General features: G+C 40.9%; 2 protein-coding genes across 3 annotated transcripts; both read right to left on the reverse strand.

The window, feature by feature from the left end:
* Positions 1-21,750: 21,750 nt before the first annotated feature.
* Positions 21,751-24,019, reverse strand: LOC121542642 (zymogen granule membrane protein 16-like). Its single transcript, XM_041852100.2, has 5 exons — positions 23,954-24,019; positions 23,619-23,640; positions 23,420-23,472; positions 23,017-23,143; positions 21,751-22,578 (listed from the first exon to the last, which is right to left on the reverse strand). Exons 3-5 carry the CDS (start codon positions 23,469-23,471, stop codon positions 22,242-22,244), a joined length of 516 nt encoding a protein of 171 aa, XP_041708034.2. The 5' UTR covers position 23,472; positions 23,619-23,640; positions 23,954-24,019; the 3' UTR covers positions 21,751-22,241.
* A 13,188-nt stretch (positions 24,020-37,207) lies between these two features.
* LOC121542644 (angiopoietin-1) lies at positions 37,208-60,574 on the reverse strand. 2 transcript variants are annotated; one of them, XM_041852105.2, is made up of 9 exons: positions 59,776-60,574; positions 51,817-51,972; positions 51,457-51,578; positions 51,068-51,309; positions 49,100-49,245; positions 48,015-48,116; positions 43,368-43,534; positions 39,321-39,451; positions 37,208-37,914 (listed from the first exon to the last, which is right to left on the reverse strand). In XM_041852105.2, exons 1-9 carry the CDS (start codon positions 60,217-60,219, stop codon positions 37,754-37,756), a joined length of 1,671 nt encoding a protein of 556 aa, XP_041708039.1. In that variant the 5' UTR covers positions 60,220-60,574; the 3' UTR covers positions 37,208-37,753. The 2 variants fall into 2 exon arrangements, with proteins under 2 accessions (XP_041708039.1, XP_041708038.1); XM_041852104.2 differs by having other exon boundaries at positions 49,100-49,248.
* Between the last annotated feature and the right edge of the window lie 11,515 nt (positions 60,575-72,089).

Here is a 72,089-nt window from a genome sequence, read left to right on the forward strand (position 1 = left end):
TGAGTGATTTTGAAGGAGTCAGGTGCAGGAGGGTAAATCACAGAATAATGGGTTTATTCCGAAAACACAGCGGTACGCAGCAATGCATCAAACACTCCTGTGCGTAAATCAGGCGCACTGGGAAACAACAAGGCACACGGGTGAATATCCCGGCGATACAAAATACTAGGAGCTTCACCGAGCTAAACTAACCTCCACAATAAACAATCACACACAAAGACAAGGGGGCAGAGGGACCACATATACAGATACTGATTAGGGGATATGAACCAGGTGTGTAATAAACAAGGCAAAACAAATGGAATGATGAGATGAGGAGCGGCAGTGGCTAGAAGGCCGGTGACGATGAACGCCGAGGCCTATCTGAACAAGGAGAAGAGGCAGCTTCGGAGGTAGTCATGACAAATAGGGCCAAAATGTTTATTTCTTTAGAGTCTAAGACGATTGGTGGGGGGTGCTAAGCTGATTAATGGAATTGTTTTAAGATGGTCATACTATGAATAATTTAGCTATTTGACTAGAATTTTAGGACCCCTTTAGGTATCTCCCAAAAATATTTTTACATTATTTGATAGAATATTGATTTTGGCTGCTAAAGCCCATAGAAATGCATTGAATAACACATTCAGAAATGGCAAAAAAGGACAGTCAAAAAATAAATAATAAGAAACAAGGATTTGAAGTGTCTGTCCTAAATCTAGGAGATATAAAAAATCTTAGGAAATAAATATATACACATATTTAACCACTTTTCTGGGTAGGCACAAAACGACCTTCATACTGTACTTCCATTCTTTTTTTAAACCGGTACCGGTTACCTTCAGATGAGTCCTGTGACAGTTGTGGTGTTATAGAGCAAAACGGAGAACACCATCGTGTTCGTGAGAATCACCCCTTTCCACAGTGTGGTCCCATTAGTTTGTAGACCAAATGGTTCGGACTCTACCAAACAGAAGTTGGCACATCGATGGTACCGACTTCAGACGAGTCTCATGCCACTTGTGGGGGCCGTAGAGGAAAACGGAGAACACCATCGTGTTCATGAGTCTTATCTTTCAATAGAGTGGTCATAATACTTTTGCGAGAAGACCGATGTTTGAGATGTCTCATGGTCTGACAAACACAACTCTGCCACTTTTCACCGCAGATGTGGAAGTGCTATATCAGCGGAAGTGGTGGATTGAGACGCATCCAATGCAAATAATATCTCTAGCTTAATCTGATGGATTTTGATGTTTTTTTACAATTATTTTGTTACTTGATGGCTGTTTAACAGTCTGATGGGCTTGAGATAGAAGTGTCAATCGACTCTAGGGGAATATGTAAATACCTATGTATGAATGCTGTTCATTAACTATAGCTCAGCATTCAACACCATAGCACCCTCCAAGCTCATCATTAAGCTCGAGGCCCTGGATCTGAACCCTGCCCTGTGCAACTGGGTCCTGGACTTCCTGACGGGCCACCCCCAGGTGGTCAAGGTAGGAAACAACAGCTCCACTTCGCTGATCCTCAACACTGGGACCCCACAAGGGTGCTTGCTCAGCCCACTCCTGTACTCCCTGTTCACCCATGACTGCGTGGCCAAGCACGCCTCTAACTCAATCATCAAGTTTGCAGATGACACAACAGTAATAGGCTTGATTACCAACAATGACGAGACAGCCTACAGGAGGAGGTGAGGATCTGCGAGTGTGGTGCCAGGAAAATAACCTCTCACTCAATGTCAACAAAACAAAGGAGATGATCGTGGACTTCAGGAAACAGCAGAGGGTGCACCCCCCTATCCACATCGACGGGACTGCAGTGGAGAAGGTGGAAAGCTGGGACCGAGAGACTGAAAAACAGCTTCTATCTCGAGGCCATCAGACTGTTAAACAGCCATCACTAGCACATTAGAGGCTGCTGCCTATAGACGTAGACTAGAAACCACTGGCCACTTTAAGAAATGGAACACTAGCCACTTTAATCATGTTTACATATCTTGCATTACTCATCTCAAATGTATATACTGTATTCTATACTATTCTACGCTATCTTAGTCACTTTAATCATGTTTACATATCTTGCATTACTCATCTCATATGTATATTCTGTATTCTATACTATTCTACTGTATCTTAGTCCATGCCGCTCTGACATCGCTCGTCCATACATGTAAATTATATATTCTTAATTCATTCCTTACTTAGATTTGTGTGTATTGGGTATATGTTGTGAAATTGTTAAATATTACTTGTTAGATATTACTGCACTGTCAGAGCTAGAAGCACAAGCATTTCACTACACCAGCAATAACATCTGCTAAACACGTGTATATGACCAATAACATTTGATTTGACTTGATTATACGGCCAAATACCAAGAGATGATGAGTATCAACATATTATAATTTCTTACTATCATCATTATAAGTGATATATTCCCGTGCTTTGTGACATACAACTGCAATGTCACTATTTTGACATATTCTAATGCAGGGCTCTCCAACCCTGTTCCTGGAGAGGTACCCTCCTGTAGGTTTTCACCAGGGCTCTCCAACCCTGTTCCTTTACATTTTTAGTAATTTAGCAGACGCTCTTTTGCATACATTATTTACATTTTTCATTATTATTAAAAACAAAATCATACTGCACTGAGCTACATCCCTGCCGGCCATTCCCTCCCCTACCCTGGGCCAATTGTGCGCCGCTCCATGGGTCTCCCGGTCGTGGCCGGCTACGACAGAGCCTGGATTCGAACCAGGATCTCTAGTGGCACAGCTATGACCACTGCGCCACTCGGGAGGTTTAGAGGTATCCTCCCGTAGGTTTACACCAGGGTTTTCCAACCCTTTTCCTGCTGAGCTACCCTCCTGTAGGTTTACACCAGGGCTCTCCAATCCTGTTCCTGGAGAGCTATCCTCCTGTAGGTTTTCACCAGGGTTTTCCAACCCTGTTCCTGGAGAGCTACCCTCTTGTAGGTTTACACCAGGGCTCTCCAATCCTGTTCCTGGAGAGCTACCCTCCTGTAGGTTTTCACTCCAACCCTATTCCTGGAGAGCTACCCTCCTGTAGGTTTTCACTCCAACCCCAGTTGTAACTAACCTGATTTATCTTATAAACCAGTGAACTGTTAGAATCAGGTGTGCTAGATTAGGGTTAGAATAAAAACCTACAGGATGGTAGCTCTCCAGGAACAGGGTTGGAGAGCCCTCTTCTAATAAGACTATGTATGGTGCATTATTTTATGGAGAATATAGACATTTAGTTGTGTGTTGATAGGTTTGATGAATCAGCTCTGCTAGCAGGACAATTGAGCCCATAATGTGGCCAACTGCATGCAGAGAATCACAAGCGAGATCTTTCTGTCGCTGAATGCTTTATTCTGGAAAATAGTTAATGTGTTCAGATACAATTCTGCATTCCAATATAGGACAGATATGTTGTCGTAACAAGAAAAAAGCATCAATGCATACCATTATGCATATTATTAACTACTTATAAACTCATCGGACCATTTATTAGGTACCCCCATCTCGTCCCAGGTTGGACCCCCATTTGCCTCCACAACAGCCTGAATTCTTTGGGGCATGGATTCTACAAGTCGTAAATGTTCCACAGGGATGTTGGTCCATGATGACGCGATGGTGTCACACAGTTTCTGCAGATTGGATGGCGGTACACCACCACTACCAGCCTGTACCGTTGACAACATGCAGGATGGGTCCATGGACTCATGCTGCTTACGCCATACCCTGACTCTGCCATCAGTATGACGCAACAGGAATCTGGATTCTTCGGAGGTGCCAGTGTTTTTCCACTCCTCAATTGTCCATTGATGGTGATTGTGTGCCCACTGGAGCAGTTTCTTCTTGTTTTTAGCTGATAGGAGTGGAACCCAATGTGGTCGTCTGATGCAATAGCCCATACATGACAAGAATCAACAAGTTGCGTGTTCCGAGATCCCTTCTGCTCACCCTGTTGTACTGTGCCATTATTTGTCTGTTTGTAGCCCGCCTGTTAGCTTGCAAGATTCTTGCCATTCTCCTTCGACCTCTCTCATCAACAAGCTGTTTTCGCCCACAGGACAGCCGCTGACTGGATGTTTTTTGTTTGTTGCACCATTCTTGGTAAACCCTAGACATTGTCGTGCATGAAAAGCCCTGGATCCGGCGTGCCTGGCACCGACGATCATACCAAGCTCAAAGTCGCTTAGGTCACTTGTTTCGCCCATTCTAATGTTCAATCGAACAGTAACTGAATGCCTCGATGCCTGTCTGCCTGCTTGATATAGCAAGCCATGGCCACGTGACTCGCTGTCTGTAGGAGCGATCCATTTTCATGAACGGGGTGAGTGTATGTGTGTAATGTTAGAATATGAAAAATAAAATAGTCACTTTAAGTCTTGTGAGTCGACTCTGATGGTGAGTCTGTAGCCGCTCTTCCATTTGAGATGAGAGTGAGTTATGATTATACTCCACTTATGTATATTCTTAAAGGAATCCTATGTACTATTGTAGCCTGCCTCGTAAGCTCTCCTATCTGTAGATGTATAGTACCTACAAGATTCCCAAAACAATATTTTTAACTGTCTTACATAAACCATGTACTGGTTTGACCTCTTTTGCCAGGATTATGTTAGCCATCCTCAGTTAAACTTGTTGGCCAACTAGTGCCAAGAAAAACATTTCAGTGTCTGACAACACATTATCTAGTCATCAATCAAGAAGAAGACAGATAATGGAATTTCACCTGGTTGGTCGCTATAACAACACATGAGGCACTGCCATTACTTCCTCAATCCTTTCCTGATGAGCAAATGATGTCTCACATGTTTTTTTCTAAAGACAGGTGTACAAGAGGCAGACAGACACAGTCAAACACTGTTATAAATGACCATAGGTCCACAATTGACTGGGTCGCAATACCGGTTGAATAATTGACAGATAGCAGCAAGTTTCTGCTATTCTCTAACATTTAATGTGAATGCTTCATAACTCTAAAACACACCTGTGTGCGGCAATATAAATATCTCCTGTCTGGCAAGAGAAACAGAAACTGATGATCAGAATGGTTTCCCACAGCCTGCTTGCCTGCGGAATAGAATGGAATGTGGATATATCTGTCTGTCACTGAACTTCAACATCATAACAATAGGAAAGTCCACCCCAGAGGCAGAAAGTGTTGCCTAAGTTCATGAAGTCACTGCAGTCTCCAGCCTGTTGGACTGCTTTATGGAGCAGAAAAAATGCTTGGCATTGTTTTTAGGGGGAATATTTTGATCAGCACAAAAAAGCTACAGTACTTTTGTCATTGACACAAAGTTCAACAAAGGCCCCAATAGATGCTGCAAATTAATCCTAATCCAGGAGGGGTATAAGACATTAATTCTTTATCTCTATTAAATATTAAAGTGTGGTGAGACACACTTAGAAACCTTGCCTTAAACATAATGATTTAAAACACAGTACACTCCACACACACACAAAGGAATGAGGATATGCTAAAAACTCTGCCACACAAAACTATGAAAAGCAATCCACTATAGAGGCAAATAATATGCGTAACATTATCTACACAGGGTTTCAAAGTTGTCCAAGAAGAAAAGAACCGCAAGTGTTCTGAAGTGTCTCCAGTCTAGGCTATCAGGCTTCTCTGCCCACAGTGCAGACTAAGAGAGCAGTACACTGATTCACAACGTGTTAACAGGAATACCATACCCATACAAGAACAATGCACAGCAGAGACAAATGAAAAGAGAGAAATTAAAAGAGACTAATGAAAGAGCCAAATTAATGTATTTCAAAAGCACCAAGTCTTCCCTTCAAAGAATATTGGTTTAGGCTTGATGATGATACACTATCAGAGAAACTATCACAACTATGAAACACAGAGAGACGAAAGATACATTATGTTATATATTTATTTCTCTTTTTATTGGTAAATTTTTTGGGGAAGCCTGGCTTCCCTTGCCATCCTATGAATACACGCCACTGATAGGAATTTAAAAAAGATATACACTAAACAAATTACATGAATATACCAAAATCTGATTAATTCGAAATTCCCATTGTTAATATTTTGTATTTTACCAAATTAGTCTTATTGAGACCTGGCCAAAATAGCATCACATAAAGTTTCATAAAAAAAGACACACTGACAACATAAAAACACAAAACACAACAATATAAATACATCAATATACACATTGAGCAGACAAGATGCTTTGGAGGGGTGTAGTGCATCTACAGGTAGGGGTCATCACATTGACAGCCCCCCCACTTCATTGTTCACCATAGTTTTTACCCTAGTTTCAAAGTAATTCAAAGAGTCGAGGTCCTGTAATTTAAAGGCCTATTGAAGCTAATTCAAAGTGGAAGGGCCGTACAACTGGAACACTGTTTTACCCAGCTCTGTACAGGCATTAGGCACAGAGAGCAAGATACAGTCATGTGATTGTAAGCAATAGTTTTCATTTGTCTCTTGGACAATGTAGGTACACAGGAAAAATGTTATTAGAATTTAAATTTATATATTTTAGAATCAGTCAGTCTCCCCATCTTTAGTTGCTTCCGACGCAGAATTTTTTAGAACTATGAAACCATGTAGATGTTTTTTTTTTGTCTTTTCTTTTGTGGAAATTGAGTTTCTTGAGTTCTGGTCAAGGTAGCTATATTCGTCCATAGACTTCTATAGTCTTTCATCCTATATTCGTCTGTTCCATACACTTGAACTTTACTGAACTGACTGTAAAATGTGTGCATATATTTTTGTTTTATACAGGGGTGAGAGGATTTGTCAGGTCTCTGAGAGTGGTTTTGAACATCCAGCTTGGTCTAAAGACATTGAGTTAATTAATAATAATAATAAGCCATTTAGCAGACGCTTTTATCCAAAGCGACTTACAGTCATGTATGTATACATTTTTACGTATGGGTGGTCCCGGGGATTGAACCCACTACCCTGGCGTTACAAGCGCCATACTCTACCAATTGAGCTACAGAGGACCACAATTAATTCCCTTGGTGTTGGCTGATTTTTCAGCCCTTCCATGTTCTACCTAACGGCTTACTTGTGTTCGAGAACCGGACGCAGAGGAAGAAAGCGGAAATAAAAGCGATTCTAGACCCATCCTTTCTCTCCATCCTCTCTTCTAAATCAGCCGCTCCAGAGACCATAAAATACCTTCTGCTTGTAATACAAAATATAATTCTGCTAGTTTTATTTTATTTTTCAATTATACACCAAAAACGTTATTTTTCCTCTCCAAATACTTTTTGTTCAATTATTATAATTTCCATGGTTGAGAAAGATACTCTGTGCCAGCCCCTTCCTTCCGTTGACGCAAATCACACGTCACTAGAATTCAAGTTCATTGCCTTACATACAAGTATAGCCTTACACCAACACATGTAAAGTAATATCTAATGTAAAGCAATGCACGCATCATGTAACATATCATTGTTTAATTGTGGAGAAGGGTAGTACAAATTGTATATATAGTTATATAGTGAGTGATGGATGTACTGAATAGCTAAACAATTATATTGTGAATAATTAATAACCAATAATAATCTGAACTGAAGTTCTAGGGAAACAGAGGTATTTTCTGTACTATAGCGTTGCTATTGCTATTACTATTGTTTTAGTATAATTACATAAAACAATGTACATTACATCTTATAACTAAAACCTATTCTACAATGCACCATTATAATGCAGGTTTAGCACGTAATCCAGGCATCATCAAGATGTCTCTTGCTGGGCAAATGGAGAATGCTTAAAAAATGCTTTAAAAACCTTTAAGTTCCTCTGGACCTCTGTGATTCTACCAAGGCTTTATAGTATTCATCTGAAAAATAGAGACTTATAACAACAGCCAGACAACGGAGGTTATACCTAATAATTATTGTGTTAAATCTAGAATGGATTCTTAGGCAGGATTAAGTATTGACTAATGCAAAGCCTGTTTACTGCAGGTAATTACTATGAACCATTCTATTATAATCTCATTGACATCAATGTGTCTCTGTTGAATTCACAAAATGACTATGAGTTTATTTATCAGGCTGCATCCCTGACGCATCTCTTTACTGTACATCTATAAATCATAATACCTCTTAAAAGGTGCATTACTTAGGATATTGTAACTGCTTGTTTTAACTTAAATATATACCTCAATTTCTATTATACACAGCCCATCTGTAATTAGCCCACCCAAATACCTCATCCCCATACTGTTATGTACATTGTTATTTATTTTGCTCGTTTGCACCCAGGAATCTCTATTTGCACATCATCTTCTGCACATCCATCACTCCAGTGTTAATACGAAATTGTAATTATTTTGCACTATGGCCTATTTATTGCCTTACCTCCATAACTTACTACATTTGCACACACTGTATATAGATTTTCTATTGTGTTTTTGACTGTACGTTTTGTTTATTCCATATGTAACTCTGTGTTGTTGTTGTTTTTATCGCACTGCTTTGCTTTATCTTGGCTAGGTCGCAGTTGTAAATGAGAACTTGTTCTCAACTGGGTTACCTAGTTAAATAAAGGTGAAATAAAATAAAACAAATAAAAAATAAAATATGTAAGTAATTTAAGGGAAAGGCTGTAATATCAGTAATTTAAGGGAAAGGGGGAAATATCAGTAATTTAAGGGAAAGGGGGTAATATCAGTAATTTAAGGGAAAGGGGGTAATATCACTTGATGAAGCAATGGATTGCAGACAAATAAATAATGAATGGTCTATTATTTTTATTCACTACCACACTGAATGATAACATTACTCTTCCTGCTAATTGTCTAGAAACCACCATTAAAAATGTTAAAAGAGAAAATCAATGTTTACTCCTCAAATGAATCAGGGAATCTCATGTTGCTGTATGTCTGAGGAGAGATAGATGGACTGTGTGTTCCTTTCCCACCTGTCTGGAAAAGATAGGCCTAATAATGGCAACAGAATGGCTGCCAACAATAAAATGCTTTATTAACGTTTGCACCTTTATTTAGTTAAGTGACAATGCCCGAGAAGCCGGTGTTTGGAGGATATATTGACATGGGTGTTGTTAGGCCCGAGTCGAAGTCGAGGGCCGGCAAACTGTGTCAATATATCCTCCTAACACCGGCTTCAAGGGCATTATCACTTTTATACAATGGGTTACCAACATATTCAAATAATGATTGACATTATACTATTATACTATTTCATCCTTCCAAAAGATATAGTCCCGACACAAATCTAGGGTTGCAACCCAAGCCGGCTGGTCTTTCATTCTATCGGTTCCGTTGCCAGAGATGCGACCCAGTCGTTCAGTCTTTTTGTTCTGTATCTATTGACGTCGTTCGATCTAAATGTTCTATTGCCATACTGGCTGGATCCCTTGCGCGCTAGCTAGCCAACTATGGCTAACTTACAGTCACGTCAAACAGTGCAGCCAGAAAACAACAAAGTAGCTGCATTTGCATTTGTTTACGCTGTTTTCTAGTGACATTTATTTGGATACATTCATAACAATGAGCTAATAAGCCGCGATTTCAGCTGGCATAGGAAATGTGCTCTCTCGTCAGGACACTGTTGTTCAGAGGAGCTAGCCAACAACACAGCTAACACAATCACTTCAAACTGAAGCTGGAAAGACTTCAAACTATCTGTACTTAATTTCTTTGTATATATCCATAAAAATAATGCCAGCTGATTTAGACTGGCTGAGAAACACTGCCTTTCTCCTCCCGACACGTTCATTACTATGGGACATGTGGAGATCGTATTTGAATATAGAAACAACGTTGCAAATGTCGGAGAGACAGACCGCAAGTTTTATACAAATCTCCGCTGTTGAAAACTAAATGTTAGTCTAAAAGAAATGTCAGATAATGTCTAGATGCCTTTTATAGTGGCGATCAAGTTTATAAATTGCCTGGCTGGGCTGATGAGACAGTGGATTGCGCAGTCAGATCGAACAAAGTAAATAGGCATTTTAACGTCACAGATTTAGCCGGTGGTAACTTGTGGAATAGACACCGGCTACAATGCAGTTTTGACCAATCAGCATTCAGGATTACACTCACCCGTTGTATAATCATAAATAAACAATGCAAACAACAAAGTGGATGTGCGTTTGATGAAGGTTACTATGGAGTGTCACAGTGATATTGTGGCCTCCATACCCTGTGGGTGTATAGCGGACTTAAACCAAAAAAATTACGTCACAAAATGTAGCACAGTCAAACACAAGTCACTTATGAATTAATTGATGAAGTCCTGTTTTGCATTTATTTATTCGTGATGAGGAGGGTTCTTAGATAGGAGCCTAGTATTAACACACAATGCCTCTCCCCACTGCTCTCTATCCCTGTCCCTGGCCTTCAGTTTGTTACAGGGTGAACTTAAGTGTGAATACTTAAATTTCTTAGCAATATTAACACATGTATAATATGTACTTTTGTTTTGATGTAATTACATAGCCTATTTCGAGTATTGTTAAGTTGGTTGTTAAGACTATACAAAAGTTGTAGTTAAGTTTCAAGCTGTTTTCACATTTTCCTTTGCCTTTCCCCATGATCTTTGACTGTCTATATACTGCCATCTGCTGGTATAGTTTAGACACCACCACAGAACACATTTATTGCTGTCACACTGAGGACATGATGATGGATATCGAGTTTCCAACTGGAGAGAGTAGTAACTAATCAATGATTGAAAACGACATCAACAACTGTCTGATTTAGCAAAGGTACATTAGGCCAGAATTATGGTCCTTATTGGACATTTACCAGCAGGTCCAGACAGTGATAGGACTACGGTCCTTATTGGACATTTACCAGCAGGTCCAGACAGTGGTAGGACTACGGTCCTTATTGGACATTTACCAGCAGGTCCAGACAGTGGTAGGACTACGGTCCTTATTGGACATGCCCCAGCAGGTCCAGACAGTGGTAGGACTACGGTCCTTATTGGACATGCCCCAGCAGGTCCAGACAGTGGTAGGACTACGGTCCTTATTGGACATTTACCAGCAGGTCCAGACAGTGGTAGGACTACGGTCCTTATTGGACATGCTCCAGCAGGTCCAGACAGTGGTAGGACTACGGTCCTTATTGGACATTTACCAGCAGGTCCAGACAGTGGTAGGACTACGGTCCTTATTGGACATGCCCCAGCAGGTCCAGACAGTGGTAGGACTACGGTCCTTATTGGACATGCCCCAGCAGGTCCAGACAGTGGTAGGACTACGGTCCTTATTGGACATTTACCAGCAGGTCCAGACAGTGGTAGGACTACGGTCCTTATTGGACATTTACCAGCAGGTCCAGACAGTGGTAGGACTACGGTCCTTATTGGACATTTACCAGCAGGTCCAGACAGTGGTAGGACTACGGTCCTTATTGGACATGCCCCAGCAGGTCCAGACAGTGGTAGGACTACGGTCCTTATTGGACATTTACCAGCAGATCCAGACAGTGGTAGGACTACGGTCCTTATTGGACATTTACCAGCAGGTCCAGACAGTGGTAGGACTACGGTCCTTATTGGACATGCTCCAGCAGGTCCAGACAGTGGTTAACTGAACACACACTGTGCTGTTTGACCAAAAGGCACAATGTATTGTATCTGTTTGAGAAAAGGGTGCGACTACATTTTAGTAAATTAATAATCCACAGCTAGTCTGCATTATGCACTCCTTTTGAAGTGAGATCCCACCTGCTGTCATAGCCCTTACGAAAAAAAGATTGCAGTCAGAGTGCAGCAGTTCGAGTGCAGTATAACTGCAGTATGCAGCAATTACTGAGTCTAAAATAACACAGCCGACAGCAGTTACTGCACTTTTACTACAGTTTCAAAACTGCAATCTGCAGTCTACTGGCTAGGTCTCTCTTCAGTCTTTGGCTGTAGATTGCTCCTGCTCGGGTCATCGGAAAAATAGCACCTATGCAAAACATAACCAACCATACGAGCATTAAAAGGCAATAGTTTCTGGCACCCCGATTTGCCTATCATCATAAATAAGTTCCTCTTTATGCAACCACTCTCAACAGTGACATTTTGGGCTAACTGACCAAATTCTGTTGAACATACAGTAGGCTTTGTTATACGACGACAGAATAACATTCAGACAGGTCACAGACATTATTATCTAAAATAAACAAAAACGAGTTGTTTCACAACAAATGTACAGAGTTCCGCAGAAGTCTTGTCGCCTACTCAGGAAAGACGCGTCATGGCCCTCTTTCCAACCTTCCTTAATTCAGAGGGGCAGGATCCAAAAGCGGTAGATCGATATTGAAGATGGAAGGCGCAGCGACGCCCACTGTGATAACGTCTACCAGCAGCAGCGCGGAAAACTTTTACACCTCTACTCTGGTTTACGACAGGCACTTTTTTCGTACTGCTTCGGGACTCCTCGTTTTCGCAGAAATAGTAAGTAGTCAAGTTTCAAGTTTCAAGCTGTAGGCTACGGGATACGCATGGTATATTCTTACTTGCATGTTCCTTCTCGACAATGCAATAACATTAAGACATAATACAAATATAAGAATACGAACATAAATTAAATGGCTCAGTAGAACTGAATAAACATTTTGTAGTAGCGTAAGTATAATTCAAGAAGGCACATTTTATAGTCCAATATTTACACGTGTATTGGAGAAGGTGGGGATGGGGGTCAGTGTATAAACTGAGCAGAATAATAACAGTCTGGTAGCAGCATTTGTAATGTGTGTGTAGCATGAATGTAAATGTGTGTGTGTGTGTGTGTGTGTATCTGTGTTGGTGTGTGCATGAGAGAGTGCGTGTGTGCTAAGGTGAGGAGAATCAGAGCAGGTGGTCAGTCCAGTTCAAGTGTTCAGCAGTCTGATGGCCCAAATCTAACTGCCAGTAGTTCAGGACCTGAAGCAAGGATATGCATATTCTTGATACCATTTGAAAGGAAACATTTTGAAGTTTGTGGAAATGTGAAATTAATGTAGGAGAATATAACACATTCGATCTGGTAAAATATAATAAAAACAAGAAAACATGCGTTTTCTATTTATTTATTTTTTCATCATCTTTGAAATGCAAGAGAAAGGCCACAATATAATATTGCAGTTTAGGCGAAATTTTGATTTTGGCCACTTGATGGCAGCAGTGTGTGTGTGCAAAGTTTCAGATTGATCCAGTGAAGCATTGCAATACTGGACTATTTTGTATGAAGTCTGCCCAAATGTGCCGAATTGGTCAATTGACACATTTTCAAGTACATAACTATAGAGAACATACAAAAATGATATGGTAATACAAAATGTAAGTTTTTCACACTCCCAGGAATGTCATACATGATGGATCATTAGGTTATACACTAACTTTCATACATCTAGATGGCCGGGCGGGGTGGGTGCCGTCTTCACCACCTGCTGAAGGGCCTTGCGGTCGTAGACGGAGCAATTCCCGTACCAGGCTGTGATGCAACCAGTCAGGACGTTCTTGATGGTGCAGGGCTAGTATTTGGAGAGGACCTGGGGCGGCATGCTGTTGTGCCCTCTTGACAAGAGTGGTGGTGTTGTTGGTCCATGACACATCCTCGGTGATGTGGATGCTGAGGAACTTAAAACTAGTGACTCTCTCTACTGCAGTCCGGTTGATGTGGATCGGGGCATGTTCCCACCTCTGCTTCCTGAAGTTAAACATCAACTCCTTTGTTTTGCTGACTTTGAGGGAGAGGTTGTTGTCATGACACCACAATGCCAGTTTACTTACCTCCTCCCTATAGGCTGACTCGTTGTTGTTGGTAATCAGGCCTACAACTGTGGTGTCGTCAGCAAAGTTGATGAGGGAGTTGGTGTCGTGCAAAGCCACGCAGTTGTGGGTGAACAGGGAGTACAGCAGAGGACGGAGGACTCACCCCTGGGGGGCCCCTGAGTTAAGAGTCAGTGTGGAGGAGGTGTTGTTGCCAATCCTCACAGCCTGTGGTCTGCCCCTCAGGAAGTCCAGGATCCAGTTGCAGAGGGTGATGTCCTAACTGCGACACAAACATATTTGTGTCCAAGTTTGATATAATAATTGATTAAAATCAGTATGTCAGTGGCTTTTACCATCTTTCTCACAATAGCTGCCATCAGAATTCATGGAGTGAATCAATCTGCTTTGTTGATTAAACAAATTAAACACATTATGATGATCAGACATTTTGTATTGTTCATACCTTGTATCACATGGCTAATTGTACCCTTATCATAGGGGCACATTAGTTCTGATAAAGGGAAGAATTTGCCATTTGCTGAATCCCAGTACTTTTATACAGATTTGCAAATTGTTCAACCTGTATATTTTATGTGCATTTTATACACATTTTACATATGCTGTGTGACCTGTATGACCGTTTTTCACAGACGGTGACGTGACATCGTATTGAACACTGCACTGAACTGAAGGTTCAATTATTTCAAAATGTTCAAGGAAATATAACTGGAGAAAATGAACATAATGTCAACCTACTTCCTGTAATATAGGCTACTTCCTGTAATATAGACTACTTTCTGTAATATAGGCTACTTCCTGTAAAATGGGCTACTTCCTGTAATATAGAAAACTTCCTGTAATACAGGCTACTTTCTGTAATATAGGCTACTTCCTGTAATATAGGCTGATTCCTGTAATATAGGCTACTTCCTGTAATATAGGCTACGTCCTGTAATATAGACTACTTTCTGTAATTTAGACTACTTTCTGTAACATAGGCTACTTTCTGTGTAGACAGACAATGGGTCTCAGTACAGTGTTTTGTTTTCACTGGAAAGGGAAGTTGTTTAAAAACAAGGTCAGTTTCATTGTCCCTTTTCCTTCCAGCATCAGGGGAGAATGTGACCAAAAGTCTCCTCTTCCACGTAGGCTAGACAGTCTTTTTTCCTGTGATAAGAAGCAACCAATGAAACATTATTTTCTTTTAATAACAGGAAGGGAGGTTTGGAGTGCAACAGTGGACAAACCTTCCCATTATTTACAGTAGCACGCATTATAACAAACTGCATCTATGAGGTCTCCCGAGTGGCGCAGTGGTCTAAGGCACTGCGATAGCTGTGCCACTAGAGATCCTGGTTCGAATCCAGGCTCTATCGTAGCCGGCCGCGACCGGGAGACCCATGGGGTGGCGCACAATTCGTCCAGGGTAGGGGAGGGAATGGCCGGCAGGGATGTAGCTCAGTTAGTAGAGCATGGCGTTTGCAACGCCAGGGTTATGGGTTCGATTCCCACGGGGGGCTAGTATGAAAAGAATTATGTATGCACTCACTAACTGTAAGTCGCTCTCTCCAGATAAAATCTTGCGACTTGTGACGGCCGGCTCCCCAACAACCTGCCCGCTTGACCCTATCCCCTCCTCTCTTCTCCAGACCATCTCCGGTGACCTTCTCCCTTACCTCACCTCGCTGATCAACTCATCCTTGACCGCTGGCTATGTCTCTTCCGTCTTCAAGAGAGCGAGAGTTGCACCCCTTCTCAAAAAACCAACACTCGATCCCTCTGATGTCAACAACTCCCTTCTTTCTTTTCTCTCCAAAACTCTTGAGCGTGCCGTCTTTAGCCAACTCTCTTGCTATCGCTCTCAGAATGACCTTCTTGATCCAAACCAGTCAGGTTTCAAGACTGGTCATTCAACTGAGACTGCTCTTCTCTGTGTCACGGAGGCTCTCCGCACTGCTAAAGCTAACTCTCTCTCCTCTGCTCTTGTACTTCTAGACCTGTCTGCTGCCTTTGATACTGTGAGCCATCAGATCCTCCGCTCCACCCTCTCCGAGCTGGGCATCTCCGGCGCGGCTCACTCTTGGATTGTGTCCTACCTGACCGGTCGCTCCTACCAAGTGGCGTGGCGAGAAGCTGTCTCCGCACCACGTGCTCTCACCACTGGTGTCCCCCAGGGCTCAGTTCTAGGCCCTCTCCTATTCTCGCTATACACCAAGTCACTTGGCTCTGTCATATCCTCACATGGCCTCTCCTATCATTGCTACGCAGACACACAACTAATCTTTTCCTTTCCCCCTTCTGATAACCAGGTGGCGAATCGCATCTCTGCATGTCTGGCAGACATATCAGTATGGATGACGGATCACCACCTCAAGCTGAACCTTGGCAAGACGGAGCTGCTCTTCCTCCCGGGGAAGGACTGCCCGTTCCATGATCTCGCCATGACGGTTGACAACTCAGTTGTGTCCTCCTCCCAGAGTGCGAAGAGCCTTGGCGTGACCCTGGACAACACCCTGTCGTTCTCCGCTAACATCAAGGCGGTGACCCGATCCTGTAGGTTCATGCTCTAAAACATTCGGAGAGTACGACCCTGCCTTACACAGGAAGCGGCACAGGTCCTAATCCAGGCACTTGTCATCTCCCGTCTGGATTACTGCAACTCGCTGTTGGCTGGGCTCCCTGCCTGTGCCATTAAACCCCTACAACTCATCCAGAATGCTACAGCAAGTCTGGTGTTCAACCTTCCCAAGTTCTCTCACGTCACCCCACTCCTCTGCACACTCCACTGGCTTCCAGTTGAAGCTCGCATCTGCTACAAGACCATGGTGCTTGCCTACGGAGCTGTGAGGGGAACGGCACCTCCGTACCTTCAGGCTCTGATCAGTCCCTACACCCAAACGAGGGCATTGCGTTCATCCACCTCTGGCCTGCTGGCTCCCCTACCTCTGCGGAAGCACAGTTCCCGCTCAGCCCAGTCAAAACTGTTCGCTGCTCTGGCACCCCAATGGTGGAACAAGCTCCCTCACGACGCCAGGACAGCGGAGTCACTCACCACCTTCCGGAGACATTTGAAACCCCACCTCTCTAAGGAATACCTGGGATAGGATAAAGTAATCCTTCTACGGTGTTTTATATAGCTGTTGTACTGTTTTAGATGTACTGTTTTAGATGAGAGCTTGCAGGTAAACAGAGCACTCTACCCTTCACTGGATCCTGTGCATATGCCAATAAACTGTTATTTGATTTGCCTTAGGCTATATTATTTCCTTTCATTGTAATCTCTTTCTACAGTATGCCATCAAGATAAGCACAGCAAATGCATTTAAATACACGATAAAGTAGACACCACCAGAGCACAGCCATCACTGACTATGGGTACGTCCCAAATGGCACCCTATTCCCTATATAGTGCACTACTTTTTACCAGAGCTATATGAGCCCTGTTCAAAAGTAGTGTACTATAAAGGGAATAGGGTGCCATTTGGAATGCTGGCTATGTGCTTCCCTGTCCCCTCAGGTGTTTGGTCTGCTGGTATGGATGCTGATAGCGGGGACAGACTACTTCCGTGTGTCTGCCTTTGGGTGGGTCATGTTTGTGGCCATCTTGTACTGGGTCCTGACAGTTGTCTTCCTCATCATCTACCTGACCATGGCTTACAACAGGATCCCTCAGGTCCCCTGGACAACTGTGGTACGACACATACTACGACAATAATACAACAGCACATTATCTGACCAACTTGAAACTTGAGTGATTGGGGTTGTTTATTATATATCTAGTGATTGAATAATTGTGGACTATTTATGTAACTCAAAAGCAATGGAGTGAACTTCCTGGATGGTTTTGGGGAAGAGAGGATTTTTGTGTGCTCCTGACCATGTCTTTATGAATGTGATCAAATGAAGCCATTCTATAATGTCTACTAGCCTACAGTATCTGAGCCAGCCAGCCAGGAATCCTGTTGTTGTCATTCTACAGGGCCTGTTCTTCAACAGTAGTGCTACAGTGATGTATGTGGTGTTCTACAGGGCCTGTTCTTCAACAGTAGTGCTACAGTGATGTATGTGGTGTTCTACAGGGCCTGTTCTTCAACAGTAGTGCTACAGTGATGTATGTGGTGTTCTACAGGGCCTGTTCTTCAACAGTAGTGCTACAGTGATGTATGTGGTGTTCTACAGGGCCTGTTCTTCAACAGTAGTGCTACAGTGATGTATGTGGTGTTCTACAGGGCCTGTTCTTCAACAATAGTGCTACAGTGATGTATGTGGTGTTCTACAGGGTCTGTTCTTCAACAGTAGTGCTACAGTGATGTATGTGGTGTTCTACAGGGCCTGTTCTTTAACAGTAGTGCTACAGTGATGTATGTGGTGTTCTACAGGGCCTGTTCTTCAACAGTAGTGCTACTGTGATGTATGTGGTGTTCTACAGGGTCTGTTCTTCAACAGTAGTGCTACAGTGATGTATGTGGTGTTCTGCAGGACCTGTTCTTCAACAGTAGTGCTACAGTGATGTATGTGGTGTTCTACAGGGCCTGTTCTTCAACAGTAGTGCTACAGTGATGTATGTGGTGTTCTGCAGGGTCTGTTCTTCAACAGTAGTGCTACAGTGATGTATGTGGTGTTCTACAGGGTCTGTTCTTCATCAGTAGTGCTACAGTGATGTATGTGGTGTTCCACAGGGTCTGTTCTTCAACAGTAGTGCTACAGTGATGTATGTGGTGTTCTACAGGGCCTGTTCTTCAACAGTAGTGCTACAGTGATGTATGTGGTGTTCTACAGGGCCTGTTCTTCAACAGTAGTGCTACTGTGATGTATGTGGTGTTCTAAAGGGTCTGTTCTTCAACAGTAGTGCTACAGTGATTTATGTGGTGTTCTACAGGGCCTGTTCTTCAACAGTAGTGCTACAGTGATGTATGTGGTGTTCTACAGGGTCTGTTCTTCAACAGTAGTGCTACAGTGATGTATGTGGTGTTCTACAGGGCCTGTTCTTCAACAGTAGCGCTACAGTGATGTATGTGGTGTTCTACAGGGCCTGTTCTTCAACAGTAGTGCTACAGTGATGTATGTGATGTTCTACAGGGCCTGTTCTTCAACAGTAGTGCTACAGTGATGTATGTGGTGTTCTACAGGGCCTGTTCTTCAACAGTAGTGCTACAGTGATGTATGTGGTGTTCTACAGGGCCTGTTCTTCAACAGTAGTGCTACAGTGATGTATGTGGTGTTCTACAGGGCCTGTTCTTCAACAGTAGTGCTACAGTGATGTATGTGGTGTTCTACAGGGCCTGTTTTTCAACAGTAGTGCTACAGTGATGTATGTGGTGTTCTACAGGGCCTGTTCTTCAACAGTAGTGCTACAGTGATGTATGTGGTGTTCCACAGGGCCTGTTCTTCAACAGTAGTGCTACAGTGATGTATGTGGTGTTCTACAGGGCCTGTTCTTCAACAGTAGTGCTACAGTGATATATGTGGTGTTCTACAGGGCCTGTTCTTCAACAGTAGTGCTATAGTGATGTATGTGGTGTTCTACAGGGCCTGTTCTTCAACAGTAGTGCTACAGTGATGTATGTGGTGTTCTACAGGGCCTGTTCTTCAACAGTAGTGCTATAGTGATGTATGTGGTGTTCTACAGGGCCTGTTCTTCAACAGTAGTGCTACAGTGATGTATGTGGTGTTCTACAGGGCCTGTTCTTCAACAGTAGTGCTACAGTGATGTATGTGGTGTTCTACAGGGTCTGTTCTTCAACAGTAGTGCTACAGTGATGTATGTGGTGTTCTACAGGGCCTGTTCTTCAACAGTAGTGCTACAGTGATGTATGTGGTGTTCTACAGGGCCTGTTCTTCAACAGTAGTGCTACAGTGATGTATGTGGTGTTCTACAGGGCCTGTTCTTCAACAGTAGTGCTACAGTGATGTATGTGGTGTTCTACAGGGCCTGTTCTTCAACAGTAGTGCTACAGTGATGTATGTGGTGGCAGCAGCAGTGGATGCAACCTCAATCAGCCATGCTGTTAAAGGGCGCCATAACTACAACTGCTGGGTAGCATCCACGGTAAGAAAACCACCTCAGACCACCCAGACATACATTTAAATCAAGCCAACTGTGAAAATATACCACAAATATGACTGAGTATTTATGATTAAAGCGATATTAAAATATGCAATATTAAAATGCAAATATATGCCTACAAGTCAGATAAGAGAGGTATGATGCCACTGTGTACCATCTCAATGATATCTATTTGGTCCATTTAAGCCTGCTCTACTCACACCTACTATTGTACTGAATTTCAATGTTTTCATCTGTCTGTTTTTCAGTTCTTTGCCTTCCTGGTCACGCTCTGCTATGCAGGAAGTACATTTTTATGTTTTAAATCGTGGCAATCGAGGGATGAGGAACAATAACCAATCACAAAGGAAAGCTGAAGTATATCCGTTATGGTACAGGATCTTGAAAAGTACAGATGGTTAAGTGCAACAACCACTCCTTCCCTTTGGAATACGTTTCTCTTTGATTTAATTTCTGTTCTATTTCTGTTATTTTGGAGTTGTGGTGTGTTTCATCTGTTGGAATGACAGAGCCTGAACCCCAGGGATGTTTGTACTTCTTATGAACTCAAATGTTTTTTTAACATTTGGATGAAAATGAGTGAAGCTAATAAAGTGGCTATTCTATTGTTCTGAAGCTGGAGATCAAAGCTTTAACTCCAATATTAAAATGGATTGGACAGTAATGTTGTACCACACTAGATGGTGCTAAGATACAAGGCTGAGAAACAGGGCTTATGAAGGACATTACAGTTAATTCTCTTTTTGATTATTCAAAAAAAGAATCATATACGAATAATATATTTTACTAATAGGATAGAATGAAAACTTGTCAAAAACACCTACTGTACATAATTTGAAATGCTGCCCAAGTTTTGCTTTGTGATGCCTTGAGGGTCCAATACAGGGGGATACATTGTTGCAGATTATTTAGTGAGTCTGGCCTGAATATACAGTAGTCAAGCAAACACTTTAGGCTCAATGATTAAGGTATAATGTAGAGCTGTTCATGGTTCAACAACTGTATATATATTTAAAAAATCACACATAATATCTTAAAATTTGCAACCATCCCATTGCAGTATCATCCACATTACACTAAATGCAAATAGAAAAAATCAATAGAATTCTTGCCCCATTTAAATCGGTTGTTCCTCAAAGTAGCTCGGATTTAGTGGGACTAAGACAATGTTTCAAGGAACCACAGCTGAACATTGAACAGCTTCGCAAATCCCAGACTGTAGCTTTAACTAAAACACTATGCAGCTTGTCATGCAATGCCAGGCTAGAAGGAGAGCAGACTTCATAGACAACATGTTTGATGTTATGAATGGGTGTGGCAGATATACATTCCAGACTTTATGGGTGTGTTGGATAATAGCGCTTGGAATTGCCAGGGACCTCACGATACAATATTATCACAATACTTAGGTGCTGATATGATATATATTACGATTCTCACGATTCTACATGTATTGCGATTCTATACTGTGATTTTATTGTGATTCGATGTTCCAAACATGTTGCCCCACTATATGTCTGAGGCAGAGAGACGAGAGAGCATGAGAAAAGTAATGGAAATACAAATGTGCTTCCTATTTAAAATGAAAATGGAGAGCAGTCTATGAAGGAAAAATAGAGTTTTGGAGCAGGGACAGCCAACTAGTGCAAAAATAATAGTGCGATATTGTCAATACGAAGGGATACGATATCGTTGAAAATAATATCCCGATATGTAACTATCGATTCCCCCCCTTCATCACTACTGTATAGGCGTTTTAACGGTCTTGCAGTTCTACATTTAGTTGCTTATTGCACCATTGAGGTAGAGTTTGTTAAGATGACAGATTACTTTATTGTAGCTTCTGGTAACTACTGTATGTATTTTCTTATCAAAAGGAATACAATGAAATATAATGATTAAATATATGCTTTTTATTAAAATGTCCGTAAGCAGATGTAGCAGAAAAGGAACACACAAAAAATATACAGTGTGTATAAAATAGTGAAGATGAAGTACCCTGAGATGCAATTATCTCCCGATAATATTTGATTGTTCAATTAATCAAAGATATAATTAATCCTTTAAATCCCATATGATTCTTTCATTTATTGTGATAAATACAACCTCAAATGATGAGTAACAACGCATGTGGTCTGTGACCCACTCCCTCAAACGAGATCACCTCACTTGAAGCTGTACAAAAATACTCCCCAAATATTCTAAACATTCAAATTCATTCAGTTTATATTCTCACGAAGCACCCATATGATCGTGATATTAAAACAGTCCTGTCAGCGTCTATGTCAAACATCCGTCCAAAACATATAGGGTCAGTTTCCTGGACCCAGATTAAGTTTACTCCTGGACTAAAAAGCATGCTGAATGGAGAATCTCCATTGAAAGTAACTAGTCCAGCACTAGGCGTAATCTGTATCCGGGAAACCATCCCAAAGAGCAAGACATATTTAAACATTTTTTCAATTAAGAGGAGGTACTGTTTCCAGCCTCTTCCATGTACACAAATCCCCAGTGGGCTCCGATGGAAGTGATCCCGGCACCGTTGAAGCGACCGCTGAGCATCCTCAGCTCATTGCCCATGTTGGCTGGGTAGAAGTTGAAGGAGACTTGGTTAGGCTGGCCGGCCGACAGAGTGCGCCCCATGTTGGTTGTGAACACCAAGGTGTAGATGTAGTCTCCTGGGTTGTACTTCCCAGACACCTCGACGATGGCCTCATCCTTAAACAGCTCCATCTCCTGCTTTTCACCCACTTCGCGACCGAACACAGGAGACCAGGTGTTGCTGTATCTCAGCTGGAACCTAAAACAGAGGAAGCTTTTCACGTTGGTTGTGTTTTGATCAGGCACATTCAGATCGAGAGAGCAGGTAGCGTCAGAGAATATCAAGGACTGACATTTTCCATTGTACTCTGGGTTAGATACGATAACACTATTGTTTTGTCATGTACTGAATATGTAATAAACACAATAAATAAATAAATACAGAAAGAAAGAAAGAAAGAAAGAAAGAAAGAAAGAAAGAAAGAAAGAAAGAAAGAAAGAAAGAAAGAAAGAAAGAAAGAAAGAAAGAAAGAAAGAAAGAAAGAAAGAAAGAAAGAAAGAAAGAAAGAAAGAAAGAAAGAAAGAAAGAAAGAGTGTGTCTGTTGGGTAGTGTAGTTGGACTGATTCGGTGGTGTCTGTTGGGTAGTGTAGTTGGACTGAGTCAGTGGTGTCTGTTCATGGGTCAGGGTCTGCTCACCCGTTGATGTAGGCGTTGTTGTTCTCCCACACTCTGACCGCGGTGATGCGTCCCTCACCGGAGGAAGCAAATGGGGTGCCACCTCCCTGACCCACCGCAGAGGAATACGAGTACGGGTCTTTGATGGCTAAAATAACATGGGCAATATGTTTTCTATATTTACTATATTAATAATACATATTTATATATACATAATTTTAATTTTACCAACACATTTCTGAAAGATCTTTACATTATGAATAAAGTGCAGATTAATTAACTAAAGTACATTCTGCAATGCTTTAATACATCAGCTTTTGTCTCAAAGTAGAACTCCTAAGTCTAACTGAAAAAGACAAGATGGTGAAAGCACAAAAGCTATTATTGAATAATTATAATTCAGAATTGAATTTGTATTACTCACGCATTGCCAAGCAGCTGGCCAAGAAGACTGTAACTAACAGGATTGAGAACATTCTGCAAAAGGGAGGCATCAATACTTAAGACCTTTCATTTCAGTAAATTTCACTCTCACTCCATTTCACTTGAAATGGTAAAACTTGAAATAATTGTGTTAATAATGTTTTTCATAGTAGTTCACAAAAAGAACTAAGGCATTTTACCTGTCAGGTCAACCAATGTTTCCTAGAAGGGGGAAAAAAATTACCTTTTGAATTGTGAAATGTGACTTAACAACAAACCATTCTTGAATGTGAAATGTTACAAAACAGCTTTCAAAAGTTGAACTCTTATTTACTACAATCTCTCTTGCAGTGCTAAGCTACTGTCAAATAAAAAAATGTCAGATAAATTAAATTTACATTTAGAGGCAATAGGGCCAAAGTGTTTGTGCCCATGTACCAAGAGATGATGAGTATTAACTTCATAGCATTTACCTCACCAGTATCATGCATTAAATACAAGTGCACATTTTATATTTAGCTAGTTGTGTACATACCCACAGTGATATCTTGAGATTTGTTTGAAAACCTGTGAAAGGTTTGTATCTCTCTGTCTCTGCCAGGTCCTTCTAGTTTACTGCTTCCTCTTAGAACTGCATTTATACATGCTGAACATTCCATCAGGATTATTTCAAAGAACACCTTTAGTCACTCACTATAGAGAAGTCAGACATTGTTTTCTAATTGATCGAGGCTACTTTGGGAGGGAGTGTCAAGGAAATATTATAAGGAAATAATTGTATTCAGAGGATGTGCTTTCTTTTGAATTGTAACAAATAAATGATCTGAAATAGGGATTAAAAAAAGATACAATCTAACAACCGAACAATCAAAAGAATATACCCAAATCATATGAATGTGTACGAAAATCGCTCAAAATCAGTCTCCCAATCTTTAGTTGTTTTATTACCCCAAGAGGAACTTCTTCCCTTCAAACATTAACACGCTGAAATAGACGTGGATCTGGTCATTAATAGGGTGGTTAGTTCATTGGTTTGTTCAAATACCAATTTTATTGTAGAAGATTTGTTTCAGTACATGTATTTCAATTTAATTCTAGCGGGGCAGATGAGATTCTCAATTTTTCGTCTCCATTATTGTCTGATGTTTTCTGCAGTCTGTTACAATACTCACATCTTCATTAAATCACTCGCAACCTGTACATGTTTCTACAGGAAAACAATCTGATTTCATTTTCTGCAGATTAATCAGATAAATATCAGTAGGAGCTACAAAGTGAGAAAATAAAATCAAGGTTTGTATACGCATAACAAAGTGAAATACCCTGAGGCACTTGTTACTATCTATCCATAATATTTAATAGTTCAATTAACATATTAATACAAATATATAATGTAGGACCTTATTGATCAACAAAAAATATATAAAAAGATAAGTTAAAAGGTCAATATGAATCAAAATTGATGTATTCACAACTTTTTTGTCTAGTTAGTTGTGTTATACAATTAATTTGAGTTGGGGAAGAATATGCATGTACAGTGCCTTGCAAAAGTATTCATCCTACTTGGCGTTTTTCCTATTTTGGTGTCCAAATTGGTGAAGTGAAATGAAAAAAATAACTTGTTTCAAAAAATTCTAAACAATAAATAACGGAAAAGTGGTACGTGCATATGTATTCACCCCCTTTGCTATGAAGCCCCTAAATAAGATCTGGTGCAACCAATTACCTTCAGAAGTCACATAATGAGTTATTAAAGTCCACCTGTGTGCAATCTAAGTGTCACATGATCTCAGTATATATACACCTGTTCTGAAAGGCCCCAGAGTCTGCAACACCACTAAGCAAGGGGCACCACCAAGCAAGCGGCACCATGAAGAACAAGGAGCTCTCCAAACAGGTCAGGACAAAGTTGTAGAGAAGTACAGATCAGGGTTGGGTTATAAAAAAATATCAGAAACTTTGAACATCCCACGGAGCACCATTAAATCCATTATAAAAAAATTGAAAGAATATGGCACCACAACAAACCTGCCAAGATAGGGCCGCCCACCAAAACTCACGGACCTGGCAAGGAGGGCATTAATCAGAGAGGCAACAAAGAGACCAAGGATAACCCTGTAGGAGCTGCAAAGCTCCACAGCGGAGATTGGAGTATCTGTCCATAGGACCACTTTAAGCCGTACACTCCACAGAGCTGGGCTTTACAGAAGAGTGGCCAGAAAAAAGCCATTGCTTAAAGAAAAAAATAAGCAAAGGCATGTGGGAGTCTCCCCAAACATATGGAAGAAGGTACTCTGGTCAGATAAGACTATAATTGAGCTTTTTGGCCATCAAGGAAAACCCTATGTCTGGAGCAAACCCAACACCTCTCATCACCCCGAGAACACCATCCCCACAGTGAAGCATGGTGGCGGCAGCATCATGCTGTGGGGATGTTTTTCATCAGCAGGGACTGGGAAACTTGTCAGAATTTAAGGAATGATGGATCGCGCTAAATACAGGGAAATTCTTGAGGGAAACCTGTTTCAGTCTTCCAGAGACCTTCCAGCAAGAAATGACCCTAAGCATACTGATAAAGCAACACTCGAGTGGTTTAAGGGGAAACATTTAAACGTCTTGAAATGGCCTAGTCAAAGCCCAGACCTCAATCCAATTGAGAATCTGTGGTATGACTTCAAGATTGCTGTACACCAGAGGAACCCATCCAACTTGAAGGAGCTGGAGCAGTTTTGCTTTGAAGAATGGGCAGAAATCCCAGTGGCTAGATGTGCCAAGCTTAGAGAGACATACCCCAAGAGACTTGCAGCTGTAATTGCTGCAAAAGGTGGCTCTACAAAGTATTGACAAGTTTTCTGTTTTTTTGTCTTATTTGTTGTCATCTTCAAAGTGGTAGGCATGTTGTGTAAATCAAATGATACAAACCCCCCAAAAAATACATTTTAATTCCAGGTTGTAAGGCAACAAAATAAGAAAAATGCCAAGGGGGGTGAATACTTTCGCAAGCCACTGTATCTCAACATCTACCCACTGAGCACACACGCTGGTTGAATCAACGTTATTTTCACGTCATTTCAATGAAATTACATTGAACCAATGTGGAATAGATGTTCAATTGACGTCTGTGCCCAGTGGGTAGCTTCCCTTACAAAGCATTAGTTTGCTTTATAAAGCTAAGATAACATGCTGAACTATTGTATATTAAATGTATTCTGATAAACTCAAACATACTCATCTTTTCATTTGATGTGGTAAATGCAACCTCCAATACTGCATGTGACCCGTATGTGACCCTCCTCCTTCATTGGGGTAAACTCACAAAGGACAGTGTGCATATTTAGAAAATACTAAATAATATTCTAAACATTCAAATTCATTCAGCTTCAAAAGGTTCAATTAATTTATTTCATATACCGAAACAGTCCTGTCAGCGTCTATGTCAAACATCCGTCCAAAACATAAAGGGTCAGTTTCCTGGACCCAGATGAATCTTACTCCTGGACTAAAAAGCATGCTGAATGGAGAATCTCCATTGAAAGTAACTAGTCCAGGACTAGGCTTCATCTGTATTCGGGAAACCATCCCAAAGAGAAAGACACATTTTTTCAATTAAGAGGAGGTGCTGTTTCCAGCCTCTTCCATGTACATGAATCCCCAGTGGGCTCCGATGGAGGTGATGCCGGCACCGTCGGAGCGGCCGCTGAGAAGCCTCAGCTCACTGCCCACATCTCCTTTTTTCACCCACTTTGCGACCGAACACAGGAGACCAGGTGTAGTCATATCTCAGCTGAAACCTAAGAAACAGAGCAGGCTTTTCATGTTGGTTGTGTTTTGATAAGGCACATTCAGACAGAGAAAAGAGGTAGGGTTGTAGAGTATCAAGGACTGACATTTTCCATTGTACTCGGGGTTAGATATGATAACACTATTTGTCATGTACTGAGTATGTAATGAACATAAAGAAAGAAAGAAAGAAAGTGTCTGTTTGGTGTCTGTTGGGTAGTGTAGTTGGACTGAGTCAGTGGTGTCTGTTCATGGGTCAGGGTCTGCTCACCCATTGATGTAGGCGTTGTTGTAGTAGTAGTAGTAGTTGTTCTCCCACACTGACCGCTGTGATGCGTCCCTCACCGGAGGAAGCAAATGGGGTGCCAGTGCCCAGACCCACCGCAGAGGAATACGAGTACGGGTCTTTGATGGCTAAAATAACATGGGCAATATGTTTACTATATTAATAATCAATATATACATATATATACACACCTACACTATATGCACAGAATATACAGTATATTTTATTTATATATATAGTTTTCATTTTACTGACACATTTCTCAAAGATCTTTACATAATTAAAAAAGTGCAAATTAATTAACTAAAAAGTACATTCTGCAATGCATTAAACCATCAGAAGATGTCTCTAAGAACTTCTAAGTCTAACTGAAAAAGTTGAAGTGAATTGTGATATTATTTATTACTCATGCATTGCCAAACAGCTGGCAAAGAACACTGTGACAAACAGGATTGAGAACATTCTGCAAACGGGAGGCATCAATACTTATGACCTTTCATTTCACTCAGTTTCTCTCTCACTCCATTTCACTTTAAATGGTAAAACTTGAAATAATTGTAAACTGTTTTTCATAGTAGTTCATAGGACGGGGGAGGAATAAAATAAACTTTAAATTGTGAAATGGGACTTTACAAACAACAAACCATTCTTGAACATGAAATGTTATAAAACAGCTTTAAAAAGTTGAACCTACTCTTGCAGTGCTAAGCTAATGTCAAATTAAAAATAAGGTAATATCATTGAATTTACATTTTTAGGTAATAGGGCCAAAGTGTTTGTGCCCATGTACGAAGAGCTGATGAGTATTAACATCATAATATTTTCATGAGTTAAATACAAATGCAAGTTTTATATTTAGTTAGTTGTGTAGATACCCACAGTGATATCTTGAGATCTGTGAAAACCTGTGAGAGCTTCTTATCTCTCGGTCTCTGCCAGGTCCTTCTAGTCTACTGCTTCCTCTTAGAATTTATACATGCTGAACGTTCCATTAGCTTTAGACCAAAGGATTATTTCAAAGAACACCTTTAGTCACTCACACAAGAGAAGTCCGATATTGTTTTCTAATTGGTCGAGGCTACTTTGGGAGGGAGTGTCAAGGTAATATTATAAGGAAATAAGAGTATTTAGAGGATGTTCTCTACTCTGAATTGTAACAATATAATTATCTGAAATAGGGGTTAAAGAAAGATACACTAACATAACAATTAAATTAATATACCAAAACCATATGAATTTGTCCTAAAACTGCCCAAAATCAGTCTTCCCATCTTCAGTTGTTTTATTACCCCAAGAGGAACTTCTTCCCTTCAAACATTAACACGCTGAAAAATTAGTTCATTGGCTCAAATACCAATTTTATTGTAGAAGATTTGTTTCATTACATATATTTCAGTTGAACTCTAGAGGGTCAGAGGAGATTCAACATTTCCTGTCTCCATTATTGTGAGAATTTTTCACTCACATAGTCATCAATGGGCTTAAGGGGCCGATCCCGACATAGGAATGAATGAGTTTCCTACGCTCGCCTTTCCTACGCACTTCTCAATATTTATTCAGACTTAACTTACTTAGTTGCGTAACCTTGTGTGTTCAGAATAAATTTAAACCGCTGAAAACCCTCCCACTTGCTGGCCAACAAATTCGTGGAGTTTTCGTTCAATGGGGTTTTCAGTACATTTATCTTAAGCCATCCCTTTAAATAAGGTACACCATTTAGTTAGAAATGTGTCGACAGACTAGAATATATAGAGAAAACGGGTTCAGAATATTAGGGATCAATGACAGAAAGCCTTCTAAATATATGCATATTTGTCTCTGTTTCAGCCCCAATTGGTAGATTTTAAAATACTTTGATCTTGTAGATTATTTATTAATCATAAAAAACAGGTTTGGAGAGCCTTTATGCACGATCGAAAGAAAACTGTGGTTTGATTAATTCAGAAAATTGCCACATTCAGTTCTTCAACCCATGGTAATGTTGGAAGATTAGAGTACATATAATTATAATAGGAGGGGACACCGGACAGCCAAACAGTTCTATTTTTGTTACATCAGACCAGAGGACATTTCTCCAAAAAGTATGATCTTTGTCCCCATGTGCAGTTGCAAACCATAGTCTGGCTTTTTTATGGCGGTTTTGGGGCAGTGGCTTGTCCTTGCTGAGCACCCTTTCAGGTTGTGTCGATATAGTACTCGTTTTACTGTGGATATAGATACTTCTGTACCTGTTTCCTCCAGCATCTTCACAAGGTCCTTTGCTGTTGTTCTGGGATTGATTTGCACTTTTTGCACCAAAGTACGTTAATCTCTAGGAGACAGAACGCGTCTCCTTCCTGAGCGGTATGACGGCTGCGTGGTCCCATGGTGTTTATACTTGCGTACTATTGTTTGTACAGATGAACGTGGTACCTTCAGGCATTTAGAAATTGCTCCCAGGATGAACCAGACTTGTGGAGGTCTACAATTCTTTTTCTGAGGTCTTGGCTGATTTCTTTTGATTTTCCCATGATGTCAAGCAAAGAGGCACTGAGTTTGAAGGAAGGCCTTGAAATACATCCACAGGTACACCTCCAATTGACTCAAATGATGTCAATTAGCCTATCAGAAGCTTCTAAAGCCATGACATCATTTCCTGGAATTTTCCAAGCTGTTTAAAGGCACAGTCAACTTAGTGTATGTAAACCCACTGGAATTGTGATACAGTGAATTATAAGTGAAATAATCTGTCTGTAAACAATTGTTGGAAAAATTACTTGTGTCATGCACAAACAAGATGTCCTAACCGACTTGTCAAAACTAGAAATTTGTGGAGTGGTTGAAAAACAAGTTTTAATGACTCCAACCTGTGTATTTAAACTTCCGACTTCAATTGTACATTTACTACATACAGTGGCGATTTTAGCATGTACTGTATATCTGTATATATTTTTTTTAGATGCATGCCAGCAAAGACTACACAACACTAAACAACACATTAATTGCACTATAACGGTAACAAACGGTACCCACATACTGTTAGGGCATACATAAAGCTGTCCCAACAGCAGAGTCCCAAGACCTTACCACTAGTACAGCTGGCTATCAGCGGAGCCTTGTCTGGCAACGAAACAGTTCATTCAGCCTCATTTACTGCCTTTAAAAAAACATAGCTGAAATGGCTGACTTGCTTAAACAAATGTGGTTTCTACTGACAATAAAGATGTACAAACTACGGCATAAGGGGATGACGAGCGGATAAGAGGCAATCCATCATTTTGATTAAGACATTAATGAGTGAGCTAGGACGGACGTAGTCAATATAACTATTTGTTCAGCACTTTTGAAATGTAAAGCGACAGAATTCAGAACATGGGCCATTCTTAAAATATTCTCCCTGTACACCAAGTCAGAACCGTAGGATAATTAAAAGGGGCGTATAAGCAGACAATGAAAGGTCTTACAACATTCGATGATGACATTTCTCTAAAACAGGCTATAGGCTAAATGTGCACCACCAAGTCAGAACAGTAGGCAAAATTATGAGGGAAAAAGGGAGCAAATTATTAGGGTGAGGCACATGGGCTACTAACAGCTTACTACACAACATACACTTAGTATTACTTTCTTAGCTACAGTATACATATCTCCCTGGCATATTTACACGGTCCTTCTGGGGAAATTTTGTCATCCAACTTTGTCATCAAAGTCTGCCATTCTCTGGATTTATGGTGCTTTCAAGACAACTGGGAACTTGGGAAAAAAACAAGGTCGAATCATGACGTCAGTGATCTTCAGGTCGGAGCTCTAGAAAGAGGCCCGAGTTCCCGATTTATAATTCCGAGTTGGATGACCGTTCAAAACGTATTTTCCCAGTAAGAGCTCATTCTTTTCCAAGTTCACAGTTTTCTTGAACTCACTTAAGTCTGAGATTTTCCCAGTTCTGAGTTTCCAGTTGTTTCAAACGCGGCAGAAGTCATGCTGGATTGACAGCATGGCCAATGTTGAATGTTTATCCTTTTAAGCTTGGAAAGAGACCCTTAAACCCAGACTTGGACCACACACTCACTCCACTGAATAGCAGGCTAGTGGTTGCTTTGCAATGCTTGCCATTAGCCACGGATTCCTTCCAAACCACTCATTGTTGAATTTGTGATTTCCAACTTGTTGTGTAATGTTTATGTCAAATGGCCGATGAGCACCAATACATTTTATCTATAATTTCTCTACATAATTTATATTAATATGACAAGGATTGAAAAGTATTTGCCAGATTGTCGACTTGATTCATGATGATGACTGCTAGCTAAGATTTTGAAAGCATGATGTTGACGTGATCAGTCCAATCAAAGCTATGGTACATCTAACGTGATATGACGTCATTTTATCTGTGGCCAATGACTTTGAGTCTTCTTGGATGGGTACTTCTAATGTAACTCTATGGCAGCACCCAAGGGGCTTGCATTTTCGAGCTCTACCCTTAGACTTGGTGGTGACATAGTGTCCCCATGAGTGACAGAACACTGAGCCAATCACGACACAACTAGAGAACATTACCAACCCCTACGCTCCGTATTTTCCGCTGGCTGCCCCTCCACCACAGATAGCACTGAACTAGGCTGAAACACCTGCATTTTTGGAGCTGCCTTACTCAAGAAAGCAAAAAAGAGACCATGTTTGTATGCGGCTTTATTAAGTCAATGATTTTTTTTTTTTTACATTGTTTGCAAACTGATATGTGACACATATTAATGCCAAAATAACATGCCAAACAGGCAAATAATAATAATAATTGAATCTATTAAATGTTTTTTCTAAACAGTTGGATCTCTGACTACATACACTACATACATTTTCAGACATGTAGGCTACACACTCGCTCACACACACACACAGCTTTTTAAATTATTAATGTTTTGTCAAACCAAAGTTTTTATTGTAATATGTTTTAATAAAATGTTGACATAGTAATTTATTATCGTCTTCAGTTGATTTATAAGGATTTACCTCCATAAAGAGCAATTATCAGCGTTAATATTGTGCAGATAGATTGTGGCAGCTTCTATCAATGTAACTGTCTGCATCATTTCCAATTCCCCATATATTTTTTTATAAACATATTTATTTTAAATACATATATTATTTTAAATACATATATTATAAAATATATATATACACTACCAGTCAAAAGTTTGGACACACCTACTCATTCAAGGGTTTTTATTTATTTTGTACTATTTTCTACATTGTAGAATAATAGTGAAGACATCAAAACTATTAAATAACACATATGGAATCATGTAGTAACCGAAAAAGTGTCAAATAAATCAAAATGTATTGTAGCCACCCTTTGCCTTGGTGAGAACTTTGCACACTCTTGGCATTCTCTCAACCAGCTTCATGAGGAATGCTTTTCCAACTGTCTTGAAGGAGTTCCCACATATGCTGAACACTTGTTGGCTGCTTTTCCTTCACTCTGCGGTCCAACTCATCCCAAACCAGCTCAATTGGGTTGAGGTCGGGTGATTGTGGAGGCCAGGTCATCTGATGCAGCACTCCATCACTCTCCTTGGTCAAATAGCCCTTACACAGCCTGGAGGTGTGTTTTGGGTCATTGTCCTGTTGAAAAACAAATGATAGTCCCACTATGCGCAAACCAGATGGGATGGCGTATCACTGCAGAATGCTGTGGTAGCCATGCTGATTAAGTGTGCCTTGAATTCTAAATAAATCACAGACAGTGTCACCAGCAAAGCACCCCCACACCATCACACCTCCTCCGCCATGCTTCACGGTGGGAAATACACATGCGGAGATCATCCGTTCACCTACTCTGCGTCTCACAAAGACATGGCGGTTGGAACCAAAAATCGCAAATTTGGACTCATCAGACCAAAGGACAGATTTCCACCGGTCTAATGTTCATTGCTCGTGTTTCTTGGCCCAATCAAGTCTCTTCTTCTTATTGATGTCCTTTAGTAGTGGTTTCTGGATTGACTAACCTTTATGTCTTAAAGTAATGATGGACTGTCTCTTTGCTTATTTGAGCTGTTCTTGCCATAATATGGACTTGGTCTTTTACCAAATAGGGCTATCTTCTGTATACCACCCCTACTTTGTCACAACACAACTGATTGGCTCAAACGCATTAAGAAGGAAAGAAATTCCACAAATTAACTTTTAACAAGGCACACCTGTTAATTGAAATGCATTCCAGGTGACTACCTCATGAATGCAAAGAGTGTGCAAAGCTGTCATCAAGGCAAAGGGTGGCTACTTTGAAGAATCTCAAATATAAAATATATTTTGATTTGTTTAACACGTTTTTGGTTACATGATTCCATATGTGTTATTTCATAGTTTTGATGTCTTCACTATTATTCTACAATGTAGAAAATAGTTTAAAAAAATAAGAAAAACCCTTGAATGAGTAGGTGTTCTAAAACTTTTGAACGGTAGTGTATATATATATTTTTATATATTTACCTTTATTATTTTTCCCTAACCCTACCACCCCTCCCCTAATTGGAGTAAACTAATGGACAACAACTTAGGCTTCTACTTCCAGCTTATACAGTGGGGAAAAAAAGTATTTAGTTACTTTGGTCCCAGCTCTCTGCAGATCATTCACTAGGTCCCCCCGTGTGGTTCTGGGATTTTTGCTCACCGTTCTTGTGATCATTTTGACCCCACGGGGTGAGATCTTGCCTGGAGCCCCAGATCGAGGGAGATTATCAGTGGTCTTGTATGTCTTCCATTTCCTAATAATTGCTCCCACAGTTGATTTCTTCAAACCAAGCTGCTTACCTATTGCAGATTCAGTCTTCCCAGCCTGGTGCAGGTCTACAATTTTGTTTCTGGTGTCCTTTGACAGCTCTTTGGTCTTGGCCATAGTGGAGTTTGGAGTGTGACTGTTTGAGGTTGTGGACAGGTGTCTTTTATACTGATAACAAGTTCAAACAGGTGCCATTAATACAGGTAACGAGTGGAGGACAGAGGAGCCTCTTAAAGAAGAAGTTACAGGTCTGTGAGAGCCAGAAATATTGCTTGTTTGTAGGTGACCAAATACTTATTTTCCACCATAATTTGCAAATAAATTCATAAAAAATCCTACAATGTGATTTTCTGGATTTTTCTCTTCTCAATTTGTCTGTCATAGTTGACGTGTACCTATAATGAAAATTACAGGCCTCTCTCATCTTTTTAAATGGGAGAACTTGCACAATTGGTGGCTGACTTGTTTTCCCCACTGTATCTGTACTGTTAGTCCCTCTATTTATTTTAATATGAACTATTTTGACTTAAATTGCTTTTGTTTTAAAGATGAGTATGGAATTGCATGACCTCTAAAAGCACATTTAAAAGTGTCCCATACAATAAGGGCATCTGCTGTACCTATCAGTGCATTCGGAAAATCTTCAGACCCCTGGACTTTTTCCACATTTTGTTACGTTACAGCCGTATTCTAAAATTGATTAAATTGTTTCCCCCCCCTCATCAATCTACATACAATACCCCATAATGACAAAGCAAAAACAGGTTTATATACAGTACATTTTTGTAAATGTATATAAAATAATCTGGAAATATCACATTTACATAAGTATTCAGACCCTTTACTCAGTACTTTGTTGAAGCACCTTTGGCAGCGATTACAGCCTCAAGTTACAGCCTCAAGTCTCTCCAGAGATGTTCGATCGGGTCCAAGTCAGGGCTCTGGCTAAGCCACTCAAGGACATTCAGAGACTTGTCCTGAAGCCACTCCTGTGTTGACTTGGGTGTGTGCTTAGGGTCGTTGTCCTGTTGGAAAGTGAACCTTTGCCCGAGTCTGAGGTCCTGAGCACTCTGGAGCAGGCTTTCATCAAGGATCTATCTGTACTTTGCTCCGTTCATCTTTCCCTCGATCCTGACTAGTCTCCCAGTCCCTGCCGCTGAAAAACATTCCCACAGCATGATGCTGCCACCACCATGCTTCACCTTAGGGATGGTGCCAGGTTTCCTCCAGATGTGACGCTTGGCATTCAGGCCAAAGAGTTCAATCTTGGTTTCATCAGACCAGAGAATCTTGTTTCTCATGGTCTGAGAGTCCTTTAGGTGCCTTTTGGCAAACTCCAAGCAGGCTGTCATGTGCCTTTTACTGAGGAGTGGCTTCCGTCTGGCCACTCTACCATAATGGCCTGATTGGTGGAGTGCTGCAGAGATCATTGTCCTTCTGGAAGGTTCTCCCATCTCCACAGAGGAACTCTGGAGCTCTGTCAGAGTGAACATCGGGTTCTTGGTCACCTCCCTGACCAAGGCCCTTCTCCCCCGATTGCTCAGTTTGGCCGGGTGGCCAGCTCTAGGAAGAGTCTTGGTGGTTCCAAATTTCTTCCATTTAAGAATGATGGAGGCCACTGTGTTCTTGGGGACCTTCAATAATGCAGACATTTTTTGGTACCTTTCCCCAGATCTGTGCCTTGACACAATCCTGTCTTGGAGCTCTACGGACAATTCCTTTCGACCTCATGGCTTGGTTTTTGCTCTGACATGCCCTGTCAACTGTGGGACCTTATATAGACAGGTGTGTGCCTTTCCAAACCATGTCAAATCAATTGAATATACCACAGGTGGACTCCAATCAAATTGTAGAAACATCTCAAGGATGATCAATGGAGCTCAATTTCGAGTTTCATAGCAAAGGGTCTTTATAAACATTTCTAAAAACCTGTTTTTGCTTTGTCATTATGGGGTATTGTGTGTAGATTGATGAGGAAATGTTTTATTTAATCCATTTTAGAAATAAGGCTGTAACGTAACAAAATGTGGAAAAAGTCAAGGGGTCTGAATACTTTCCGAATGCACTGTATGCTATGTCGGAAAAAGTCATTTATAAATTCTGTCTTGGTTAACAATAAGTTGTCATCCAATAGACTTTGATTAAATATCCTCGCCCACATGGAAATTCTGTATATGCCAATTATTTGATGGTCCGACCGCATTCTGTCCCCTATCAACACTTTTTAAACTTTTGGTGCCAGCAAGAATTACATAAGAAAATAGTCAAGATGACTAGCTTGATTGAGCCTCCGCCATGTACTGTATCTGTTTGTCTGTCACTGAACTTTAACATCATATCAATAGGAAAGTCCACCCCAGAGGCAGAAAGTGTTGCCTAAGTTCATGAAGTCACTGCAGTCTCCAGCCTGTTGGACTGCTTTATGGAGCAGAAAAAATGCTTGGCATTGTTTTTAGGGGGAATATTTTGATCAGCACAAAAAAGCTACAGTACTTTTGTCATTGACACAAAGTTCAACAAAGGCCCCAATAGATGCTGCAAATTAATCCTAATCTAGGAGGGGTATAAGACATTAATTATTTATCTCTATTAAATATTAAAGTGTGGTGAGACACACTTAGAAACCTTGCCTTAAACATAATGATTTAAAACCCACTCCACACACACACACACACACACACACACAAATGAGGATATGCTAAAAACTCTGTCACACAAAACTTTGAACAGCAATCCACTATAGAGGCAAATAATATCCGTAACATTATCTACATGGTGTTTTAAATTTGGCCATCAGGCTTCTCTGCCCACAGTGCAGACTAAGAGAGCAGTACACTGATTCACAACGTGTTAACAGATTGCAAAGGAATACCTTATAATAACAATATGCCATTTAGCAGACGCTTTTATCCAAAGCGACTTACAGTCATGCGTGCATAATATTTATTTTTTGTGTATGGGTGGTCCCGGGGATCGAACCCACTACCTTGGCGTTACAAGCGCCGTGCTCTACCAGCTGAGCTACAGAGGACCACCTTACCCATACAAGAACAATGCACAGCAGAGACAAATGAAAAGAGAGAAATGAAAAGAGACTAATGAAAAGAGAAATGAAAGAGAGACTAATGAAACGAGAAATGAAAGTCTTTCAAAAGCACCAAGTCTTCCGTTCATATCCTCTTCATGTGACCCACTTCTACAGTTTGATTCATAGCAGAGCTGGTGCTGAAGCATACTGTCTCAAACAATCAATGTCTTTCAAGAGGACATGTAAGCACCAGAATGTCAGAATCCAAGTTCCTCATAGAAAGCAAGATTATGTTGCTCCTTTTTCTCAAGTCAAAGTACAAACAATTATCCCACCTTGTATTTTGTGTTTCCGTCACACCTGTTATGAGTTTTTTTATGCAACAGGCCAGTACTTTATCCCATAAAAACAGTTGGATGGAAACATGGCTAATGATGCCAATATGGCTCTGGACAATGTACCCAACGACAGTCACCGAAAGGTCCTCTCAGAAGTCTGCTGGTCGTATCATCATGGCGGTAGCACGGAGAGAGTAACTCGACCCTTTGAAGTAGTGCCACCTGATCCCATTCAGTTTACCCATGTTCTGACCATGATTGTAGTACATCCCGTTCAGGTTCGATGGTCCACAGGCATCGAACCACCAACCTGAAGGCATAGAGAGAAAGGCAGAGAGAAACAAACAACGTTTATTTTAGGCTTGATAATGTTACACTATCAGAGGAACTATCAAAGTCATAACTGTGTGACCTCCCTGTAACCTCTGATTATCTCTAGATAGCTTTGTTGCAGCGCCAAGTCGTCAACACTAGAGCAGACTCCAGCACTCCTCTCTCTGGATAGCTTTGCCCCATTCTGACCTCTGACCTTTCATTACAGGTGAGAGAGGAGTGTGAGGGCAACTAACAAAATATAAATAGTCTACAACAATCTCTGCGAGCCCAACACGTTTGGACCAGCTACTTGGAGTCTTATGGAGGGCCGTTAATGCCAAGTGATCTATCCACTAACCACTACACCTCCTGAACTCATCAACCTATGGGTTGGGTCCCAAATGGCACCCTGTTCCCTATGTAGTGCACTACTCTGGTCCAGAGCTCTGGTCAAAAGTAGTGCACTATATTGGGAATAGGGTGCCATTTGGGATACAGCCATACTCTAGTAAGCTACGTGCTGGCGTCAGCCATGCTTTAACCTACATTCCATGGGCATCTAAATTCTGTGTTATAGGTTAGAACTGACTGGAAGCTGGTGCTTGATGTTTGTGGCTACTTTTGGGTCTAAAGCACCCCAGTGTATTGAGGGCAAGAGGTGCATGCTGTATGTGGATTTAAATACCTCGTTGTCACTCTAGACCAGCGTTTGCCAAACTCGGTCCTGGGGACCCCAATGGGTGCATGTTTTGGTTTGTTCCCTAGCACTACACAGCTGATTCAAATAATTTACTCATCATCATGCTTTGATTATTTGAATCAGCTGTGTAGTGCTAGGGCAAAAACCAAAATGTGTACCCAGAGGGGGCCCCAGGACCGGGTTTGGGAAACGCTGGTCTAGACATTGATAAAAGAATAAAGACATGTATCTGTACTATGCATTTTCTGATGTCCATTCTGGATCTAAATCCTGATGGGATTGTAGCTACTCATTTACATCACTTTAATAGGAATTGTACTGTTATTTTCTATCATTTCTGCTGGCCAGTTCCCTGGACTTCTAAACCAGCCACATGGCACGTGGCAATCATTCTGTAAAATGCTGAGGGCTGCCACCTGGCTTAATCAGCTAAGATAGCATCCTCTGCTTTGATATGTCAGTAACAGTGCTGAATACATGCTAACTGGCTCCGGCCTGCTCTGCAGGTCTTCTAGACCAGGGGGGGATAAAGTGGGTGATGGTGACAGGGAGGTCAGTGGGTTGGAAATGTTTTCACCTTGCCTAGCATAATCTGGGTGGGTTGTTGTTGTTGTCTACTTATCCAATTGTTTCAGTTCTACAGGAGTGCATACAGAGTGCATGTGATTAGGGGTCGATGTGGACTTTAGCCTCAGACATACCCCCGGTGAGCATGAGAGCACATTTGCAGATGCAGTTGTCATTGTCCATATCCTTGGTACTGAAGTCTGCTCCGTTGATGACCAGGCTGCTCTGTCTGCCTGCCGTTCCACTATGACTCTTCAGGAACAGCCTGACACAGTCGCCAGGGTAACACAGAGGGAAATAAAGCAGAAACACAGTGGGAATGCTTTGTTCTTACTGTGTGAACACTGGAGGAAAGAAATTCACATTACAGTCATTTAGCTGTAATCAACCAGAGCGACTTACAGTTTAGTGAGTGCATACATTATTATTTTTCCCCCCCCATGGGAATCAAACCCACAACCTTGGCGTTGCAAACGCCATGCTCTACCAACTGAGCTACATCCCTGCCGGCCATTCCCTCCCCTACCCTGGGCCAATTGTGCACCGCCCCATGGGTCTCCCGGTCGCGGCCAGCTACGACAGAGCCTGGATTCGAACCAGGATCTCTAGAGGTACAGCCTTAGACCACTGCGCCACTCGGGAGACTTGAGAGCATTACATTTTAGTCATTTAGCAGACGCTCTTATCCAGAGCGACTTACAGTTAGTGAGTGCATACATTTTCATACAGTGCATACACCACACTGTTCTTCTAATCTAACACAAATAATATGTACCTCCCCTTGCAACCTGGTCTCAGAGTATTTCATATTATTCTGTACGTAAATCCGAGTACCTCCCCTTGTTCTCACTGTGCGAACGCTTGAGGACAGAAATTCACCACCACAATGTTCTTCTAATCTAATACAAAGAATATGTACCCTTCTAAAGAAGTGTCTTTGAAATTGTCGTACACTATATCAAAACCAATCACACCTGTTGCTTTTATAAAGAAAATCTTGGTTTATGAGGGTATTGTTGGTTTCCTCATTTGTTTCAAGCCATATACACTTCCCTGTGAACACTTTGCACTCTCTCATCCTGCATTGTACTGCCCCATCTACTGTACTGCATGTCAAGCAGCAGGTCCAACTGTGGTTTATGAGTCAGACATCTTTGAGGTCTTGCCAGAACCAGGTAATGGATACTTCACGGAAGAGAGAGGCCCTATTCTTAATCAGTAGACTTGAATATTATGTCTATGTTGAATATTATGTATATGTTGAATACTGTGTCTATGTTGAATACTCTATTGAATACTATGTTGAATCCTATGTCTATGTTGAATTCTATGTTGAATCCTATGTCTATGTTGAATACTATGTTGAATACTGTCTATGTTGAATACTATGTCTATGTTGAATACTATATCTATGTTGAATACTATATGTTGAATACTGTATCTATGTTGAATACTATATCCATGTTGAATACTATATCTATGTTGAATACTATGTCTATGTTGAATACCATATCCATGTTGAATATTATATATATGTTGAATACTATATCCATGTTGAATACTATATGTTGAATACTGTGTCTATGTTGAATACTATATCCATGTTGAATACTATATCTATGTTGAATACTATGTCTATGTTGAATACCATATCCATGTTGAATATTATATATATGTTGAATACTATATCCATGTTGAATACTATATCTATGTTGAATACTATGTCTATGTTGAATACTATATCCATGTTGAATACTATATCTATGTTGAATACTATGTCTATGTTGAATACCATATCTATGTTGAATACTATGTCTATGTTAGACCATCATAGATACAGTACAACAGTCACTTAGAGAGAGGTGATTAGTTCAACACATCAGGCCTCACAGCAAGAAACCACATTTCTATGATCTTATTGCATTTAACAAACATTGTTCAATTAATTCATCTATTACAAGAATATGAATGACACAGATAATGAAAGAAATTAATACATATCACAATTGAATTTTACCTGAACACTGTTGTTAGTCAATTATAACGTCTCTATTTATATGTGGTCCCTCTGTGTGGTCATATATCTGACCCATCAAAGTGTCAGGCTGATCATTAATGGGGCTTCAGTATGGTATGTTGACCAGGTGTTTGGCTCCTCTACAGTGACTCTGTGTCACACAAACTAAGTAGTAGTGGAAGGCAGCCTGGCTCTCTGAAACCCAGTGTATCTGAAGAGCTGCAAAGTTGCATAGGAGCCATGAACAGGGCGACCATGTCTATCTGCGCCATCTTGCTATCACATTTGTGTGTATTGTTTTGTATTGTTAGATACTACTGCACTGTAAGATCTAGGAACACAAGCGTTTAGCTAGGTATTACTGCAATGTTGGAGCTCAGTTGGTAGAGCATGGCGCTTGCAACGCCAGGGTTGTGGGTTCGTTTCCCACGGGGGCCAGTATGAAAAAAAATAATAATGTATGCACTCACTAACTGTAAGTCGCTCTGGATAAGAGCGTCTGCTAAATGACTAAAATGTAAAATTGTAATTACTGCACTGTTGGAGCTAGGAACACAAGCGTTTAGCTAGGTATTACTGCACTGTTGGAGCTAGGAACACAAGCATTTAGCTAGATATTACCGCACTGTTGGAGCTAGGAACACAAGCATTTAGCTAGGTATTACTGCACTGTTGGAGCTAGGAACACAAGCATTTAGCTAGGTATTACTGCACTGTTGGAGCTAGGAACACAAGCATTTAGCTAGGTATTACTGCACTGTTGGAGCTAGGAACACAAGCATTTAGCTAGGTATTACTGCACTGTTGGAGCTAGGAACACAAGCATTTCGCTACACCCGCAATAACATCTACTAAATATGTTTATGCGACCAATAAAATGTGATTGGATTTGAGCTGTAGGCCCATTTAACGCCACACTCCATAGAATAGCTTTCCTTTTAAAGGCTGTGATCTTCCTCTATATGCCATGTTTAAAAGAATGGTCATTATTTACATAGATTCCCGCTAACAGGTTATATATACTGACTGCTATGTACTGTAAATTACTTTTCCATTTCCACTGACATACTCTGTTTACTCTCGCTCTCAATACTACTCAAGAGTTAATCTAATAGCTCTTTGTACATCCTTCCATCCTTCCTTGTTTTTAACTGGCTAGCAAAAATGTGAGCCAGGTAAAAATGGTACACGTGTGTGTTCGTTTGTGTGATCGCACATCCGTGTGTGGGTGAACTAAATCAGATTGAGACAAAGCTTCCTGTTATCGTTCTAAGGAATTAGAATATGGTAATTCCCTTTTACGATCTTACAGTTTATTTTGTTAGTAATGGCATTGTGAAATGAGGCAGAGCCTCTCTTTCACTAAGAAGCTGTGTGACAATAGTTTGTTTTGGACCATCTCCATCACAAGTACTACAGAATGGTCATGAAATAAGAATCTAGAGACCAAAATTGATTCCATTCCAGAACTCAAAAATATTTTTCAGTATGTTTTTGAACAGAGAATAAATGGAAAAGTAAGAATTATGATCTTCTGCTGAAGTCCTAGAAGCCTCAATCATAAGGTTATGGACAAAGAAGTCAAGCAAACTGAAAAATTAATTGATTACAAATCATGATCAGAGTCCCCAGTGCCTCACCATCGTTACTGTGATGTAAATACAACACCAAGCACATCATTGTCAGTGATGGAACAAAGTCAAATATCTCATTCCCACTTCATTAAAAATCTACTGCAATTCCTCAAGAAAGTAAAAAGACAACCACAATTGAGTAGTAGAGTGACTATTTAAATAGGAATGTGGGGGCGTATTTAGTCAGGGAATGTCCAATGATCATAAAAACAGTACTGTAGGTACGATACAATGCGCTGAGATTCGATAAAACTTCATTTTCTCCACTTAGGGTACATACAGATGTAAGATCTTAATTTGAGCCAGTTTGCTAGAGCAGGAAAATAATCCTGCAGGAACAGGAAATGTGAATTATTATGTGGATTATAATTCATGGACATTTTTGTAGAGGTTGATACATTTTTCTTTAGGGCAAATCAAGTCTGAATTTTCAAAGTGGAAATGACATCTGTAGCTGATAACAGCACTCCTACTGTGATACTGTGATACTCTTTAAGAATACGTCCCACAACACATTGCTGGTATCCTACCTGTAATTCTGCTTCTCGCTGCCGATGTAGAAGCGGTCGTAGTGGGAGAAGGCCTGCTGTCCGTCCCAGTCGATCAGTTCCACCCTCAGGTTATAGGGCCTCTGACTGGTCAGCAGGAACACAAACTCATTCCCCAGCCAGTGCTCTCCAAACAGACTCCCAAAGCCCTGCAACAACACAACAGCACAGCAACACATTCGTAAGTAAGCCTTGTCCAAGCCAGAAAGGCTCATAGGAGCAGGAGCCTATCTCCTGTTTCTGTAGTGCAAGGCAGCTTGATGTACCAGTACACCACCTTGACAGGATGCTAGTCTATCTCCTGTTTCTGTAGTGTAAGGCAGCTTGATGTACAAGTACAACCCCTGGACAGGACGCTAGTCTGTTGCAGGGCCTTATCCCAGCAACACATGGAGCTATAGAAAAATAATTACTGTCATATCGAGTTCTTCTACAGGGACAAGATGACAAACCCTATATGGTTCTAGGTAGAACCTTTTTTCTTAAGAGTGCAGACTAGAGGGATGTTCTACTCAGGGAATCTTTATTCTCTTTTTTTAAAGGAATTCTGTTCTGTGTTTTACTCTTTTTTGACGGTGGTGAATTGAGGGAGACAGACAGATGAGATGAGTAGATATAGAGATATAGATAGAGATATATAGATATAGCTAGAGATATAGATAGAGATATATAGATATAGATATATTGATAGAGATATAGAGAGATATAGATAGAGATAGAGAGATAGAGAGATAGATAGAGAGATATATCTCTATATCTCTCTATTCTATCTCTCTATCTATATCTCATCAATATATCTCTATCTATATCTCTATCTATATATTTATATCTATATCTCTATCAATATATCTCTATCTGTATCTCTATCTATATATCTCTATCTATATATCTCTATCTATATATCTCTATCTATCTCTATCAACATATCTCTATCTATATCTCTATCTATATATCTCTATCTATATATCTCTATCTATATCTCTATCAATATATCTCTATCTATATCTGTATATCTCTATCTATATATCTCTATCTATATCTATATCTATATATCTCTATCTATATCTCTCTATCTATATCTCTCTATCTATATCTCTATCTATATATCTCTATCTATATATCTCTATCTATATCTATATATCTCTATATATATCTCTATCTATTTCTCTCTATCTATATATCTCTATCTATATATCTCTATCTATATCTCTATCTATATATCTCTATCTATATCTCTATCTATATATCTCTATCTATATCTCTATATCTATATCTCTATCTATATATCTCTATCTATATATCTATCTATATATCTCTATCTATATATCTATATCTATATATCTCTATCTATATCTCTATATCTATATCTATATATCTCTATCTATATATCTCTATCTATATATCTCTATCTATATCTCTATCTATATCTCTATATCTCTATATATATCTCTATATCTCTATATATCTATATCTTTTTCTCTCTATCTATATCTCTATCTATATATCTCTATCTATTTCTCTATCTATATATCTCTATCTATATCTCTATCTATATATCTCTATCTATATCTCTATCTATATATCTATATCTATATCTCTATCTATATATCTCTATCTATATCTCTATCTATATATCTCTATCTATATATCTATCTATATATCTCTATCTATATATCTCTATCTATATCTCTATATCTATATCTCTATCTATATATCTCTATCTATATCTCTATATCTATATCTCTATTTATATATCTCTATCTATATCTATATATCTCTATATATATCTCTATATCTCTATCTCTATATATCTCTATCTATTTCTCTCTATCAATATCTCTATCTATATATCTCTATCTATATCTATATATCTCTATCTATATCTCTATCTATATATCTCTATCTATATCTGTATATCTCTATCTATATATCTATATATCTCTATATCTTTATCTATATATCTCTATCTATATCTATATCTATATATCTCTATCTATATCTCTCTATCTATATCTCTATCTATATATCTCTATCTATATATCTCTATCTATATCTATATATCTCTATATATATATCTCTATATCTCTATCTCTATATATCTCTATCTATTTCTCTCTATCTATATATCTCTATCTATATATCTCTATCTATATATCTCTATCTATATCTATATCTATATATCTCTATCTATATATCTATATCTATATCTATATATCTCTATCTATATATCTATCTATATATCTCTATCTATATCTCTATATCTCTATCTATATCTCTATCTATATATCTCTATCTATATCTCTATCTATATATCTCTATATATATATCTCTATATCTCTATCTCTATATATCTCTATCTATTTCTCTCTATCTATATCTCTATCTATATATCTCTATCTATATATCTCTATCTATCTCTATCTATATATCTCTATCTATATCTCTATCTATATATCTCTATCTATATATCTCTATCTATATATCTCTATCTACTCATCTCAATAGATAGAGAGATATAGATAGACATATATAAGTCCCCTGTAGCTCATTTGGTAGAGCATGGGTTGTGGGTTCGTTTCCCACGGGGGGCCACTATGAAGATGTATGCACTCACTAACTGTAAGTCGCTCTGGATAAGAGCGTCTGCTAAATGACTAAAATGTTAATATATAGAGAGAGAGATAGTGTTGGGGTCTGCAGCACTAGACCAGACCTTGGCATGTATCTTTTTTTTTAACCAGAGACAATTTACAATATATCAACATTTGAATGGTGATCTAAGCACACCATGTTTAGACTCAACTTAAACAGTTTCCTCTCTCCTGTCGTCTTCTCTCAGAAGTGTTCAATCAGAGGCCATTAGTGTCATGATGAAATACTCCCCACAGAGGGGTCACCGAGCGAACACATGCCCCATGAACAGCAAATCATCTATTCTCAATGGAGGAAGTCAAGAGGGAACCCATTGTATGCCCATGTCTTTGCCAGGCTATACTCCACACTTCCTTAGCCCCTCACTGGAGGGCAGCCATCCCTCGCTCAGCACTGCTAACAAATCTCAGCCCAGAGGCAGAGGCCACAGGGCTCTGTCAAGGCCTAATGGGGCTGGAAGTGGCAACACAGTGGATACGTCCCAAATGGCACCCTATTTCCCATAGGGCTCTGGCCGAAAGTAGTGCACTATATAGGCTATGGGGTGCCACTTGGGATGTACTATGTATGTTCCTTGCTATGCGTTTGTAATGCTCCTTTCTCTGTTATAGTTTGACATATACATTTATATTGTGGAATATTGTGCTATGTAGGGATTAATATTTTCCCGAAAATCTACCAAGTTTCAATACCTGGAATAATTCATATTTATCCCGAGAGTCCCGGGATATACTGCAAAAATCGGAAGTGCCCATTTAAAGCTTTTAAAACCATGATATGGTCACTATGCAAGGGTTCTCCCCAAATAACAGGGGTGCTGCGCCACCTTGTCGGCTTGGCTGCGCCACTATGTCAAGATTTCAGAGCAAATTAAACAGAAATGTAGTCATGATAGAGTAACAGAAGTAGCCTAGGCGATCTCGACACAGAGCACGCTCAGCACGCACAGAGCGCACTCCGAGCATAGCATTGTCGAATCATTCTTTGTAACAGCAGTCAAACAAAAGTCAAATTACCAAAGTTAACCTCCTTCAATGAATGACAGAATATCTCCTATATTTGGCAAAATCAAGTTGATGATTATACAGATAGCAGATCTGCTCATGAATAATGGGGAGATTAAGTAGAAATAGTTTAAATATCAAGGTATCTTAACGGGGACCAACTCTGTTTAAAAAATATCAATTTCTACTCTCATATCGTTTGTTGATCACACCGAAGCTCTCATATGGGCAGCAAGTACGAGCCAGCACAGAGAAGCGGGGAAAGCGGTATTTTGACATGCATAGGCGAGAGACGTGCTTTGATAATGCAACCTATGGATTCCATAATAAAATTAGAAACAGGAGTCAGGATTTTGGGTTTCATTGGGATTGGGACTGGATAGGAAAATAGCCTAGGCTCTGAAGATAGAATTTCCCCTCATGCCTCTGAATTGTTAACAGACTTCATGTCTGTGACCGAGATGCCTATGTAGTGAATTGTGCATAGGCCTATCAAATATGTGACTGTCTGAAGATTTACAATGACAGCTTAAAGAGGCACACGTTCTTTAATAGGCTATACTGTAGGGGTTTCCTGTAGGGTTCGTTAACTGCATTCGGGTCATGTGTGCAGTCCAGCACGACCGGCAGTGTCAATTATGCGTGCTCTTTGAATTTATGGCGACTTTGTGTCAAGTAAATACGCTAGGCTAAAGGCTTCCATGCGACAACCTGTTTGGATAATGTTGCATTTTAATTTTGGTTAATCTTTTGCTGTGAAATTTCATTGTCATTCATTTCAATTTCATTGTGGATAAATGTTGTAATTTCCCGGGTCTTGTCGTTTATTTTTTCCGGTAAACGTGAAGAGTGTTCCCGGGGACAGTCCCGGGATCCCGATTACCCATGTTAATCCCTAGTGCTATGTATTCACCAAAATCAGAAAAGATGTGAGAGTGAATGCTGTGAGAATATTCCACCCTGGCCTCCTCACCATCTTGTACTCCTTCCACGTTCTCTGGAAGTCCATGGTCCCGTCTTTTCTCCTCTGAATGACGGACCATCCTCCCCCTGCTGCCTCCATGTTACAGTAAACCTACAGAGAGAGAGACAGAAAGTCAGTGACATGGGTAGCTTACGCACTACTCTCACACATGCAGTGCATATAATATAATATGCCATTTAGCAGACGCTTTTATCCAAAGCGACTTACAGTCATGCTTGCATACATTTTTTTTTTTTTTTTTTTGTGTATGGGTGGTCCCGGGGATCGAACCCACTACCTTGGCGTTACAAGAGCCGTGCTCTACCAGCTGAGCTACAGAGGACCATATCATGACAATAACGACTGTTTCCTGTAAAAGAAGCCTAGCGGTTAAGAGCGTTGGGCCAGTAATCGAAAGCGTTGGGCAATAACCGAAATGTCGCTGGTTCGAATCCCTGAGCAGACAAGGTGAAAAATCTGTCGATGTGCCCTTGAGCAAGGCATTTAAATATAATTGCTCCTGTAAATCGTTCAGGATAAGTGCGTCTGCTAAATGACAAAAATGTACTATAGATGAGTGTCCTTAATTTTGTGTACCATGTTCAGGCCATAATGACAATGTGTCCTAAGCCCAGGGACGTAGCTCAGTGTAACCATGGAGGTCCCATTGACACTGACAGCTGATAATGGACAGTAACACACTGCCAGTCAGCCATCTGCGGCTTGGCAGGAGGAGGACATCTGCCGTGTAGCTGCGGTGAAGAGGCCAGCCAAGAGTATTTCCAGACCCAGCATATCAGCCAGCCAATACCTGACATATTCCTGGGATATTGTTGTCGAATCTTTTGGCAAGCGGCTTTAGAGTACCGTATATTAATTGCTGCCACTTCACTTGCACGTAACTAAAGTAGGTTACAGTAAGAAAAAGTGCAGCCCTTTAATTTTTCATGTCAGTTTTTGCTGTTTTGCATGCAGAGGCAAAGCCTGCATATATCATCTGTAATGTATGCCTCTATAGTACAAATTATGCTAATTGAATTTACATATTTCTTTCCCCCTCTAATATTTACTAAAGATAATATAGTTTTCCTTACCCTTTTGGTCTCCTGTGTGTTGATGTGAATAGTATAGACTCCACTGTTGTTGAAGCCAGCTTGAAAGATTTCAGAGCAGTCCCGATACTTTCTCTCCTCATGAGATGAATCTCTCTGCTTAAAGGCAAGGTTGCTGTTTGGGACCACTGCTTGAATAGATAATGAAACAAGAGCAAACACATTATAAACTAGGCTCCAATTTGAATGCATCCTAAATCCTTTGTAATCAACAGCCCAGACTGGGTCAGTTCCTATTAGAACAGGTTCTTATGTTCTGGAATGCATCTTCTTATGTTCTTAGAACACTAGACAAGTAGCTGTTTCTAGTCTGAATAGGCTCTTGAAGCCAGTCTGGGCCCTGAATGAAACACTTCTGGTGATGTTCAGCAGAGCTCCCTTTGGGTGACAGGTAGCTTAGCAGTTAGAGCGTTGGGTCAGTAACCAAAAGGTTGCTCGTTTCAATCCACTAGCTGACAAGGTGAAAAATAATTTGATGTACTCGAGCAAGGCACTCAACCTTAATTACGCCAGGGTCTCCGTTGATAATGACAGACCCTGGCCATGACCCCACTCTCCGAGGGCGTCTCAGGGAGTGTTGGGATTTGCAAAAAAACACATTTACAATTCACAAATGGATATTAAATTAATTCACACTTGTACATGTGTGAAATAGGACAAATATAAGCACCCACCAAGTTATTATAAACTCCTATAAATTCTCTCCAGTCTCCAGTTCATTCAGTAAGTTCTATTTAACCCTAGCCTGAGCATTTAAGGTCACCCCCCTCCAAGCCTAAATCATTCCTATCTGTGCTATGGTATTTATGATCCAGGCCTTTCCCGGTCACAGATTAAGCCTATGCTACTTCCCAGTGAGCTAAATTACGTTGAAAATATGTCTAAAATACGTATTTTCCAGATGTTGAAATCAGGTTCATTTTCGGGTTGTGAATGAAAGTTGAATAGACGTCTTTTAGACAAAGCTATACAAATTCGGCACAATATATCCTTCAGTTCTGGATAAGAGCATCTGCTAAATGACAAAAATGTTAATGTAAAAATGAACACTGGCAAAGTATACTGGGTGTTATTCTAATGAGCTCCGCCCCCAAACAAAACCAAATTTAGTCGGTCCGGATCAGACCAAATCTGAACCAATCATAGACGTCTATGTTTCACAGGTTAGGACAGCACAGTACAGTACAGTACAGTGTAGAGCACAGTAGAGTGCAGTGCCATTTTGTACTCTACTGTACTGAACTATACTCTACTTTTCATTACTATACTTAACTGTACTGTACTCTGCTGTGCTCTACTGTACTGTGCTGTAGTATGCTGTAGGACCAAATCTGAATGAATCATAGACAGGTTTTTTGGGGCCAAATCAAGGCCTGTCCAGACTAAATTTGAATCAAACTTAGACATCTGTGTTTGGGCCGAATCAAGTCCGGTCTGGACGTCTGTGGACATTGAAATCAAGGCCGCTCCGGACCAAGTTTCAACCTCTTTTTAACGTCCATGGACGTCGGCCGGTGCTCACTGGGTTAGTCCAGCCTTCTTAGTCCAGGTATAGACTCAAGAGACAGATTCCAACATCTGTAAAATGTAATACTTCCCCCAAAAAACAAATCCTCCTCCAAATATGGTATTTTACAGTTAATACCGTCAATGGCACTCACACACACACAAAGTTGAAAAAAATAAAAAGTAATGAGGAAATCTTGATGCAAGAGTGTGTGTGTGTGTGTGTGTGTGTGTGTGCCCAGAGAATACCTTGTCTGAACCTGTGAACATTTGCCACAATATATCCTCCAGTACCTCTGTTGTATTTAACCTTACCTAGAGCTTTTAAAGCCAACTCCCTCTTCCCGGAAATCATTCCTATCTATGCTATGATATTCATACCCCAGAGTATTTTATTTCTACTTTCTGTAACAGGAAACATTGGCCCCAGCATCCATCCAGTACCTCCAGACCCTCTGTCCTTAGAGCAGAGTTTCATCAGACTGTTGACGGTGTCAGTGAGCTGCTGTTGTTGACTAAGCAGGATACTGTTGTTGCCAGTGGCCTGGTCCAGATGGGTGTGTAGCTCTGTGATCACACTGCTCTGTCTGGCTACCAGCTGCTGCAGGCTGGACCTCTCCTTCTGTAAGGTAACCAGCTCCTCATGGTGCCCAGACTCCAGCTCCTGCATCTTCTGCTCCAAGAGCCTGATCAATACAAGTGATTTGACAATCAGTTGATCAGTCGATCAGTCAGTCAGTCAATCAGTCAATCAATCAATCAAACAGTCAGTCAGTCAGTCGGCCAATAAATCAAGACAGAACTGGGAAGAAAATAATCCATGTTGATTTTACCAATTCTTGTCGTGCAGCTTGCTGATCTCTGTAGATTGGTGGAGGAGCTGGGTCTCCAGTTTGTTGGTGGACAGAGAGTTCTCCAGGAGCTGAATCTCCAGCCTCGAGGTCTGATTCAACACCTGTCCATCAGGAAACTGTTACTATCATTCAAATTCACCCAGTCAAGTGTATAGACATGATTTATATAGGCTAAAAGTGTTAACATGTATTTTAATGTACTTCATAGGCCTATTCATCCAATGAAATAAGGAGAATTGCTGTGTAGGCTACATGATTAAGTAGTAAGTGTTACTGATATCATAACATGCACTTTAATGTTCTTTGGAGAGGGATATTTGTATATGATTCATACTGCACCTGGGTCTCTACATCTGTCAGTTTCCGTGTGTGCTGGGCAGTCTGGGTCAGGAGGTTGGTGCCTAGATCCAAGATGGCGGCTGTGTGGTTGTGGACAGCACTTTGCTGCAGCTGAGCCATCTGCACCTTCAGACTGTCCTTCACATAGCTCTCAATCTGACACACAAACACAGAGGAGGTATGAAGAGATGTTTAGGGCTTTACCTCTCTCGCCAGACTCCAGGTGTTCTGTACACTCCACTTCATTGGCTGTGAGAAAAGTTCAAACATGGTTACATTTAATTTCAATTTTGGTAATGTTCTAGGAACACTTTCCAACTGACTTGACATTGAGAATGTTCTCAAATAGTTCAGAGAATGTTAAGAAACAACGTTCTTCTGTGGGAATTTCAGCACTTCAGCATATGGTTTCCTACAGGTTTCCTCATGGTTCTACTTAAAGTAATGTTCTCAAATTGTTCCAAGAACGTTAAGAAAACTTTCCATAAAAACCACAAGAAAACGTTAGTAATGTTCAGAGAACATTCTAAGAATGTTATTTAAAAACATACATCCTGTTCTCAGAACGTTAAGAAAACTTTCCATAAAAACCATAAGAAAACTTCAGTAACATTCAGAGAACATTTTAAGAAAGTTATTTAAAAACATATACATTCCGTTCTCAGCATCAACAAAACTCTCTCTATCCTCTGTCTTGTTAAGTGTGTGATCTTAATGAGTGCTTGTTTCCTTTGAAATGGGTCTGTTTGAATAGACTAAAATGAACAGCTGTGAAAGCGTAAAAAAACATGGCATGCTAGCTCCATACTGGTGGCGCAGTGGACTAATTCCATGGATGAACAACAGAAGATTATAGGTTAAAATCTCACTGATGCTGTGTCACAATAAAAAAGAAATGTGTTTGCATGATTAATGCAAACACATTTATAGGATTAGTGTCCTATAGATGGGTTGGCTTGCAATGTCATGAAAATGAAGCATGTGCATCAATGGCGCCGGAAGCTGTGCTTTGTTATGATTCTGAACCGTCAGATAGCAAGCAACAATGACAAGAATCTGCCATGTGGGGAATCGTAGGTGGCTATTTTCAGCTGGTTCTATCTTGTTCTTGAAACCATGTTGTGTTTTGACTGATTTCATGTCAATGCTTATATGGCTAAAATTCACTAGCTAGCTAACCAACAACTGTAACGATTTATTTGAGAGACAAGTGCTGATTGTGAAAATGTATTTATTTTGAAGACAAAATATATTTTACATGTTGTCAACAATCAAGGCCAACCCTGTCTGTTTTGCCCCATACAGTGGGGAAAAAAAGTATTTAGTCAGCCACCAATTGTGCAAGTTCTCCCACTTAAAAAGATGAGAGAGGCCTGTAATTTTCATCATAGGTACACGTCAACTATGACAGACAAATTGAGAAAAAGAAATCCAGAAAATCACATTGTAGGATTTTTTATGAATTTATTTGCAAATTATGGTGGAAAATAAGTATTTGGTCACCTACAAACAAGCAAGATTTCTGGCTCTCACAGACCTGTAACTTCTTCTTTAAGAGGCTCCTCTGTCCTCCACTCGTTACCTGTATTAATGGCACCTGTTTGAACTTGTTATCAGTATAAAAGACACCTGTCCACAACCTCAAACAGTCACACTCCAAACTCCACTATGGCCAAGACCAAAATAGCTGTCAAAGGACACCAGAAACAAAATTGTAGACCTGCACCAGGCTGGGAAGACTGAATCTGCAATAGGTAAGCAGCTTGGTTTGAAGAAATCAACTGTGGGAGCAATTATTAGGAAATGGAAGACATACAAGACCACTGATAATCTCCCTCGATCTGGGGCTCCACGCAAGATCTCACCCCGTGGGGTCAAAATGATCACAAGAACGGTGAGCAAAAATCCCGAACCACACGGGGGGAGCTAGTGAATGACCTGCAGAGAGCTGGGACCAAAGTAACAAAGCCTACCATCAGTAACACACTACGCCGCCAGGGACTAAAATCCTGCAGTGCCAGACGTGTCCCCCTGCTTAAGCCAGCACATGTCCAGGCCCGTCTGAAGTTTGCTAGAGTGCATTTGGATGATCCAGAAGAGGATTGGGAGAATGTCATATGGTCAGATGAAACCAAAATATAACTTTTTGGTAAAAACTCAACTCGTCGTGTTTGGAGGACAAAGAATGCTGAGTTGCATCCAAAGAACACCATACCTACTGTGAAGCATGGGGGTGGAAACATCATGCATTGGGGCTGTTTTTCTGCAAATGGACCAGGACGACTGATCCGTGTAAAGGAAAGAATGAATGGGGCCATGTATCGTGAGATTTTGAGTGAAAACCTCCTTCCATCAGCAAGGGCATTGAAGATGAAACGTGGCTGGGTCTTTCATCATGACAATGATCCCAAACACACCGCCCGGGCAACGAAGGAGTGGCTTCGTAAGAAGCATTTCAAGGTCCTGGAGTGGCCTAGCCAGTCTCCAGATCTCAACCCCATAGAAAATCTTTGGAGGGAGTTGAAGGTCCGTGTTGCCCAGCGACAGCCCCAAAACATCACTGCTCTAGAGGAGATCTGCATGGAGGAATGGGCCAAAATACCAGCAACAGTGTGTGAAGACTTACAGAAAACGTTTGACCTGTGTCATTGCCAACAAAGGGTATATAACAAAGTATTGAGAAACTTTTGTTATTGACCAAATACTTATTTTCCACCATAATTTGCAAATAAATTCATAAAAAATCCTACAATGTGATTTTCTGGATTTTTTTTCCTCATTTTGTCTGTCATAGTTGACGTGTACCTATGATGAAAATGACAGGCCTCTCTCATCTTTTTAAGTGGGAGAACTTGCACAATTGGTGGCTGACTAAATACTTTTTTTCCCCACTGTAGTTGCACATGCGTTGGTTTTGTTGCTGAACAACCAACTGGTCTATTTGTGCTTGAAGTTCAAAAAGTCAACCCAAAATAAGCTAGCAGTCTTATTGAAACATAGTGAATGTTTTCAGGAAGTTATTAAAAAACCTCCAAATAACCTATAGTTTCTGTTCTCAGAGCGTTAATAAAACCTCCCAGTAAAACTTTGAAGGAACCAGAGTAAAACATTCTCAGAACCTCTCTGCAACCTAAAAATAAAAGTTCCCAGAATAGAGACAAAATCTTCTGTTCTCAGAACGTTTGAAAACGTTATGTTTTACCGGTCAGGAAACGTATGGCTTCGTTCCCACAACCAATGTGAAACCAAAACATACGTTACCACAACTTCCAAGGAACCAACCAGAAATAATGAAATTATATCCAGGGAAGAAAAGAAGTTGGATATGTATTCATTCCCTTCAGTAATTTTGGATTTAAGGATTTACTACATCAATATGGTCCTGTCTAAGGATTTCCTTGGCCCCTGGTCAGCTACTTAGGGAGGGATCTTTCAGGGTTGTTGAGTTCAGTCATTTCCCTTTAGTCAACCAGGAGAGATCAGTCATGGGACTGCATCTGTATGTTTTCTACCACAGATACATCATGTGGACAGGGCTCAGCTGCCAATGACATTATCCATCTCAAGTTCACTATCCTGATGATGATTACAATGAGGAGAGGAGAGGTCTTTCCCAGCAATATGCTTTAAAAATATGTCGGTTTTTTTGTGACAGCTCAGGGTCATTCAGTGATTCATTGAAGTTGATAGTTTTCCTGTTACCCCGGCTTTCAAGCCATGGCCTTTTCAGTTCATGTCAATCAGTTTGAGTTTAGCCTTGGACAGCTTTTCAAACTATGTAGTTCCAAAAATGTACAGTTTGGAAATTACCGTTACAGTTAGGTAGTCACAATAATGGCATATGAAATATTTACATCGCAAAGCTAGATTCATGTCTCACTTCATCCCTGATTTAACGTAACAGATCACCCTAAGTATGATTTTCAATTTGAGAACGTCTACTGTGTGGTTAGATTCCCTCTGGCCTGGTCTCTATGACATTACATTTTACATTTACATTTAAGTCATTTAGCAGACGCTCTTATCCAGAGCGACTTACAGTTAGTGAGTGCATACATTATATATATTTTTTATACCCCCCGTGGGAAACAAACCCACAATCCTGCCGTTGCAAACGCCATGCTCTACCAACTGAGCTACATCCCTGCCGGCTATTCCCTCCCCTACCCTGGACGACGCTGGGCCAATTGTGCGCCGCCCCATGGGTCTCCCGGTCATGGCCGGCTACGACAGAGCCTGGATTCTAACCAGGATCTCTAGTGGCCCAGCTAGCACTGCGATGCAGTGCCTTAGACCACTGCGCCACTCGGGAGGTATATGTGGTTGGGTCTTTAAGCTTATTTTGCAGTTTTATAATACTATTCTACACATTTTGTCATGAAGCTAAGAGAAAATGTTACAGTTTTAAAGCTAATTTCCCTGCAATTCTACACATTTTTCCATGAGGTGGAGAGAAAGATGTGCTGTTTTATAGCTCATCTCATGCTATTATTCACATTTTGTCATGAGGCTGACAGAATATTTCACATTTTTAAAGCTAATTTCCTGCTAATCTACACATTTTGCCATGATGCTGAGAGAAAATGTTGCAGTTATAAAGCAAATTTCCTGCAATTCTACACACTTTGCCATTGCCTCCAGGGGCCCCCCACCCCCCCGTCCCCCCTGGTTGGGGGCCCCCTGAACATCGGGGGCCCCAGGGCACATGCCCTGAGTGCCCATTAGGTAATCCAGTCCTGAGTAGTTTACACACGATAACCAGAATGAAGTTTGAGGAAAGTCTTCATGTATAATTTTGTTGGTTGGCAATGTATGCAGCATACAGAATGTTTTCACACAGTCAACCCTTCTAAGATTTTATTATCTTGGCACTTATTATGTGAAATCTGGAGTTTATATAGAGGTCCATTAACATGTGGGCATGAGCTATTATGTGTCAATGTTTATTGTTTTTGATGAAACAATTCCTGTGTCCAATTCATGCATTCAAAGTATGACGGCTATCTACAACACTTGCCAACTTATTCATTAGCATCTATGTTAAGTTAAGTTCATATATCATAAACACTCTTCCAAACCATTGTGGAACAAATTGGTGCCAAACTACTGAAGTGGTAGTCTGTTTATACTGAAGTGGTAGTCTGTTAATACTTAAGTGGTAGTCTGTTTCTACTGAAGTGGTAGTCTGTTAATATTGAAGTGGTAGTCTGTTTCTACTGAAGTGGTAGTATGTTTCTACTGAAGTGGTAGTCTGTTAATACTGAAGTGGTAGTCTGTTTCTACTGAAGTGGTAGTCTGTTAATACTGAAGTGGTAGTCTGTTTCTACTGAAGTGGTAGTCTGTTAATACTGAAGTGGTGGTCTGTTTATACTGAAGTGGTAGTCTGTTAATACTGAAGTGGTAGACTGTTAATACTGAAGTGGTAGTCTGTTTCTACTGAAGTGGTAGTCTGTTTCTACTGAAGTGGTAGTCTGTTAATACTGAGGTGGTAGTCTGTTTCTACTGAAGTGGTAGTCTGTTAATACTGAAGTGGTAGTCTGTTTCTACTGAAGTGGTAGTCTGTTAATACTGAAGTGGTAGTCTGTTTCTACTGAAGTGGTAGTCTGTTTCTACTGAAGTGGTAGTCTGTTAATACTGAAGTGGTAGTCTGTTAATACTGAAGTGGTAGTCTGTTAATACTGAAGTGGTAGTCTGTTTCTACTGAAGTGGTAGTCTGTTAATACTGAAGTGGTGGTCTGTTTATACTGAAGTTGTAGTATGTTTATACTGAAGTGGTAGTCTGTTAATACTGAAGTGGTAGTCTGTTTCTACTGAAGTGGTAGTCTGTTAATACTGAAGTGGTAGTCTGTTTCTACTGACGTGGTAGTCTGTTAATACTGAAGTGGTAGACTGTTAATACTGAAGTGGTAGTCTGTTTCTACTGAGGTAGTAGTCTGTTAATACTGAAGTGGTGGTCTGTTTATACTGAAGTGGTAGTCTGTTAATACTGAAGTGGTAGTCTGTTAATACTGAAGTGGTAGTCTGTTTCTACTGAGGTAGTAGTCTGTTAATACTGAAGTGGTGGTCTGTTTATACTGAAGTGGTAGTCTGTTAATACTGAAGTGGTAGACTGTTAATACTGAAGTGGTAGTCTGTTTCTACTGAAGTGGTAGTCTGTTAATACTGAAGTGGTAGACTGTTTCTACTGAAGTGGTAGTCTGTTTCTACTGAAGTGGTAGTCTGTTTATACTGAAGTGGTAGTCTGTTTCTACTGAAGTGGTAGTCTGTTTCTACTGAAGTAGTAGTCTGTTAATACTGAAGTGGTAGTCTGTTTCTACTGAAGTGGTAGTCTGTTTCTACTGAAGTGGTAGTCTGTTTCTACTGAAGTGGTAGTCTGTTTCTACTGAAGTGGTAGTCTGTTTATACTGAAGTGGTAGTCTGTTAATACTGAAGTGGTAGTATGTTAATACTGAAGTAGTAGTCTGTTTATACTGAAGTGGTAGTCTGTTTCTACTGAAGTGGTAGTCTGTTTATACTGAAGTGGTAGTCTGTTTCTACTGAAGTAGTAGTCTGTTTCTACTGAAGTGGTAGTCTGTTTCTACTGAAGTGGTAGTCTGTTAATACTGAAGTGGTAGTCTGTTTTTACTGAAGTGGTAGTCTGTTAATACTGAAGTTGTAGTCTGTTAATACTGAAGTGGTAGTCTGTTTTTACTGAAGTGGTAGTCTGTTTCTACTGAAGTGGTAGTCTGTTTCTACTGAAGTAGTAGTCTGTTTCTACTGAAGTGGTAGTCTGTTTCTACTGAAGTGGTAGTCTGTTAATACTGAAGTGGTAGTCTGTTTTTACTGAAGTGGTAGTCTGTTTCTACTGAAGTGGTAGTCTGTTTTTACTGAAGTGGTAGTCTGTTAATACTGAAGTTGTAGTCTGTTAATACTGAAGTGGTAGTCTGTTTCTACTGAAGTGGTAGTCTGATAATACTGAAGTGGTAGTCTATTAATACTGAAGTTGTAGTCTGTTAATACTGAAGTGGTAGTCTGTTTCTACTGAAGTGGTAGTCTGTTAATACTGAAGTGGTAGTCTGTTTCTACTGAAGTGGTAGTCTGTTAATACTGAAGTGGTAGACAGACAGACAGACAGACAGACAGACAGACAGAAAGAGACAGACAGACAGACTGAGCACTGCCTAAAGCTGAGCCCATTCCTAGAAATTGACCCCCCACCCCCAGATGGGGCCAATGTGACCCAGTGTGAGAAGGTTCAGACAGACAACACAGTGTTTTCTTAAGGACAGCCACGCCAGCCGGACACACTCAGAACATCACAACCTAGCGACCAAATAAACAGACATAGAGGAAAGAGATGGATCCAGGTTGGACAGAGCCAAATGTGTCCTATAATAATAATATTCATTATGGCAGGACACATTTGGCTTGGTCCAAATGGTTCATGGGGTTGAAACACACTCAATGCTGATATAGTGCACTTAAAGATGCACTATGCAGAAATCGTTCCGGCATTTCCTGGTTGCAAAAATTCTAATAGTTTGCCTAATTTCAGTTTTTGTGACAAAATAAGCAAGGATAGTGTAGAGAATAATTGTACCATCTAAACTACTGTGAAATATGTTTTCCAGAACCGAAAAAACATTGTATTTTCAACTGTTTGAAACTGGTGTACAAAACAGACGACACAAAAAACTAAACTCAAGAACGGGAAGCATAGAAATAGCGTACATAGAACCGAACTACCGCTTCTTAGATTTGTTTTGATAACAACTTTGGCTAATGTGTTATAAATGCAATAGCACATAGTTCAATCTGATAAAAAAAGCAGATCATTTTGACCTGCACAGCCATGGGACATGGTATGCATTTCCTTCCAGATTCCATATGTCTGATAAAGCTCTGTTTAGACTGAAACGTCAGGTTTTATTCTTTACATCAACTACTACTATACTGGATGCATAGAGAACATGCTCTGACCTTCTGAAGCCACTGTGTGTAGTTGTCCATGACGTGCTCCAGGTGTTGGATCCTCTGGCTGCCCAGAGCCGGGGCCGGTCCTGGGATGTTGGGCTTTATCAGGGGGGCATCTCCTTGTAGAGTGTTCCCCTGGTACTGGCCCTGTCCCTGGCTGGTGCTGGAGCCGCCGACCCCCTCCCCCTCCGTCCAGCACGGCCTGTTCCCCCCAGCGTTCTCTGGCAACAGGAAGGTATAGGTGCAGGATCCGTGCTGGATAGAGTTGTACTGGCGAGCGTTAGTGTTAGTGCTGGCGCTCATGGAGCCGCTGCCAGCTATGTCCCCTGAGCCTTTGGGCAGCTCTTCCAGAGACACAGACACACAGCCTGTCAGCAGCAGGAGAAGGGCAGCCAGAACCAGCCAGATCATGTGGCAGCTGGGCTGGCAGGGCAGGAGGTACCACAGCATGGCTGCAGGACACACAGGCTGATGATCCTCCTTTATGTCTTCCAACTAGACTGTCTGTCTTCTGTCTCTCTTCACAACATGTCTTCCTGTCCTGTCGTCAATCAGACGGTTGGGAGGCAGACCATCAATCCAGAAAGATTACCGCTTCCCATCAGTAGGACTGAATGAGAAGTCCTCTCAAGTCTCAGTTTGGAACCCATCCCTATCCACCACCAGTTGTCTTGTTAGTTGTTGTAGCTGGTCCAGATCCAAGCCAGGGACCACACTACACAGTTGTGTGATGTAGACTACAGAGTCAGTCAGTGGAATGATCGGTGTTGTATCCTCCTCTGCATGGCTGGCTGTATGGAGTGCAGTGCTGTTCCTCCTGTCTGCCTGTCTGTCTGTGAGGGGGGGCGGCGTCCAACTCTGGGCAGGCTCTGTGCCTCCCATACTGGGACTGATCGAATGGAATGTGAGTGAGAGTATGGGGTTGTGTGTGTGTTTGCGAGAGAGAGAGAGAGAGAGAGAGAGAGAGAGAGAGAGAGAGGGGTGTGTGTATGAGATTCAGTTCTATTAATATAGTCCTGATTTGAAAACACTTTCACAACACAGGTTTGAATGAATGCCTGGTCCATACATAATGACCCCACAGTCTATGTAATTCAGACAGATATCTACAGAGAGCAGGAGATGGGCTCTCAGACACTCTTTATTTACACTGTCTTTATTTCATCTTAATTGAATGATGCAATCTTATCCAGCTCTCCCTCATAGGAATGTAAACTTCTCCCATATAGAAAATAAACCGTTGTTTCAATGTATGGAAGGAGGATGGTTCTCTGGGGAAATGAAGGCCAACTCTGAGGGCACGCTCTACCATCTTTAAAATAACAAACCGTTTTTGGTTTTAAGATACCCTGATTTGGTACAACAAACTTTTTTCACGCTTTTTGTTAGACAGTGTCTGTAAATTACATTGACATCCAGAAAGTAAATTTAAACATTACATGAACAAAATGGAGAACCCAATAGAATCTTGTCACTGAGCAGACACATTTTGTAGCCTATCATTGTTTACTATGGCATGCCAGATTACTGTACATATTTACCTCTGAAAAACACAAACACAAATTTGTTTGAATATGAAAAAGAATGTGAGTGTTTTCCCTAGACACCTGCTCGACTTAAGGACTGAAGAGGAGGTGTAGGAATCAAACTAAAGACCCCTGCTAGACTTCAGGACTGAAGAGGAGGTGTAGGAATCAAACTAAAGACCCATGCTAGACTTCAGGACTGAAGAGGAGGTGTAGGAATCAAACTAAAGATCCCTGCTAGACTTCAGGACTGAAGAGGAGGTGTAGGAATCAAACTAAAGACCCATGCTAGACTTCAGGACTGAAGAGGAGGTGTAGGAATCAAACTAAAGACCCATGCTAGACTTCAGGACTGAAGAGGAGGTGTAGGAATCAAACTAAAGACCCCTGCTAGACTTCAGGACTGAAGAGGAGGTGTAGGAATCAAACTAAAGACCCATGCTAGACTTCAGGACTGAAGAGGAGGTGTAGGAATCAAACTAAAGATCCCTGCTAGACTTCAGGACTGAAGAGGAGGTGTAGGAATCAAACTAAAGACCCATGCTAGACTTCAGGACTGAAGAGGAGGTGTAGGAATCAAACTAAAGACCCATGCTAGACTTCAGGACTGAAGAGGAGGTGTAGGAATCAAACTAAAGACCCCTGCTAGACTTCAGGACTGAAGAGGAGGTGTAGGAATCAAACTAAAGACCCATGCTAGACTTCAGGACTGAAGAGGAGGTGTAGGAATCAAACTAAAGATCCCTGCTAGACTTCAGGACTGAAGAGGAGGTGTAGGAATCAAACTAAAGATCCCTGCTAGACTTCAGGACTGAAGAGGAGGTGTAGGAATCAAACTAAAGACCCATGCTAGACTTCAGGACTGAAGAGGAGGTGTAGGAATCAAACTTAACAATCCTGGCTATCCTTCAGGACTGAAGAGGAGGTGTAGGAATCAAACTAAAGCCATGGAGCAGAAGCTGACTCTTTCCATGTCCTCATTCTAGTGACCATGCTGGGGTTGTTGTCAGAAAGCTGCTCTTTCACCCATTTGGCTCCTAGACCCTGCTCTGCTCCTTACTCTCCTGCCACAGACAGACAAACAGACAGACAGACGGTCACAGTGGAGTCTCAGAGAGGCTGGGCTCCTTCCCCCTCACCGCTCTATGGGCTCCTTCCCCCTCACCGTTCTAGTTCTAGAATGAAGTGTGGACCTGGACTCCAGGTTCACACTCCAGTGCATACATACAGTACACAGAGACCGATAGTGCTGTTTGTTCATCACACTTTCAAGTTAAGTGACCAGTGATAATGTTCAAGTCAGGACATTGGTAAAGTAGGTGTTTGTCTACAGCTATGGGAATCCATGGAGTAGCAATGTAGGTCTACATGAAATTATGAGAAAGGCCTCCCTGCATTGTTATTGTTACAGTAACACAGGCGTTACTAAACCACCCTCAGGAGAGCAGTGACTGCACTAACATCGTGTGAACACAGTGTGCAGATTCAGAACACCAAACACCACCACAAATTATTCTCATGTGCTCCAGGCTTGGCAACCAGTGTGTCTCACTCTGTATGGTTTGTGTTTGTTCGTTTTGGAAAGGGTATGCGTGTTTTACTTGATTTAATGAATCGTGAACTATTTGTGATTGAAGTCAACCTTGTTGAGAGGCAGAATGCTTTATTGGGGCTTCATGTCCCCCTAGACAGAATGCTTTATGGTCTCTTTAGAACCTCCCCACTGAGAGTTCATTTGGAGCAACAAGTACAAAAAAAACATTAATTGCTATTGGGTCTTTATATTAATTTTATTTGCACCCAAAGTAAGCCAGACATTACAAGATTAAAAGTAGATTCAAAAAGTAGGTTCACCATGTAACCAACAGAGGTAAAACTATGGTCAATACTGTACATGTCCACTAGATTGTGACCAACGGAGGTAAGATTATGGTCAATACTGCAACTGTCCAGTAGATGGTAACCAATAGAGGTAAGATTTGGTCAATACTGTAACTGTCCACTAGATGGTAACCAAGAGGCACGATTATGGTCAAGACTGTAGCTGTCCACTAGATGGAGATACAACACCTATTATATTGTAAAGACTGAAGAAGAGGAGTGTTTTGAGCTTCACGGAGAGAAGATTAAAACAGTAAGATAACTCTGTATAATATATACAAATATCATACTTAAAAACACAAGATTATCCTACAATTATTACAGGAAGAAAAACCTCATGAATATATATACTGAACAAAAACATAAACACAACATGCAACAATTTCAAAGGATTTACTGAGTTACAGTTCATATAAGGAAATCAGTCAATTGAAATAAATTCATTAGGCCCTAATTTATGGATTTCACATGACTTGGAAGGGGCGCATAGGCCCACCCACTTGGAAGCCAAGCCCAGCCAATCAGAATGAGTTCTTCCCCACAAAAGGGCTTTATTACAGACAGAAATCCTCCTCAGTTTCATCAGCTGTCTGGGTGTCTGGTCTCAGACAATCCTGCTGGTAAAGAAGCTGGCGTGGTTACACGTGGTCTGCGGTTGTGAGGCCGGTTGGGGGCACTGCCAAATTCTCTAAAACAACATTGGAGGCAGCTTATGGTAGAGAAATGAACGTTCAATTCTCTGCCAACAGTTCTGGTGGACATTCCTGCAGTCAGCATGCCAATTGCACGCTCCCTCAAAACTTGAGACATCTGTGGCATTGTGTTGTGAGACAAAACTGCACATTTTAGAGTGGCCCTTTGTCCCCAGCACAAGGTGCACCTGTGTAATGATCATGCTGTTTAATCAGCTTCTTGATATGCCACACCTGCCAGGTGGATGGATTATCTTGGGAAAGGAGAAATACTAACAGGGATGTAAAGAAATGTGTGCACAAAATTTGAGAGAAATAAGCTTTTTGTACATATGAAAACTGTCTGGGATCTTTTATTTCAGCTCATGAAACATGGGACCAACAATTTACATGTTGAGTTTATATTTCTGTTCAGTATACATCTGCCCTCACAAAAGGGACCCTTCAGTCTTCAACTAATTAAAACAATGTGAAGAAAGAGAGAGGTGATGAATAGTTAAATGCAAAGGGGAGGAAGAAAATGGAGAGCGAGAGAGTGAAGAGAGAGAGAGAGAGCGAGAGAGTGAAGAGAGAGAGAGAAAGTGGAGAGAGAGAGAGAGAGAGAGAGATAAGAGAGAAAGGGCTGTGTATAGGAGCAGTGATCGGTAAGGTGCTCTGACAACTGATGCTTAAAGTTAGTGAGGGAGATAAGAGTCTCCAGCTTCAGAGATCTTTGCAGTTCGTTCCAGTCATTGGCAGCAGAGAACTGGAAGGAATGGCAGCCAAAGGAGGTGTTGGCTTTGGGGATGACCAGTGAGATATACCTGCTGGAGCGCATACTACGGGTGGGTGTTGCTATGGTGACCAATGAGCTAAGATAAGGCGGGGATTTGCCTAGCAGTGATTTATAGATGGCCTGGAGCCAGTGGGTTTGGCGACTAATATGTAGTGAGGACCAGCCAACAAGAGCGTACAGGTCACAGTGGTGGGTAGTATATGGGGCTTTGGTGACAAAATGGAGGGCACTGTGATAGACTACATCCAATTTGCTGAGTAGAGTGTTGGAGGCTATTTTGTAAATGACATCGCCGAAGTCAAGGATCGGTAGGATAGTCAGTTTTACGAGGGCATGTTTGGCAGCATGAGTGAAGGAGGCTTTGTTCCCGAAATAGGAAGCCGATTCTAGATTTAACTTTGGATTGGAGATGCTTAATGTGAGTCTGGAAGGAGAGTTTACAGTCTAACCAGACACCTAGGTATTTGTAGTTGTCCACATACTCTAGGTCAGACCCGCTGAGAGTTGTGATTCTAGTCGGGTGGGCGGGTGCCAGAAGCGTTCGATTGAAGAGCATGCATTTAGTTTTACTAGTGTTTAAGAGCAGTTGGAGGCTACGGAAGGAGTGTTGTATGGCATTGAAGCTAGTTTGGAGGTTTGTTAACACAGTGTCCAATGAAGGGCCAGATGTATACAAAATGGTGTTGTCTGCGTAGAGGTGGATCTGAGAGTCACCAGCAGCAAGAGCAACATTATTGATATACACAGAGAAAAGAGTCGGCCCGAGAATTGAACCCTGTGGCACCCCCATAGAGACTGCCATAGGTCCAGACAACAGGCCCTCCGATTTTACACATTGAACTCTAACTGAGAAGTAGTTGGTGAACCAGGCGAGGCAGTCATTTGAGAAACCAAGAGTGAAGAGAGAGAGCGTGAGAGAGTGAAGAGGGAGAGATAAGAGAGAGAGCGTGAGAGAGTGAAGAGGGAGAGATAAGAGAGAGAGAGAGAGAGAGAGAGAGTGAAGAGAGAGAGAGAGAGAGAGAGAGAGAGAGAGAGAGTGAAGAGAGAGAGAGAGAGAGAGAGAGAGTGAAGAGAGAGAGAGAGAGTGAAGAGAGAGAGAGAGAGAGTGAGAGTGAGAGAGAGAGAGAGGAGGAAAAAGATGAGTCAGATACATTACATTAATAATAATAATAATAATAATAATATGCCATTTAGCAGACGCTTTTATCCAAAGCGACTTACAGTCATGCGTGCATAATTTTTTTTTGTGTATGGGTGGTCCCGGGGATCGAACCCACTACCTTGGCGTTACAAGCGCCGTGCTCTACCAGCTGAGCTACAGAGGACCACATTAACATAACATTAACATTAATATAACATTAACATTAATATAAAAAGCTTCAGCTCAGGATGATCTAAAGGTTGTATGGATTATTTGCATAAAGGAGATTAAAGCAGAATATTAAGTCAATAGAGAGACTTCCAACTGGGTACAGATGTCAATTTAACGTATATTCCAAGTTGGTTCAACGACATGACGTGGACACAATGTTGATTCAACCAGTGTGTGCCCAGTGGGTTGTATTTCTGACAGGAAAAGATCATTGTAGACCCATTGAAATGCACCATCTAGTCTTCAAGGGGCTCCTTAGTTACTTTTAGACGCAAATCAAATACTTAGTGAGGTGAACATGAAAATATGTTGTCTTATAAGGAGTTGTGGGGAGCAATGCACAGCAAAGCACAATGCCATTTAGAAATGCCATTTATGTAGTTTGAACACAATACATTTTCCTTTATAGTTAATTTCCCATACAGAATTATACTGCACATTCCGAGCAACGGACATTGGTTATGAGTTGATAATAAGCTTATAACAAGTAATAATGCATAAAAAATAGTGATTGTATGAAAATTGTTAAACATTGAGCAACTCCTCCTTTCAGTTAACTCTGACCACTCACAGTACAACAGGAATATGAACCCAACTATTCCCTAGTGGCACATCAGAAGATTCCAGTCAAATGTTCCATTCTGCTTACACAAGCAACATCTACCTGCTGTAGCTACGTGCTCACATTGCAGAAAATAAAGACAGACAAGTTTTCAAAGTTTTGATTCCTGAGAAACAATTCTCAGCAGCTTTTAGTTAGACATTACACACTGTTCCTCTTTTTCACAAGAAAATCACACATGCACACGCGCACACAGACGTTTTGTTCTTCTGTCCTCGTGGGGACCTAAAATTGATTTCCATTCAAAATCCTATTTTCCCTAACCCTAAACCTAACCCTTACCTTAACCGGTAACCCTAATCCTAACTCCTAACCCTAATTGTAACCCTAATAACCCTAAACTTAACCCCTAAGTTTAAAATAGCCTTTGTCCTCATGGGGACATGGGAAATATCCCCACAAGGGAGGAATTCCCTTGTTGTACTTTGGGGGATTTTAGGTCCCCACAAGGATAGAAGAACTAACCCTCACATGCACACACCCATACACACACACACACACACACACACACACTATGCTCCTTTGAGACCCTTCTTTCAAAGTCACTGAGATCTCTTCTTCTAGCCATGGTAGCCAAAATAATGTTAATAATGGTTAAGGTAAAGGTTATGGTTATGGTTATGGTAAGGGTAGCGGTTAAGGTTAGGGTAGGGATGTCCCAAGGATTCCGGATAGCACTAACCCCAAAATAATGGGCAACAGGGCATTTTTATACATGACCCTAAGCATGATGGGATGTTAATTGCTTAATTAACTCAGGAAGCACACCTGTGTGGAAGCACCTGCTTTCAAAATACTTTGTATCCCTCATTGTCTCAAGTGTTTCCTTTATTTTGCCAGTTACCTGTATATCTCTACACTGTTTATGGCTCTGCTACAAACTGAAACTACATAACGGCTCAACTGCACAGTAACGTCACCAGATTTCATGGTTAGCTGTAGACTTTCTCGCTCTCCTTAATCTCCCCCTCTATTTCTCTCTTTCCCATTTCCTTCCCGTAAATGTGATATTGGTACTTTTAGCTGAGCTTGCTGGTCCTGGGCCTCACACAGCTCCTGGGCAATGAGTGAGTCTCTATTGATGGCTTTCCAATCTGTCAGCTCAAGAGTCCTGATAGAGAGCAACAGCCTACTTTCAATCCAGCCAACAACACTGTCACATCTCACACAGCTTGCTGTTCCACTCACTACCTGCCTGGCCTTCCTGACCAGAGGTTTGTGTCCCTGACCATATTTCTGTGGCAGCATCCCAAATGACATTCTATTGGTCCGTAATGGTACCACTACACTCTTAGAAAGAAAAGTGCTATCTAGAACTTAAGGGTTATTCGGCTGTCCCTAAAAGAGAACCCTTTGAGGAACCCTTTTGGGTTCCATGTAGAACCCTGTGTAAGAGTGTATGTAGTGCACTGGGTCCTGGTCCAAAGTAGTGCACTACATAGTGAATAGGGCTTGTTTGTAGGGCACTGCATCAGAGCCACACAACGAAACCACGCGGTCTGTAAAAGTGCAGACGACTGGAGGGTAGCCATAGAGTAATATAAAAACTAGTTGCGTCCCAAATGGCACCCTATTCCCTATATAGTGCACTACTTCTGACCAGAGCTCTATGTGCCCAGATCAAAAGTAGTGCACTATATAAACGGAATAGGGTGCCATTTGGGACACATCCATTGGGTTTCTACCGTTGACAGTAGGTAACACCAGTAGTTTATACAGCAGTCTTATCTTTGCCTGGGGACTTCGTCTCTTACTTTGTCTCAATGCTGCTGTGGAGTTTGTTTTCTGTGAAGAAGCAGTGCTTTTGCTAAACATACTGTATAGTATCTCTGGGCCAACAGCACAGTAATGAGGGCTGCCTGCATCTAGAGTCCACATCATTGTGGCTTGTGGGCTACGTGCTGGAACTAGAATCTTGGGTAAATAAATGAAAATTCCATTATGAACATTCCATCTCAACCTTAGTCTCTCTTTTGGAAACACACAGAACCTCCACCATCGTTTACATGATGCTATTCAATTCCATAATGTGACCACAGAAGCTCAATCAAGATAAATAGCATAACCCACTTTCCAAATTGAAAGGACAATATTGTTCTAAAAAATTCAGCGTCAATTATCTGATATATGCAGAATAACATAAATACATTGCTACCTCCCCCCAAAAGAAAACTCCTGCCTTTTGAATGAACAATTACTTTTACTGTTAAATGATCTCAATGTACCAAAGGTGTTCGGTAAGATATTTGCTTCAGCTAGAGTTAAACAAACATCACTATTAAAACAACAGCTATTTGACAGGTCAGCGACATAATATCATCATTTCAATCTTGCTCAGGGTTGCATCAGCGTAGAGATCATTTTTCTTTCTATTAATTATGCAAACCCTTTCAGACAGTTTCTTCCAAGGGATGTACATAACGTATACACAGACTGAACTGGCGCTATGATTAAAAGGAAGGGACTGTTGGACGTGTCTGTCTGGTCTGTTTACATTGCAGACCTATCAACAAGCCCCAACGTGATATCCTAACTCAAAGTTTGTTTCGTGTAAACACAAGTAAAAAAGACACTGCCCTCCTTTCATCAATATTCAAAGCCTTGAAAAGACAGTGGATAAAGAATTGTATTTAGGTTAAATTATATGTTGGGTTTCCTTTCTGTTTTTAACATGTTCGTCGTCTTCTGCATAATGACCCTTGTGACAGAAAAATACATGGAAAACTTTCTTGAATATTAGGGTCAATTGCATCTAAATTCCAGGCAATTCAGACATGGAGTGGCACTCAATGGAAGCGGAAATCCTATGTCCAATTCAACTGACAGGAATGGAATGGATCCCAGCTCTGACATCATTCCAACAGGCATAGGGAAAGTCCTGATAGTTTGTTTTCCCACCCTCTCTTTGTGGGGAGGAAAATGCAACATTTCTGAAACCACACGGCTATGCATGCCAGGGCTGAACAGGGCATCAGAGAAACAACATCTTTAACTCTAGCTCCAAGTGCCAGTTCTCCACTGAGTTTTTGTGCGTTTCGAGCGAGGGTCTGACATTGACTAATGTAGTGGTTAAGGGGTCAGAACCAGAACCTTTTCACAAATACCTTTTACATCCATTCACAGCCATTCCTCATTTCATTTCCTGCTCTTGATGGTAATTTTTTTCTGGTCTTCACTGAGTCGGTCTGTGGGCCTGGAGTCTGGGTCCGTTCTCTGATATCTGGCGGTGCTCAGGAGAATTAGATGCAGCTTCAGGATCTTTACCACCATCACTCACTTCATTTCGCTTTGTGCTGGTCTTTTGTTTTCTTTTCCTCTCTGTCAAAACAGCAACGCTTTAGAGACGTTATCTGCAGGCCAGCGTCTCCTTTGTTGTGTTATTGTAAAAGCCCCAAGTCATAACACTCTGGGGAGAGGAAAGATAATCTGTCAGATCACTTCTGTAGTAGCTTTTGTGTGAGGTTCAACCTTCAAACTGACTGTTTGCTCCCTGTTCCAATACTGTTATTGTTATGCAGTAAGTTCACTCATGTGGGACCAACTATTTCACAAAATCTGACTGGTTCTACATTGCAATGCTTTTATGACATTATTATAAGGGGAAAGATACATTTGCTGTTTGTGAAACAGTATTCTATATTGGGACATATATTAAATCCCGTCCATGAAAGGAACATCCAAAAAGTGACCGTTTGGACAGACAGACCAGTTACCACATCAGCCTTTTACCATTTCCTGTGTTGTCCACACCTGTTGCACAGCTCCACTGACAATGACCTAAACATACCTGAGGTGTTTTACTGTCCGTCTGCCCAATGATAATCCTCTCTAGACAATTCCACCCATTCCCCAAGTTGGTCTCCATTCCATCCACTAGAGGATTATCCATTTACAGAACAATGCACTTCGGCTCTTAGTTCAACCAGTCCTCTACAGATTCTGTTCCGCCAGTTAATGGGGGGTAAGATTGAACCCAATGTCCCAAATGACACCCTATTCTTTATAGAGGGAATAGGGTCCCGTGTGGCTCAGTTGGTAGAGCATGGAGCTTGCAACGCCAGGGTTGTGGGTTCAATTCCCACGGGGGACCAGTACAAAAAAAGTATGGAAATGTATGCACTCACTACTGTAAGTCGCTATGGTTAGGGCATCTACTAAAATGTAAATTTGGGATGCCGTTTTACTCATATGCTGCGGAGCCCTGAGGCTGCTTCCCATCAAATACATTCTATAGCTTTCACTACTTGTTGATTCTCTTCAGGTGGTTTCTATCCTACGTAGCTCTCTTCAGGTGGTTTCTATCCTACGTAGCTCTCTTCAGGTGGTTTCTATCCTACGTAGCTCTCTTCAGGTGGTTTCTATCCTACGTAGCTCTCTTCAGGTGGTTTCTATCCTACGTAGCTCTCTTCAGGTGGTTTCTATCCTACGTAGCTCTCTTCAGGTGGTTTCTATCCTACGTAGCGCTCTTCAGGTGGTTTCTATCCTACGTAGCTCTCTTCAGGTGGTTTCTATCCTACGTAGCTCTCGTCAGGTGGTTTCTATCCCACGTAGCGCTCTTCAGGTGGCTTTTATCCTACATAGCTCTCCAAGGCACATATCTGGTGTGCAAAGGGTAAGGTATCAATATCTGAAGGCTGAAGGTTAAATAGAGAGAGAGTCCAAAACCCTACCCTGGACAAGAATAATGAAAGCTAGGCACTAGTATGTACTAGACTAGAGGCTACGTACAGTTGGACAACAATACATTGTTTTGTTTCAATTAAATATGATAACTAATGTTCTCATAAAATTCTAACCCAATACTTGGGAAAGAACCCGCTAGATCAGCGTTTTTTTCCCCCCCACACGGCTTTATTGCTGTGATGAATCAACAGGATGATCTTAAAGCCTTAGGCTATAACAGGAGACCTAGCCCTATACTTACTAATACATCAGGAGGCTTCTTCACCTCCTAGCTTCCCTATTATACAAATGGGAATGCAATGTTGTTTTACCCAGAAGTACACAGTGTGTCTGTCCCAAATTGCACCTTATCCCCTATGTAGTGCACTACTGTACTATATAGGGAACAGGGTGCAATTTGGGAAGCAGCCTGTCTGTGAGTCAGTGTGTGAGTGGGTCGCCTCTGTTTTTACAAGCACTCCCTCTGGTTGACTGACAAATCCTGACATCACTGGTGGTGCTGACATGCTCTAACTGGAGTAAAAGCTTCCAGCTGCTATCCTCCGGCTAGGTTGACTCCAAATACCTTTCCCCTGACTAGCTAGGGAGATAAGCTTCCATGCCCAAAGCATGCTCATTGTTTATGGCAGGGGTGTCAAACTCATTTTGCCCCGGGGGCCGCATTTGGTCTTCAACGAGGTCTGGAGGGCCGCACTCAAATAATAGTCCTCTATCTATCGTTTTTGGAATTTCCGATTCTCCCCGACTGTCTAGCTTTCATTTGGGTGAT

The sequence above is a fragment of the Coregonus clupeaformis genome, unplaced genomic scaffold (genome assembly GCF_020615455.1).
Source record: "Coregonus clupeaformis isolate EN_2021a unplaced genomic scaffold, ASM2061545v1 scaf1505, whole genome shotgun sequence".
In the NCBI taxonomy this organism is placed as follows: Eukaryota; Metazoa; Chordata; class Actinopteri; order Salmoniformes; family Salmonidae; genus Coregonus; species Coregonus clupeaformis.

Bases quoted from the DNA above. Each gene is read 5' to 3' on its own strand.
- LOC121542642 (XM_041852100.2), bottom strand. From the start codon at position 23,471: ATGTTCTCAATCCTGTTAGTTACAGTCTTCTTGGCCAGCTGCTTGGCA. The intron at 23,144-23,419 runs GTGAGTAATACA...ATGTTATTTTAG, and splicing joins GGCCAGCTGCTTGGCAATGC to CCATCAAAGACCCGTACTCG. The intron at 22,579-23,016 runs GTGAGCAGACCC...CCTCTGTTTTAG, and splicing joins AACAACGCCTACATCAACGG to GTTCCAGCTGAGATACAGCA.
- LOC121542644 (XM_041852104.2), bottom strand. From the start codon at position 60,219: ATGCTGTGGTACCTCCTGCCCTGCCAGCCCAGCTGCCACATGATCTGG. The intron at 49,249-51,067 runs GTACTGGATGGA...TATCTATTCAAG, and splicing joins TAAGGACAGAGGGTCTGGAG to CAGTGGTCCCAAACAGCAAC. The intron at 37,915-39,320 runs GTATGTCTGAGG...CTATGCCTTCAG, and splicing joins TGCTCTCATGCTCACCGGGG to GTTGGTGGTTCGATGCCTGT.